The sequence below is a fragment of the Haliotis cracherodii genome, unplaced genomic scaffold (assembly GCF_022045235.1).
Source record: "Haliotis cracherodii isolate W230 unplaced genomic scaffold, xgHalCrac1.p SCAF_3, whole genome shotgun sequence".
Taxonomy (NCBI): domain Eukaryota; kingdom Metazoa; phylum Mollusca; class Gastropoda; order Lepetellida; family Haliotidae; genus Haliotis; species Haliotis cracherodii.
This window is the reverse complement of record NW_027266286.1, coordinates 8,876,114-8,948,202: the sequence shown is the minus strand read 5'-3', so window position 1 is coordinate 8,948,202 and position 72,089 is coordinate 8,876,114. Positions and strand designations below refer to the sequence as shown.

Below are 72,089 nucleotides of genomic sequence, written 5' to 3'. Positions count from 1 at the left end.
GTTTTGTAGTCAAATATAAAAAAAACTAGAGGTTTAGATGGCCGGGAACCTGTCAACAGAATGTATCAGAGTGATTGAAAGTTCAAATATTTGAGCACCAAGGTTTTGATTTCAAATTGCCATTCCTACCAAAGCATGGGATGTTTATAAATACAGAAAAGGGGTAGAAAAGATTGTTTAGTGTTAAACAGCCGCAGCGACTGAACTTACATTGAAGTGATGTGGGGCCGACGGCCAACACACATGTCATCATTGATGCCGTTTAATAATAAGCGTTGGCGATAATCTTCTTCATCGGAAGCAAGTCTTCAAGATTGAGAATTGCATCATCGAATGCATCAATGAGGCTCGTAATCTGGATGTTGTCTTCGACTCTTCCATCAGTACAGGGTCTCACATCAAGGGGGCATGTTACACATCGATCAAAACCGCTAAGCCCACCGAAAACCTCCGAAAGAGTCCAGGCTGGTCATTAAACAAGAAAATATCCTCATATAAGCCATGTTCACTGGCTCAAGGTTGCTGCTAAAATACAGTACAATATTCTTGTATTGGTTTCTTGTTTGTTTGTTTGTTTGTTGTTTAACGCCGCACTCAGCAATATTCCAGCTATATGACGGCGGACTGTAAATAATCGAGTCTGGAACAGACAATCCATTGATTGATATCATGAGCATCGATCCACGCAATTGGGATACGATGACATTCATCAACCAGGTCAGCAAGCCTGACCACCCGATCCCATTTTACGACAAGCATACTCGCCTTTTACGGGAAGTATGGGTTGCTGAAGACCTATTCCACCCGGATCTTCACGGGTCGTATTGCTTTCTGAAGCACGACAAAAGACTTTCACAAGCTTATCTTCGGGAACTTATTCAGGAGTATGAGCCATCGAGAACTCTGAGATCATGTACTTAACACCTACTCTTCGTTCCTGCATCGCGGACCATTAATTTGGGGGTCTCTGTTTTGGAAGAGCAGCTCCTTTGCTATGGAACACTCAACCTCAGGAATCAAGAACAGGCCACCTACCAATCACATCTTACGACTCACTTGCTCACTGAAGCTTACGAGTACGTAACCACTGATTTGCAGACATCCATTCCTACATTTGCCTCTTACGCCCAACAGAATCAGTTTCGGCTGATTGTTCTCTGGCGTTGACCTTGTTTTGTAAGTACATTTAGTTGAAGAAGCACTCATCTCGATGTTAAAAATCATCTGCAGTGGAAGACGGAATGTATCATATATTCGTGACATTAACCCTTTCAAAGGTTAGGTAATGAACCGTTTCTTGAAACACAGTAGGCGTGTCCATTTTATGTGCTCTAAGAGTGACAAAGAGTGAGTAAACGTTCACAGACTCTGGCTAGTGGTTTAACCCATTAAAATAATAATTCGGGTATCACTGATGTACACACTGTGATGGTCTTCATGCATACAATGTGTCGCTACTGACAGTAACCTTACATTAGAAGGCTATTCTTGCCTTCGTCTGGGAAACAACTATTTTCCCTGTTATGTATTTTGACACCTTGCCGGCCGTCAATGTCGTTGTTTGTTTGTTGTTTAACGCCGCACTCAGCAATGGTCCAGCTAAATGACGGCAGTCTGCAAAAAGATCGAGTCTGGACCAGACATTCCAGTGATTGACATCATGAGCATCGATCTACGCCATTGGGATAGGATGACATGCATCAACCAAGTCAGAGAGCCTGACCACCCGATCCCGTTAGTCGCCTCTTGCGACAAGCATAGTCGCTTGTTACGGCAAGCATGGGTTGCTGAAGACCTATTCTACCCCGGACATTTCCCCGTACTGTAACGAAAAGATACAACGAGAACGACTTCAAGACAAGATTGCGTTTATTGTATCCCAATCCTACGAAAGAAACAAAGAAATGAATTGAAATAAACGATGTGACGATGAGGAATAACTCTGATTACTATTTTTCAGGACCTTATTATACAGTACAGCTACGTTCGTTACATGTAAACAAGATCGTTAAGGACCGACCATGCTCTTTTATCATGCTCATTGGTACAATGTGTGAAGCCCATTTCTCGTGTCCTGGTGATGGAATATTGCTAAAAGCGGCGTAAAACGTTACTCACTCACTGTAGCAACATGAGTGAGTGAGTGAGTTGTGTTTAAAGCCGCTTTGAACATTATTCCAGTTATAATACGGCGAGTCAGTTTGATGCAGAAGGAAAGTGATGCAGGTCAGGACGTTTACCACTTTAAAGCAACAACCGTAATTTCGGACGAACGGTGAAAATAGTATAGAAATAATTAGACCACATGCTATATGAAGTAGACTGACGCGCAACAATGTCACCTTAAGCTTATCCCACAAGATGGCTACCAGACATGCGATAAGCCCTGAGCAGTAAGGGTTTGTCCATTAACAAAATAAGATAGACATGTAGGCATTAGTGGTATGATGCTTCACGCGTCTTCTAGTTGATTGATACCCTATACGTGGTGACAATGCACGAAGTAATCAATATCACCCATGTACATAACGTGGCTTTTGAATTAACACTACTGATACCTCCAAGGCTGGCCCGATTATGTTTCTATGAGTCTGAGAGCTGCATCACTTCGGGCTTCCCTCACGCATTAAGCTGACTCGCCGTGATATAACCGGAATACTATTAAAAACTGCGCTAAATCAACTCATTCGCTCACTTTAAGACAGCCTAAGCCTATTTGTAAACGGTAACACGAATAAAAATAAAACATTAATAATATTGGAGGGTAACAAGTTGAAATGTGGAGGCGATTCTTTACACGCGTTAACCAGGGGAGCAACTGGCAATCGAAAGTAAAATCTTCTGTCTAAGTGATATAATACCAGGAAGCACAATATGAACATGAACTACCGTTACGTACAATTGTTCATTTAGAAACACATTCATTGCATGAGAGAATAATCAGTCCAACCTATCTGCGGCCACGGGGTGTACATAGTGATGACAGTTTAACACTGCACTCAGCAAAATTACAGATATAAGACGGCGGTTTGTAAATAACCGAGTCTTGACCAGACGTTCCAGTGATTGACATCATGAGCATCGATCCACGCAATTTGGATACGATGACATGCGTCAACCAGGATAGCAAGCCTGACAACCCGATCCTATTAGTCGCCTCTTACGACAAGCATAGTCGCCTTTTACGGAAAGCAACTGTTGCTGAAGACCTATTCTAACCCTGATCTTCACGGTCTTCTTACCCGGTAAATGACATGTTCTCTGCCGAAGCTGCCGCTGCAATTTTCACTCAAATTTAAAGAGTAAATGTCAGTCAGTACGGTGTGAGATAGCATCGCACCTGATGTTGACAAGCGAAGGTTGGTGTTGAGTAAATCCCCCTGTATGTCGACAATAACAACGTCTTTAATGGTGAATCCTGGAATGAAAAGCTTAGCTGTGGGCTAAATGTGTCTTTTCGTGACATGTGTATAAAATTACATGCTCTCAAGAAATTGGGTACTGCAGAGGCAATAAACTGCAACTGGTGATATCGCTCGACATGAAGGAAAAAATCACGATTGAAAAAATCGAATCTTCACCAAATGATCACAGCAATCGTTGAAATCAACCAACACATGTCAGCAAATGGACAAACAATCTAACAATCGATCCAGTCTGTTATGATTTCTGCGCAGCTTCACCGGCTCCCAGCAGCCGGAGATATTGTCAGTGACACACTAGTCGCCCTTTCAGTGTGGAGCGTCCTTCTGGGCTCAGTCTTTGAGGATCATACGCACGCTGAGGTAATGTCAATTCATGTTATTTCTCGCTATGTTTTCTTTGAAGGTCTTCGTGTCGTGCAGGAGGTGTAGACAGATAACGTCCTTTTCGTGCTATTCTTTTGCAGCCTTTGAACCGAGCTTTGTATTTTAACCCGCAACCCGTACAGTGTTGCTTCATCTTCGGAACTTTGGAGTATATTTCAGTTGTATTGTGTAGTGAAAAATAATCAATATTGCATTGTGATTGTCATTTAGGCTGAGCATACCAAATGTATGAGTGATCACCGATTGAATTTCATCTAAGCAATGTATTCCTATACGTAATATTCCTAAATTTAATTCTTGTCGTCGTCCATAAACTTTTTAAGACATGTATAAAAGTCTTGTGTCCTTCTGAAACATTTAAAATAACTCATATTCCATATAGCAGATTATTAATCCCACATGCTTCGAAAATTTCAAACTTCTGAAATATTGATGTTGTATCATTACCATCATAATATATACTATTCATGAGTTTTTGTTTTTATCATCAAATTGTCATCTGTTATGATAAATCAACATACGTGGTCTATATTATTACGTGGGTACTTTTAATTCAATAACTTGTTCTCGTGTCAATCTAATGCAAACAATGCCGATACACTTTTACTCACTCATGCACTAGTCTGTCCGCACCAACTCCACACACACCACACCCAACTTTACGACCTGTGACACTTTAGGCTTTCCTCCAACCTTGTGTTGACACACTCTCATATATTTAGAGCATTAACCAAAAGTCTCATGACCAAAACCCGAGGCGGACTGCAGTACGCGATTTCAACGGTAATATACCACTCAATCACCATTTTGTACCTTTTTCCTTGCATCCAGACACCGGACCATTTCTCTTCCATACAGGCGTGTAGAGAAGTGGAGAGAGTTATCTCCTCTTGTCGATATCGTGTCCCAGCCTGGTTTCCTGGGTACGCTGCGCTCACGCTACACAGCGCACCATATCCAGGGAACCAGGCTGCTCGCGTAGGACTGAACCCGGTCTGTGCTCGAGTTACTGACTCCGTTATCCACGCTCAAGCCTCTGCCTTGTCCGTTGCTCTGTATTGAGAATATTCAACTCTTTAAGGGGGCACGAGTGGCCCAGTCGTCTAAGGCGCTGTGCAGAGTTACGTCCCTTGGGAACGCCAGAAACCTATGATTGTGGGTTCGAATGCCGGTTCGCCCCGATTATGTTTCTAGGTCTGTCAGCACATGCACGTGCTCGTGGGTTTCATCGAAGTGGTAAACGTCTGAAACCTGCATCACTTCGGGCTTTCCTCCCACATTAAGCTGACACGCCGTGAAATAACTGGATTACTGTTAAAAGCGGCGTTAAATTCAACTCACTCACTCAACCCATTTAGCACGCCACGTCCTCCCGCCCATGCCATCAAACATTGCTGGCAGGACAGGAAAACTGACATTTAGACTTTTAGGAATAGAAAGAGAGTCCGAATAGTATTGAAGACACGAACTGAAATCTCAGTTATACGATTAAAATGTACGAAGTAATGGGCCGTGTGTTTTTTAAGTAGTTATAATCATTGTATGTCGATCGAGGGATAACAAATATATTGAAATGAAACTTATGAAATTACACACACCTTAAGTGTGAAAGGCAGATTGATAGAATCAATAATCGATAAAATTATGATCCTTGCTGTTTGCTGTGTAGTGATATCGATATATAAACTGTCGACATCTTTATAAAGTGGAACAGTAAAACAGCACCTCGTAGATACCTCATAAGAACGTTGCGGTGTTTGTTAATTAGAATGGCATATCACTTTCAATTTGAAATTGAGACTGTCACACTCGGTGCATGGCTTCAAATTGGCGATAGACCGATCCGATCTGTACCGTGAAGGTACACTCAGTGCCCTAAATGCAGTGTCGCCCGGTGAATAAAATCGACAAAACGACTTCTTTGCCAAAAGCAGTCGATTATATAATTCCTACTATTTAACATGGATGTGTGTATGAATCATTCTCAAATAGTAATGATGCCAGGTGTTCGGGAAAAGATTAACGTATCCTGCTCCACCCGTGGCACCCGTCACAAACACATGCAAAGGCAAGTCAGGTGTTTCCCTTCAGAAAACACGAGAACATATGGTACAGGTCAAAACAGGTAATTACATAGGACATTATTATCGTCACCGATGCGTCAAATGTGGAAATATCCTCCACATGTCTACTACAACAAAACAAAACAGAACAAACCACCCTTCACTACATGCACTTTGCTCCACCCGTGGCACCCGTCCCAAACACATGCAGAGGCAAGTCAGGTGTTTCCCTTCAGAAAACACGAGAACATATTGTACAGGTCAAAACAGGTAATTACATAGGACATTATTATCGTCACCGATGCGTCAAATGTGGAAATATCCTCCACATGTCTACTACAACAAAACAAAACAGAACAAATCACTCTTCACTACATGCACTTTGCTTCAAATTTGATTTTCAAAACGAGACGAAATGACATTTTCAATCGTTGGTCAATTCAAAGTCCCTGCAGACACCTTGGAACTGCTTGACGTCATAACCTGGCAACCTGGGCCAACACGGTCACCGAGACCTTCGTGTTAAGACGAGTGTAACGCTACCACAGTGAGAGAATGAGCTTTAATGTCACCGTGACAATATTTCAGCCATACAGCGCTGTATACCTGTGCTCGGGTACTGTAACAACCCACCACAGCCCTGCCGGCAAGCTGAACCATTCCTTGTTCCCAATAAGTAAGAAAACCGTACATCTTTATGGATAACAACTTCTGGTTTATTGCATATAGCGTCGATTGAGATTCTCACACCGTTATTAAGCTGGAGTGGCGTAAGCAATAATAAGCTATATGAGGGCAGCCTTGTAAATAATCGTTTCTCGACCAGATAACTCGGTGATCGATATCGTGAGCATCGAGCCAAACCATCCAGGTACGCACAAACAACCAAGACGCATCCAAATCCATTGGTTGCTGGGACCTACTCTAAACCGTAATCTTCACGGGTAGACACTGGGACCAACGCTAACCCGGAATTTCCATGGGTAGACACTGGGACCTACTCTAAACCGTAATCTTCACGGGTAGACACTGGGACCAACGATAACTCGGAATCTTCACGGGTAGACACTTGGACCAACTCTAACCCGGAATCTCCAAGGGTAGACACTGGGACCTACTCTAAACCGTAATCTCCAAGGGTAGACACTGGGACCTACTCTAACCCGGAATCTCCAAGGGTAGACACTGGGACCAACTCTAACCCGGAATCTCCAAGGGTAGACACTTGGACCAACTCTAACCCGGAATCTCCAAGGGTAGACACTGGGACCTACTCTAACCCGGAATCTCCAAGGGTAGACACTGGGACCAACGCTAACCCGGAATCTTCACGGGTAGACACTGGGACCTACTCTAAACCGTAATCTTCACGGGCAGACACTGGGACCAACGCTAACCCGGAATCTCCACGGGGAGACACTCGGGCCTACTCTAACCCGGAATCTTCACGGGTAGACACTGGGACCAACGCTAACCCGGAATCCCCACGGGTAGACACTGGGACCTACTCTAACCCGGAATCTTCACGGGCAGACACTGGGACCAACGCTAACCCGGAATCTCCATGGGTAGACACTTGGACCTACTCTAAACCGTAATCTTCACGGGTAGACACTGGGACCAACGATAACTCGGAATCTTCATGGGTAGACACTGGGACCAACTCTAACCCGGAATCTCCACGGGTAGACACTTGGACCAACTCTGACCCGGAATCTCCACGGAGAGACACTTGGACCAACTCTAACCTGGAATCTTCATGGGTAGACACTTGGACCAACTCTAACCTGGAATCTTCACGGGTAGACACTTGGACCAAATCTAACCCGGAATCTTCACGCGTAGACACTGGGACCAACTCTAACCCGGAATCTTCACGGGTAGACACTTGGACCAACTCTAACCCGGAATCTTCACGGGTAGATACTTGAACCAACGCTAACCCGGAATCTTCATGGGTAGACACTTGGACCAACTCTAACCCGGAATCTTCATGGGTAGATACTTGAACCAACTCTAACCCGGAATCTTCATGGGTAGACACTGGGACCAACTCTAACCCGGAATCTTCACGGGTAGACACTGGGACCTTTTCTAACCCGGAATCTTCACGGGTAGACACTGGGACCTATTCTAACCCGGAATCTTCACGGGTAGATACTTGAACCAACTCTAACCCGGAATCTTCATGGGTAGACACCAGGACCTATTCTAACCCGAAATCTCAACGGTAGACACTGGGACGTATTCTAACCCCGAACCTACAGGAAGAGTCACCAGGGACATTGCTTTACTCCACCTGTGAGCATACAAAGCGGTGTTAAATCCGATTACCTCACTCACTCTAATTATAGCAACACCTCAAGCTAATCCTCCTGCCGTGAAGTGACGTCACTGAGGTTTATTTCAGTATATAAATACAGCGTTCTGTAATCAATATGGGGTCTGATATCAGAATTGGACGAGCTCCACGGCAACACATTAAAACGGTGGTTGCGTGTCTGCATGTGCATCATAAGTAGGTGTACCCAAACACTTTCTGTTTAATAATTGCAATGGCTTGTTTAAGTGATTGATTTTGAATATATAAATTTTATCCTTGGCAAACTTTGAGTAGTATACACAGAGACTATATAAAGAACACTGCTATGATTCGACTCATGTGAAGTTCTTGACCGAGCGGTAAAAAATGCCTATCACATCCTAACGTTTATTTGCACCGGAACATGTCGATTTGTAACATTCTGACATCACTTACTACGACGGACTCATCCAAAGAGTCTGCCTTTTATCCTCGACTCTGTATCATCTACTACTCATTAGAGTCATGCCTTAGGCTAATGAGCGCTCATTTAAAGCTATTCTCTTTTTAAGTAAATTAATTCATACCCTTGACACATGAAGTCCGATCATTTGTTAGAAGTGAATTCTGTTGGGTGCACTGTGATTTCTCTCACAAAATCTTTGTGTAAATGCTGTAGTTTACTACAGGAAGAAACCTGATCGGATCAGCTACTTCTTGTGGAGAATTTACAGTGGCTCTAATTAAGGTAACGTGGGCTAGTCGAATTCCGGTGGATTTATCATCGTAATGACTGCATGTCTGACATGCTACTTAATCCCCTGCTTCAGATACTTCGTTAGAATTCCAAAGGCTATTATAGGGATACATGAACGGGTTTTTTCAATAAACTAGTAATTGCAGTACTTGTCTTTCCATACAACGAGTCATTGACTCACACAGAAGTATGGCATGTTGAACAAATTAATGGCAGTTTGACTAACCAGGTCAATTCGGTGATGGCTGAGAAAGGTTTGATTAATATATTGATTTAAGTGGCCGATTAGATCGAGCTCGGGAAAATAACTTAATTTACACTGCAGGTCCAGACGAAAATGTGTCATGGCCCACAAACTTGGTATCTATCATTAACCGGGTTATTGTCTTATATAGGATTGTGAACACTATTCCGTGTGGATTCATACGTTCCGTTCTAATGTCTGTTGTGTCGTAACTAATAGTAAACGAATAACACTGTTGTATCATGTAATTGTGTCTGTAAATACTATCGATGCTATAGGGAAGCATCATTGCTCATTTGAACACACAATGCCATCTAGAAATGTTACAATGGAAGACTCGGTGGCTGAGTGGGTTAGATTGTGTGCTGGCGAATAGGTGCCTCACTTTGGCAGTGTGGGTTCGAATCCCGGTTGGGACTCAACCCCAAAAAGGGACTAGAAGTGTTATCCCAGATATAACGTTTGTTACGTTATCATTGCTCAATTCTGATATTTTAAATTGCCATCGATGTATTTCTCTCTGATCATAATCAAGTGTGAGTCATCGAATGTGCGATCAGTTGCGACCACCATTCTGTTAAATATGATGAAATGGTCGGAATTCATCGGGAATATACTTCGGAATGACGTATTGAATCTATGGGACGTATGGTGTATGCCAATTTGATGAAACACGTTTGCACAGCGCTAAAATCAGGCTGGAAAGCACTGTTTGAGACTGAATCACATTTGTCATAGAAAGACAAGGAAAGTAGCTGAGGCTCTTGTCCACTCATGTACCAAATAAGTGAATCCTAGGCTTTGACTGCAAGTAAGTCAGTTCGTGAATGCTTCTAAAGTTGTGGTAGGGATTTCTAAATGGTGGAGTATTTCAGAACAAATTACCCAATCTACCTAAACAGCGATCGTCAGTAAAATACTGATGGTGTGCATTGCTTTCATGCAATAACATAAAACGGTGCCACCGTTCCGCTTTCGGCTTCCTCAAGAGACCGAGACCCAGATCAATCTGCAATTTAGTTATTCAGTGACCCCGAATTTGAAACACAACTTTCAGTACGTGTTTACAAACATGCTGAGAAAAATCAGTTGGCGAGATTCGCCTGCCTATATTTCCGGAAGGAGATGACATGCGCGCTTCACTGTCGAGTAATGACGCCCAGTAATCAGTAATCACGTTACCAGGTCACATAAACAACTGAAACCATTTTGGAGAAGAGCCTTTTAACAATTTGCCTGTGATCAAGTTAATCAGATATTCCACATTTGAAGTATCACGTGCTGTCACATTGGGAGTCTTAGTATGTGTCTGTTACACTCAAATGGCGCTGACACTAACATATTTTGGTTGCTATACAGCTGTAACATGATGGAATAATCTTAGCTGCTTGTTATTAGGAAACTATTGTGTATATACATTAAGTACACTTTTATAGATATTTGCCATTTGAATAAACTACAAACAAAAGAGTTAGAAATGGTATTCAACTATTAGGCTGTCATATGATATTGTGGGACGTGATATTATAAATGGTTTATTATAGTTATATGTATATGAAATGATATGATGTGATATGACATGATGTGTTATGATATGATAAGTGTTGTGGTGTGATATGATACATGAGGGGATATGATGCAATATGTTATGTGTATTATAGAAATTGGGTAAATACTGTTTTTTAGTGTACATATTATATGGCTTGCGGTCTTCCAGTGTTGAATAAATATTGATTGATTGATATGATATAAATTGGCATGGAATGACATGGCATTATATGGTATGATTTAATAAGATATGATGGGACAAGCTATGAAATTGCTAATGTGTTGTGTGATATGACATGTTGAAATGTGATATAATATAGGTGTGATATATGGTACGATGGTATGTTTGGTATGTATGGTATGTTATGATATGATAATGGTATATGAAATAATACTTTATAGTATGATCCTATAATAATGATACAATATGATATGATGTTACAGAATATGTTGTATGATATAACAAGTTGTGATATGGTAAAATAGAAATTATGAAATTACAGGGTATGGTCTTGTACTGTATGTGTGAAATTATGTGACTGTTGAGATGCGATGTGGAATGACGTGAGGTGATTTGGTGAGATATGTACATAAATTATATGAAATTCTTCAAATTGTACTATAGGCCTGTGGCCTCCTCAGTACGTGAAATAAAGATTGATAGATTGAACATGATGGGCTGTGTGGTGCTGTAACATGATGGGCTGTGTGGTGCTGTAACATGATGGTGGTGTGATGCTGTAACATGATGGACTGTGTGATGCTGTAACATGATGGACTGTGTGATGCTGTAACATGATGGTGGTGTGGTGTGGTGCTGTAACATGATAGCGACGTGATGCTGTAACATGATGGTGGTGTGGTGCTGTAACATGATAGCGACGTGATGCTGTAACACGAAAGCGTTGTGATGCTGTAACATGGTGGTGTGATGCTATAACATGATAGCGTTGTTGTGCTGTAACATGGTGGTGTGATGCTCTAACATGATAGCGTTGTTGTGCTGTAACATGGTGGTGTGATGATGTAACATGGTGATGTGATGCTGTAACATGGTTGTGTGATGCTGTAACATGATGGTGGGGTGGTGCTGTAACATGATAGCGACGTGATGCTGTAACATGATGGTGGTGTGATGCTGTAACATGATGTTTTGGTGCTGTAAAATGTTGGCGTTGTGGTGCTGTAACATGATGGTGGTGTGATACTGTAACATGATGGCTGTGTGGTGCTGTAACATGATGGTGGTGTGGTGCTGTAACATCGTGGTGTGATGCTGTAACATGATGGTGGTGTGATGCTGTAACATGGTGGTGTGGTGCTGTAACATGATGGTGGTGTGATGCTGTAACATGATGGCTGTGTGGTGCTGTAACATGATGGTGGTGTGGTGCTGTAACATGATGGTGGTGTGATACTGTAACATGATGGCTGTGTGGTGCTGTAACATGATGGTGGTGTGGTGCTGTAACATGATGGTGGTGTGGTGCTGTAACATGATGGTGGTGTGATGCTGTAACATGGTGGTGTGATGCTGTAACATGATGGTGTTGTGATGCTGTAACATGATGGTGGTGTGGTGCTGTAAAATGATAGCGTTGTGGGGCTGTAACATGATGGTGGTGTGGTGCTGTAACATGATGGCGGTTTGATGCTGTAACATGATTTGCTGCGTGATGCTGTAACATGATGGACAGTGTGAGGCTGTAACATGATGGGCGTTTATTTAAACGAGCAATGTAAGTGAAATTACCAGAGGTCGTGAGAAGTACATGTGAGGGTGAAACACGTGCAGATGCAACCATCTGTCCCAGTATCCAGAGTTAGAGTATCCAGCACTTTCCCACAAACCTCGCAAACGTCACCAACATCCCTCAAGCTACCTCCCCTTGATGTAGATGAAATTTTAATCAAAGCGGCGATAAAATACCGAATGATTCACAACAAATACAATTTCTATTGATCTATCAACACGAAGTGACGAACATAACTCCATTTCAAAACAAACAGGCCGAGAATATAGAGGTCGACGCCAGGGACTATTTGTTTAATAGGTTTAGGTTGTAAGCCAGTAGGCTGCGGGCCTCGGGCTATTCCCAGATAACTGAAAAAGAGCAAAATACCGCAACGCCATACGAAGTTATGAACATTTCCAAGTTGTTTAGTTTTTGTGAGTTTATGTATCGAAGATCTTTCATGGTGGCATGGTACTGTTCGTGGATCCATATGCGAGTATCAACTTGACCAAAACTCCGATGGGGATTCATGATGAAATGCTTATTTTCTGTAATAGTATTTAATCTAACGTGGTAGACCGCCTCCGTTAAAAGATGGTACTTGTTGTTACCCTGTCTGGCGCTCGACATTAAGGGACTAAAGCAAGGACTAGTCGGCTCGGAGTCAGTATACTATGTCTGAGTGGGGTATTCATGTTAAACTGCGACATGGTATCTCAGTGAGCCAGCACTATAAATCGGCATCAGTCCGGACTAGTACAATCAGACACACACACACACACACACACACACACACACACACACACACACGTGCACTCTATATGAGTGCAAAACTCTTGGACGCGGCGTTAAACCTCATTTCACCTCACCTAACGTGGTAACTATTATGCATAACTTGATTTTATAGATTCAACAATGTTCATATTTTCACCAAGCAAGAAACACATGGTACTGGATGCAACAAACACATGGTACTGGATGCAACAAACACATGGTACTGGATGCCACAAACACATGGTACTGGATGCCACAAACACATGGTACTGGATGCAACAAAGACATGGTACTGGATGCAACAAACACATGGTACTGGATGCAACAAACACATGGTACTGGATCCAACAAACACATGGTACTGGATGCAACAAACACATGGTACTGGATGCAACAAACACATGGTACTGGATGCAACAAACACATGGTACTGAATGCAACAAACACATGGTACTGGATGCAACAAACACATGGTACTGGATGCACTGGGACATGTGGGAGTATCACGTTTCGCAAAGACTTAAAAAAAATGCTTTGTGTCATCTTTCGCTGGCAATGCAAAATCGTTATTGTTTTTGTTTTGTTTGTGTGTGAGTGTGTGTGATATAAATTCTAGGTTATAAGTAGATCTGATCTGAAAAAAATAATCTTAACTAAGTCCATAATTCTACACGTTTCAAAGCTTCAGTAGGCAACAGAAGATTTTCTGACAAATGGAAATAGATAATATACGACTCTTTGACTAGATTGTTTTTTGGAAAGTCAGCAATCCGTAAGATATATACTTGGAAAAAGTAATAAAGTCGAACATATCTGACTGAACAGATTCACGGTAAATCTGATTGATGTCGACTCATGTGACTATATATCATCTTTACCATGAAATAAAACACGCTACAGTCGTATATATCAAATATACCGCCTGGTAATCGTGATCGTTTGCCCAGGAGTACGAAACACAAAACAATTACATTGACTTATGATATTTTCAAAATACGAACCACGATAAGTCCAGGCGTGTCATCTTGTTGTGAGAGAAGAGGTCAAGGTGAGGAACGTCGTAGATCATTACCACGAACGAGTGAGTGAGTATGGTAAAACGCCGCTTTTAGCAATATTCCAGCAATATCACGACAGGGGACACCAGAAATTGGCTTCACATATTGTACCTATGTGGGGAATCGAACCCGGGCCTTCGGCATGACGCGCGAACGCTTTAACCATCAAGCTACCCCACTGCCCTTGGTGGAATCATACACATGGGCCTAGTACAGCCAGACTTCACATCATACTTAAAAATCACTTTCTTTCTTTTTCTAATTTTAACTAACTAAATTTTAGAATTAGTTAGTATCTGTGTTTGAAAATATACACTCATTTTTTTTCACAGTGAAAGTAGGAAGCTCACAATAGTGTGAAAGTGATATGCCGTTATGAGGCCTTCGTTTTACGAGCGAAATAGGCCTGAGTTATCCCCCTTAGATTATGACGTAATTGGTGCCAATTCAACTGGGTCCCTGTCTATTCTCAACGCAAAAGATATCAAGGACCAGTTTGCGGTAAAACAACATGGTCTACGACACACTCCGGCGCGGTGGTGACTCAGCATAACACAATTCTGGCTGGCATCTGAGATGCTAGAATCACAAAACTGTACCTACACCACGTGAAGCGGCTCTAACAAAGCATGATGACGTCATAATGTTTATCAATTGGCACCAATGACGTCATATTGCAAGGGGCATAAGCCATGGTGCTTTTGTTATGGAAATAGAACACTTGGTAAATGTGAAAAATATAAATCGTTTTAGTGCAATAAATATGTTAATTAAATATGATGTTTTTATATTTTTGTCTATGATACTTCTATGTTAACACTTTTAATGTGGAAAAAGTACAAGAAAAAATGGTTCATTTCCGTGTGAACTTGCCCTTTAAGGGGGCCCGGATGGCTCACTCCACTAAGGCGCCACTATTCGCTGTGCAAAGTTGCTTCCCTTGGCACTCCATTAACCTGTGATTGTTGGTTCGAATCCTCTCCTCACCGGTCTTGTTTCCAGGTTTGTCAGCACTATACCCGTGCTCGTCGGGGATTCCTCCCACATTAAGCTGGCACGCCATGATATAACCTATAAGGATAGTTTTGATGTATTGTCATCATGTAAGCTACTTGATTATAAATGTGAAAATAATATAAACTACATACGAGGATCTGGTGGGATTGCTATCCTTGCAAACAAGCACTTAAAATGGAAAATACAAAAGCTTAATCTCAAAAGTCAATTGATTGTAGGGTAACTGTAAAATCTCCCTGTTTTGACACAACTTGTGTATTAACAAGCCGCTTTCCTTCTACTAATGTACGTCACTCTGTTTATGTCGATGTTATTATTCTAGGTAATCTAAATTTTAGAAATTAACAAAGATATTCTTATGCCGCGTGACAAATTGCTTTTAGACGCTATCAACCAGCGGAATCTGCTCAGTGCAGTGTCCAAGTTACGTACACGTGGATCAGGCTTTGGAGTGAAGACAACTTACATAGATCACTTATTGACTACAGACTTCTACCATCTCACCTGAAAACCTGTTAGATGTGATGTGTTAGATGACAATATTCTGTCTTCAAATTAGATGTTGGTTTTTGCAATTTTCAAGTTTTCTTGATCAGTGCTATTACACGACTACTCTTCCGTACGGGAATGTAGTACTAGTGGAGATAGGAAGAAAACTGTATACACAAAATGGGCAAAAGCAGGTAATGTTCATCGGCACTTTGCCAGAGTCATCCAAGGTCTAGACCAAAAATCATCAACTGATTCAACCACAGCAAATCTTGGAATGTGGACGCTGACAGGATACATAGACACATGCAGGCTACTACTCCTCGGAAGACTGTGTACAAACTCATGCTTCTCTCCTATGAAACATATTATATGTGCATACTTAGCCTTATTCAATGTTGATAATGTCAAAACTAGCGCTAGCATATGTGACACAATCATATTAACTGCTTGCAAATATGAAGTTAACTTTAAAATGTCATTATGAACTTTATCAGTACTGGAATATTTCCTTGTAAAAAAGAATGGAGAAGAATTGTATGTAATGCAATATCCTCATATGAAGAAGGTAGGTGGAAACTCAGACTTTCATTGATGGATCTGGTCTGATACAGGTCAGCTCACTCTAAACTTAAACTACATGTATCATGGAAACTAGCACTAACGTATCCTCATCTTAGGTATTGCATCCAATATTCCCTTAAGATCGCTTCCCGACCCGTGAATGTTCTAAATGTGGCACACATGCCTATGATTATGACAGACATGTACTTCTACACTGCGAATATTTTATAAATGATTGAAATGAATTCTTCTCCATCCTCATTGACAAACTGGATATCGAAAGCTATGTTCAAATTGAACTTCTGGAAGAAAATGATATGCTCGCACTATTCTGGGACTCGGCAAACATACAATCTGGAATTATGAACTAGTTTACATGGGAAAACATACCATTGATAATCTGTGACTAATCTTAAATTTCAGAAACGTATTAGATTAACCTCAAATTAATCTGTTGTATCGTAATAGTGCTCGTTTGTGTACATAGTAAATGACGAAATCATATATGTGTGTGTATATATATGTATATGTATTTTATGTGAATAATGCACCCATCTATATAAATACTAGCACAATGCATTTGCTCTGAGAATATAAGAGATTTTGTAAATCTTCGGATGTAACTTCTAGGGGAAATTCATTCAGTCATTCATTCATTCATGTACAAAACAAAGGTTCCCTATGCAAATATATTTATGCACTACTAGTCAACATAATTCGCACTAAGGAATATTTGTTTACGTAATTTAACAAGATATAAATGCCTTCCAATAGACAGTTGATAAACAAGGTTAACGAGCCAGACAACAATATTCCAGATATACCACAGTGTTCTAGCATACATAGTGATTGATGTCACGAAGGTCTGCCGGAAGTCTTTGAATGAGGCCGAGTTGATACACGGAGGACGGTTGTATCAGTGGGCGAGTCGACCCGTCATGAATTACGTTGTGTTTAGCCTTGGTATGACACGGAATACTGTCACTAAACATACCTGTTACTGTTAATTGTGGGTTGAAACAAATCCTGATTTGGGGACATTTCTCCGACATGCTGACAGGACTATCCGACATACAGACTCACGTGAGAACCTCCAGAATGAAGTACAGAGCGTCCAGCCTGTGCATTGTGTCAGCACTTTACATTTCAGGTAATGCTAACCTTGCTAACTGTGTATGGACAAAGTGACTAGGAAACTGTGAATATGTGACGCACCAATGATGATCTGAAGCTTTACTGCCCAGGAACAACTCGTCGCTATATGGCTGAAATAATGCCGATGCGCCGTTAAGTTTATATCACTCACTCACTCACTCACTCACTCACTCACTCACAGGAACAAGGGACGCGTCCTTAACCTTCTTGACCTCTGACGTCTTGTATACATTAACTCATAAACGGGTTATCTTGTGATGGATGGATGGAATTTCCAGCTGACACAAATCTACAACTACTACTACTACTACTACTACTACTACTACTACTACTACCACTACTACTACTACTACTACTACTACTACTACTACTACTACTACTACTACTACCACTACTACTACTACTAGTACTACTACTTCTACTACTACTACTAGTACTACTACTTCTACTACTACTACTACTACTAACTTACTACTACTAACTTACTACTACTACTTCTACTACTACTACTATACTACTACTTCTACTACTACTACTTTTCTACTACTACTACAACTACTACTTCTACTACTACTGCTACAACTACAACAACAGCTCGTTCAGTTCAACAAATGATACTTAGTACATAAGCGAGGAATATTTAATCCAAGTGGCCATAGGGAAGATAATGCCAAAACCTGTTTGTAACATAATTTCATTGGACCATTTAACAAAGGAATATTGCAACAGAAATCTTCTACTTTAAATGCAAGAAACGTTTTAAGTGCTTGCTTTTATGAACTGCTCAAATATATTCCCAGATAACATTGATGTGGACTTTTTGCCTGTACTATAACCCTCATAAAATATTCTGGCCTCCAGTTTTAGTTAACCGCTAAGAAATCTGTTCAGTGAAAAATGCAATAAAGTTCATATGTTCAATTTTTGCAATATTCAGACGAGTTACGGTATAGAAGAAATACGTCTTTGAATGGCATTTAGAAATGACCGGCAGAGGTGGTGCTGAGGATGTCTTCTTAGGAAGTCATGAAGATTTCAGTGATGAGTGGAGATAGAGGGGAGCCCATAGGTAGTCCGTGGAATTGTTTGTAGATCTTGTCGTTAAAAGTGACGTGTCAAATCAGCTAGAGGCTAGATTGATGTTGCTGTCTATGGTGAATTTGTTCTCTAGGTCGTCGAATCTATTATGTAGCTTGTTGCGGGGGAAGTCTGTTCTTGTGGAGTGCTTCTTGTAGAGCCCTAGTGATGTTGGTGAAGAGGTCGATTACGTCATAGCTGACCATGGATCCTGTGAGGGTAGCTTCTTTCAGCTGGTTGACGAAAAAGGAGGACTCGTTTGTAGGATTTTCCATCTTTACCTGATTAAATAGACTTTCTTATATAAGAAGGTACACTGCCTACAATACTAAACAGAAATGCATATGTCGGTTTACATTGTAAATAGTTTGTTTCTATTTTCATTAACACATCTTCCTTATGCATCATTGTACTTTGTAAGTGGTTTTGCAGTCTCCATATGTCTTGTCATATTTGTGAAACTGCGGAAAGGGTTAGTGGATATATAGCATAGTCAGCCTTCTGATAAAGATCCCCGTGTATGAATGACGAAGGAGGGCAGTTGGAAAGACCGAGGGCTTCTGCAAATGATAATGCCCTGAAAAATAGCGTTACCGTTATTATAGCTACATTGGATGGAATTTGTTATCAAATGATAAGAAACAACAATATCGATTTTGAAACATTTACTGCAATCAACACGAATGTCACTGACCCTCTTTAACAAATATGGAAACGTCATAGAACAAACCAGATGACGTCACTATTGAACGTGACGTCACCTATCCTTATCCTATGACGTCACCTAACTACGGGCGTGATAATGGCCCGTCGTCAAGCAATATGAGGTAATTATCAAGTTACACTGGTCCGCTCATTTCTGATAACATGCGGGCAGTTTAATATTTCTATCCATTTTAGCTATAACGAACACCACTATGACGTCACCTAACAACAGACGTGATAATTGCCTGTCGTCAAGCAATATGGGCGCATTATCAAGCTACAGTGGCCCGCTCATTTCTGACAACATGCGGGCAGTTTAGTGATAATTCTATCCATTTTAACTATGATACACACCATTATTTCGGAATGAACTGCATGATATGCAATGATAATTTTCAACATATGAAACGTCCACAAATTTGATGTGCGCATTTAGTTAAAGTAGTGCAATCTAAAACAATACCACATACATTAATTACGCGTTGAGACTATTTTGTAGTTATAAATAAAGGAGGCAGACATACATAATACACAATCCGTCAGGTATTTCTTATCTTGTGTCTATCCTATGATTACATTGTCATGTTAAATCAACATTCAATGTGTCAGCAATGGCTTTCAAAAAGTTTCGTAGAAGACATTCGGAGGACATTTCTAAATTTGACGCGTCAGTGACAAAAAATGATGTCCGATGCATTTCCCTATTTTGACTTTTACCACACGTTCACGTGTTTTTCAGATAAACAATTGCTTTGCCTTCGCATGTAGGATTACGGTAAGGAACAATCTTAGTTTTTTGAATATTGATATGAACGGGCCATTTCTTGGCCAATTTGCGAAACAGTTTAGCATCAACTGGAGTAAAGTTTCATCGGGTGTTAAAAGAGCAATGTCATCAGCAACTCTGTTTAACACCACTATGTACTGTGAAGCTGTCCATTATTTTACCATTTACAAAACCGCGGGAACGCTTTAGCCCATATAACGATTTAACAGTCAAAAAGAGTTTCCCGTTTAATCCCGGTATGAATAGCTTACAACAAAGACAATCTCGATTTACTCGATCGAAGGCTTTCATTGCATCAATGCAACACGCTGTTTTTGACAACAGAGAATAAAGCATATAAATGATCCGTTGTACTTCGTTTACTCCGAAAACCATTACGTTCCTCTGCCAATAGTCATTCGATTTAGCCATTTAGAAAAAGCAGGTATTTAGGATATCAGCGTAGATAACCTAAGGCGTCACGGGGGGGCAGTTCCTGTTTTTCTGACAGGGTAGAATAAACTGTGTCGCCAGACATCGGGGCATGTGTTATTTTCAAAACAATGAGAACATATTCGCAACAATATATCTGTACAATGACCATTTGAGTGACTCTGCTGGTATAAAGTCTAACCCAGCCGTCTTATCACAGTTAGAACGGTCAATTGCACATAAACCCTCCTCTCGTGTTACTGGGGCTTCTTGTGAGCTTGCATCGACATTAGTACAATTGATCAACCCTGTGGCCATTAATATCTCGTGATTGTCGGACTGCCATTTTTCAAGCACCCCCTTCTTATCAGAAACAATAGCCCCATTCTCAATTACCTCCCAGAGAATATAACCACCCCTATCATTCACTATACCTATCTCCGAATTCCAGATTGCCTTCCAAACTTCCCGAGAATCTATATCATTATACTTTTCAAGTAGCCATTGCTGCCGCTGCCTCTGGTAAGAACGTTTACGTGACCGAAGCATTTTATCAAAAGACTTGCGTTCTGAAAGGGATTCACTCTCAAGTGTCTTCTTTCTAAAAGGCGACTTACAATGTAACCATACACTTTCTGTGGTAGAACCATTATTCCACTGACTTTGTAAGGCTTCACGCCAATATTGATTTGCCTCTTTCACAAGTTGGCTTATAGTGAAGTACTTCACCAACCTTGTGAAGCTCAACATACGTGCACTTAAGAATAATCATCCTGTGCAGCACTGACATCATAATGTGTATTCAGGTCAGATTCATTCTTACAAATGGTTTCATTCAGTTGTGCAATACTTTCATTCACGTAAATGACCGCCTCCGTGGTCTAGTGGTAGAGCGTCCGCCTGGAGAGCGGAAGATCAGGGGTTCGATTCCCGACCGCGTCATACCAAAAGACATTAAAAGAAGGCCCTTGTTGTTACCCTGTCTGGCGCTCGGCATGAAGGGGCTCAAACAAGGACTGGTCGGCTCGGAGCCAGTATACTGTGTCTAAGTGGGGTATTCATGTTAAAGTGCGGCATGGTATCTCAGTGAGCTAGCACTATAAATCAGCATCAGTCCGGACTAGTACAAGCAGCCGCACACACACACACGTGCATGCACGTCGCTATATAAGTGCAAAAACCTTGGACGCGACGTAAACCCCATTTCACCTCACCTCACCTCATTAACGTAAAGATTTTACTTTGATTATATCGCTTGTGCTCTGTCACCGCTGATGAAACAGGCTCGTTAATAACAATACTAGACACTGAAGCAGGTGAAGTCGTGTCAGAATACTACACAGAATGTTGTGGTACAACATGGGGCACATTGGACCCGTAGATAAGTGATGATATGTTCACAACTTTTAAAACAAGTCTCCTTGGTTTGTTACCATGTAGTCGACCACCGAGCAACCATTCCTTATATGGCCCTGTCGCACTACAACGTTTTAGAGTAACTTGCACCTAGCATGTAAAAGACAGTTAGGACACTGTCATACGTCGAACTTTCATCGAAAAAAACCCCATGATTTTGGCGTATCCATAGCGTATACATAGCGAGAGTTTACCGTATATGAAACGCATGTCTGACGTATTAGTAGCGTATCACTGACTTGTACATAACTTATGACAGCGTATAAAAGCATATTGCCAGCGTATGTCTGGCATGTTCAACGTATGCCCAGCGTATGCCCAGCGTATGAGTAACGTATGACTAGCGCGCTCAGCGAAGGGGAAAGGTGCCTAAAACGGGCCGTATGGGTAACGTATATCTTAGAGCGTACGTCTAACGTATGCCTAACGTATAATTAATGCCGTCATACGTTCCCACTGGTTTCCCACTGGTTTCTAGGACTCACAGCAACCGTCGGTTAGTTCAGTTACATATGGTTGTTTACCCGTAAAGATCCGGGGTAGAATAGGTCTTCAGCAACCCATGCTTGCCGTAAAAGGTGACTATGCTTGACGTAAAAGGTGACTATGCCTGTCGTAAGAGGCGAGTATGGGGATCGGGTGGTCAGGCTCGCTGACTTGGTTGATGCAATGTCATCCTATCCCATTTGCGTACATCGGTGCTCACGATGTCAAGCACTTGATTGTCTGGCTCATCCTCCATTATTTACAGACCGCCGTCCTATAGCTTATATATTGCTGAGTGCGGCGTGAAACGTTTATTCAGGAAAATACCTACCTACCTACCTACCTACCTACCTACCTACCTACCTACCTACCTACCTACCTACCTACCTACCTACCTACCTACCTACCTACCTACCTACCTACCTACCTACCTACCTACCTACCTACGGGTGATACAGTTAGAACTACAGACATGTAAAGGTTCCAGTACATAGTAAGAGGATAATCCCACTGTTATTTTTCAGCCTCGAGAACTGTTACATGAGAATAATTTGCCAGTCATTGCAATTTATTGCAAACAAAACATGAATGTATGTAAATATCATTTTTCGTGAATATATACTTACAGTGCATTTAATATGTGTTTCCATTGCGTTCAAGTTGATAAAGTCATTATGTATGACCAATGCATCAGTTAATAGTGAGGTGCTTCAACAGAACAGAACTTTGGCTTTATCAAAATATGAGTAAAGAAGTCTACGTCTTGTTTATCAAATAAAGGGTATAAAAAAAATTATTGATATTTGTCACCAATGTCTTTTATACCACGTAATGTGTATATTATCTTATGACGTACGATGTACTTTGTCATCAACCTATTTCAACTTGCATATTGCATCTACATTTAAGACGTTTACGCCAAAGGAACTCTTTCAATTTGGATAAATATCCTTCTAAATTAAGAATATGTTTTATACTGTTATGGGCGACATCTTTATGTTAGACAACCATTTCTGTGTATGTCAGTTAGCTGAAGCTTAAGTACTGGTGTCTTCAGGAGGTTTAGCCTCAGCTTGTTGGGGATGAACGGAAACGGATCATACCACAAGAAGCTGTCGTTCAGCCGATCCAAGCCCTCACAAACGAGACAAGTTGAAAACAGCTCAATACAAACCACATGGCTAATGCTTTAGCGAATATTGAGTTTGTTCTGCTGGATAATGTAAAATTGGACAATCTCATCCCATCCTATTCACATTAATAGACTTACTAAAGAAAGAGCAGGCTACAATGTGTGGTGTCCCCCGTCGTTATGTGGCTGGTATATTGCTAAAAGCGGCTTAAAACCAATCTCACTCACTCATTTTAAAGACCAAGTTTTGATAGAATTATTGATAAAGACGGAACGGGTATATACTCTCCTCCAAAATCGAATTGTTCAGTGAAACACGAAACCCAGCCCATCTCATCACGATCGCTAAATTAGGAGCTTTTCTGCCCACACCTAGGAAACATCGACAGGCCTAATTCTGAACGTTATTGATGCAGCTGAATTCTCAGAATCCCATATAGCTGAATCGTATGTCAAAATAGGCTGGACAAGATTGTTATACAAAATATTAAATACCTCGTAAGGCAAATGATGTATATATACCTATCATAAGTCTAAATGCTCATGTAACCAAAGACCCAAATAGGTATGAATATAATCCAAGAAAATATCTCCACATTTAAAACACTAATCAAGATTGAGGTACAGACTGCATTTTATAGTGGACGACTTTAGTCTTCCTCACATTAATTTGACTGTGCAATCTTTACACCAGTTGTCTACACAATAAAGCATACGTTGAAGTATGTTTTTGTCTGCAGCGATGAGTGCGATGTCGTCGGTATATATATATGAATTCAATCGAAAGCATCATACATCAATATGTTCACTAATGCTCCTTTTGCACAGAAAACATTTTGTTCATCAGCTAACCTGTTATGACTTTCAAGCCAAACACTAAAATCGGAAAATTAAAATGTTAGCATAAATCTTACCAGGTATGGATAAAGATGGAATTCCAAGTTAATTTTAAGGAGTTCCTGGATATGGGTGTCACGTTTGCTGATTTGAGTAATTATATTTTGTCTCCACAAGTCAGGATGTATATTATGATCAAAGCAATTTTTAAATTACTTAATCCAAATATCGATGCGTGAACTGTTTTACAAGACTGTTTTGAAGGCTTCTGTTGGAATGCAATTGGCACCTGCAGTTTCCTGCACTAGGCTCTGTAAGCAGCATTAATATTGGTCACCTCAGTGAAGGTGTTGATTTTCTACCGGACAGAGACGTTGTTGATGACACTGTCAATAACCAGGGGCGTTAAGTCCGTGACTTTTTAACCAATGTTAGTATGTGCATAGTAGATGAACGCACTGTTGTGAATGATGTTACATATGTAACCACAAGGGGAGCTTCAATTGTGGACTTATGTGTATGAAATTATGAATCGTTAGATAGTATTAGTATGCTTGGTTCCATGTAAACAATAGACTTCGACAGGGATGCCTACTTTCACCTATTCTGTTTTATTTGTATATTAACGATTTAATATCTACACTTAATGCCATGGCGATCGGTGTGCATATTGACAACAGATCTGTCACTGTTCTCGCATACACCATGGATATTATTTTACTAGCTTAAAGTTACCAGGACCTAAACACGCTGCTTGATGGACTGTGTCGATGTTGCATGTTGAAAAAGATGTCTGTAAATCACGTAAATTTCAGGAGCAATTTAGAGCGAACAGATTCTATATCTGAGGCATGAATCTTGAAGTGGTGGAAAGCTACAATTATCTTGGCCTACTGTTAACGGAACACCTGGACTACAATCTGATCGGTTAGGCTGTAGAAAGCGCTGCTTGGAGAGCCCTAGGACTTCTGGTATCCATTCTTGTATGTTCTTACATAGGACCTCCACAAAGCTCTACGATTTCATGGTCTGGGCAGCGATCGAATATGGTGCTCCGATATGGGGAGCATTTCATATACCAGCCGTGAACGCTGTGCACAACCTAGCTATGAGATTTGTTATGTGGGTGTATACGTTTTCGCCAAATAGTGCAGCAGGTTATATGGGATGAGAGCCGCCAGTTGTCCGAATATGGAATAGTCTTTCAAGTCTTTCAACAAGCGATCATGCGACCAAAATACACATAGACTAGTTTTTAAAATTTTCAAGTGGCCAAGTAGAAAGGCTATGTCAAACAAGCGCAACTGCAATATACGTGTACAAAAGAAGTTTAGAAATTTAGGATCAGAACATTTGATTCCTATTGAAAATACATTTTATAAACGTTTTATCACATCAGAAATTGGGACCAGCATTGTGCAAACTTTTACGGTGGTCACACCGATGATCTGGCCTATTTCGATGTGGAGTCGTCCAACTACGTGTTGAGACAGGCCGCTATACAAATGTACCTTTGAATGAAAGAGTTTGTTATAATTGCCCTGAATGTGTTGAGGATGAATGTCATGTTACGTTGCCCTGACCACTCCACTGTGTCCTTACAATTTTATTTTTTTTTATCAAAGTTCAATTCAGCCTGTGATAGTTTTATATCTGTAAGTGATAATGAAAATCATATGTATTTATCGGACAAAACCTCCAAACGTTTATTAGAAAAAAAATATATCATAGTGATTAAGCTTATGAATATATGTATATATTGTTATTAAATATTTAATTTTTGGAAACACTTTTGGTCAAGGATTAGATAGGACCTTGGTCTGAAGATGCAGTAACCTGTAAAATTAAATTGAAGAACAGGTGCTGCCTCTGAAACTTCCATCGTGTTTACCTTCACATAGTGCCATCACAACATGGAATATTCTTCATGTTTCTATAACACTCTATTCATGGAATTCCGGAAGTTTACACATGGCGCTAGCATCATGTCCTCAAAACTGCTCACATTAAAACAGTACTACATTCCTGACAATTAATCACTGTCCAAATACATTGCAATGAACGTCTACCGAATCTCAACAAAAATAGGCAGGGAATCAGGCGTGATGAGTGATCTTTACAAGAAAGCTGGTCTTGGTGAAATGAAATGTGTGAGAGATACGAGAGGCACGCTCTTATATACAGTCTAACTAGCATCTGGAATTTTCTACACAGTACCATCACCAGTCTAACATTACAGAAAATTTCACTTCAGTACTACATTCCTTACAACTAATTACTGTCCAAATCCAATGCAATAAGCTCCTACCAATTTTCAATAGAAACACTGTGACTCCTCAGAAAGTGGCAAAATGCCATCTTAATACAGTTTTAAGAGCACTGGTATCCCTCAAAACGGCAATGGCCTTAATATATGGGAACTGTCACCTTTAGCTGAAACATAACCTTTACTTACAAAAGGTAAGTACTCCTCTCTCACAACAGCATACTTTGATGACTAGTCTACAACATGTTCTTGAAAGCGAAGTTTTCCACTCAGAAATGATATGCCTTGGCTTGTGGCAATATCTGTGAGCACCAACTGGAGTAGACTTGACTTTTGTCAACAATGTCAGAACCAGACTTGTCAGAACTAGATCAAGGATGAGATGAACTATCCTTTCCTGATTTCTAACCATGCGAACTCCTGCCTGTAAACTCTGACTGCTTGAAACTAACCCTGAGATAGCGAATCATCAGCCAAAGTAGCAGCCTTCTGTAACTGATTCACTTTCTACTCATCAAGATGTGTCCGAACGTCCATTGACACACACTGCTTAAAATCCTCACGCAAAACAAACTGCCTTAAACTATCAAAATCGCAACTGACCTCCTTTGAAGTACATCACCTATCAAACAGAGTTTCCTTCTCCCAAAATCCCTTTTCTTAACAGAACTATTCTTTTCAGGTCTTTGAAAGGCATTTAAAAGTGATTTACATAAGGAAGAGAATATATGGATGTCAACTTCTTTATATGAGTATATGCTCACCCGATGAAGGAGTAAGCATATACTCCGAAACGTTGTGTTCCTCATAATAAAGAAGTTGACATCCATATATTCTCTTCCTTAACTAAACTTTTGCCTGTAAGCTCCAGGGACAATTCAAACTTCAGCCTTAACAACCTGATAATCAGAGCACCTATCAATAGGTGAGGCAGAATACACTTCCTGGGCTTTTCCCCAAAACACACTTTGTAAGAACATGATCCACTGATTTTGAGGCCATTTTAAACAGTTAGACACTTTTTCAAAATGTAGAACAAGCTTTTCAACATCACAGTCAGTGAAGGGCGTAGCAAGTCTTATCTACTTGGAAACATCAAACAATTCATCACCTGTTGGAGTACGATGAGAGAGATCATTCTTTAATTCAAGTTGCTTTATCCTAGTTTCTTCAGCAGCTTCCAATCTCAATTTTTCATTCTAAGGTTTAATTCTCAAATTCATATTTTTGTTTCTCAGTTTCCAACCTCAATCATTCATTCTCAGCTTCATTCAAGTATTCTTTTCCTTTCTCAGCTTCCTATCTCACTTTTTTCATTCTCTTCTTCAACTCTCATTTTATCTTTCTCTTTTTCTGCTTCCATTTCTTTTAGCGGATTTTCTCTCTCTCTCTCTCTCTCTCTCTCTCTCTCTCTCTCTCTCTCTCTCTCTCTCTCTCTCAAAATGCTTGATTTTGATTGGTTAAAAAGAAGTTTTCCAGAAACCTCTCTCATATTTATAACCCTTTTCACAAAAAAACGTGTGTATGAATACATCGATAACCTACACATCGGTCCATAAAAAATGGCTGCCGGTGACCGATCTGAAATGCATACCATATCGATATTTCTCCCAATAGACGCTGGGTCTCTAATAGAAATTAATAGACGCCCAGAGGAAATACGGTAGTGTCGGATGTTTTTGGCGACGATTTCGACGATGAGAGATTCAGATATAGCAACTAACAGTTTTAGCCCAGGCATATCTTTTGTAACAAATGATACCGTTTATGAAATTGTGAGGGACATATCTGCCCAAGTTGCCCAAGGGACGCAACTTTGCGGCGCCTTAGACGACGGGGTCACCCCTGGACGCAACATATGGCGGATGATTGCTGGGTTCCATACTTTCAGATAGTGAGATGCCTTCTATCAGTCCCATTTCCAATTAAGAGCACTTTGTTAAAAGCATTTAATATGATAATTTTGTAGCCACGTTCGTGGGCCTCGAAGCGTGTCATTTGACAGAAACTGCATTCTGGATTCAAGTCAGGTCTGATACGTTAAGGAATTGATGTCATATCAAATGTCGTCTTCGTTCACATTATTTGCTTTTTCGGGTCCATAAAACAGGTATTGACCTCACATAAAGTATACAGGTGTATATTATCACACAATTCTCAAACCTCAAACCCACATCTGTTACCTGAATATAAACAAAAAAACAACAAATGTTCCAGATGCCATTAGCTATTGCATGACTCATTTGCAACTATATTAAATTACCTCAAACCCACAACGCTTCCTGTTTGCGACAATAAACCACAGTAGAAAACGATACTCTTTTCTTTTGGAACAAATGAACTGTGCATTATAACACGCTTAATAGTCATTTACATGACCGGCGTATCTCTAGCATGCCCCCGAGAAGAAGCCTAGTGTTGATGAGGCGGTTGTGTGGAGAGTATTCTTACATTCTGCCTAGGGCTCATCAGTGTTGAAAGCTCAATTAAGTATGCTTTACATGTATACGTGGATAGTTTCACAAACATTTAGTCGCCTCACATGCCGATTGACTGAAGCAATTAAAACGAAGAACGTAGTAAGAATAAACGTTCCTTTGAATGTAATACTATTCTGAAATGTTTTGCATTGATATTTGAAATCGATTTCAAGCGTTAATCTGCTTTCAGCCTCAAGAGGCAATATTCTCTCCTTCATAGATTAGCTATACGAATGTTGGTTACTTAAACCGATAGGTTGTACAGATGAATAGTCTGGTTTAAATTGATGTCAGTGTAATGGAAATGTACTGAAGACGCGTTGCTTTCAATTTGTAATTTGAATGATGACTTTGTTATTGGACCTTATACACAGGAGACCACCCCTTTTTCTAGTGGTAGAACGCCCGGAGAGTGGAAGGTCCGGGGTTCGATCCCCGGCCGTGTCATACCAAAAGAGGTTAAAGATTATACTTGTTGTTTCCCTGTCTGTCGCTCAGCATTAAGGGGCTAAAACAAGGACTGGTCGGCTCGGAGTAAGTTTTACTGTGTCTGAGTGGGGTATTCATGTTAAACTGCGGCGTGTTATCTCAGTGAGCTAGCACTATAAATCGGCATCAGTCCGGACTAGTACAAGCAGCCACACACACACACACACACGTGCATGTACGTCGCTATATAAGTGCAATAATCTTGGACGCTACGTTAAACCTCATTTGTACTTGAAGAAAACCGATAACCTTGAGTACATTGTAGATATTCATGGAACCAGTGTAACGAGGGATTCATAAGTCATAACCTGAACTCATTGTCTTCCTGGACAAACGTGTTGTAAATCCTTTTTGCATCATACGACTGTTGCTCAAAGGTTGTTTGGTCAAAGTTACAACACTCAAGGCCTCAGTAAAGCTTTCAAAAAGTTTTATGGGAGACAATCGGAGTATATTTCCAAATTTGATGCATCAGTGACAAAAATGATGTCCGATGCAATTCCCTATTTTGACTTGTACCATATGTTCTCGTGTTTTTTTCAGGTGAACATTTGACTTGCCTTTGCATGTGTTGTTACGGGAGCCACCGGTGGTGCAGGATACACTTACCTTTTCGCGAACACCTGGTATCATCACTCGTGTTATAGTCGGAATCGTTCAATGGACCCGGCTTTAGAAGAGATTTCTTAAGAATATGGAAAGGATTTTGGAGCATTTACTCTTATTATTATGCATTAATGTCATTTTCTCATCTATCTTGCTTTTCACAAGTCTAAATAATCAAATAATTGCGAGTGCCAACCACCAGACTAAAATGTGTCATTACATTAATGCATTGAAAGAAGAAGAAAAACCCCAAAACGATCTCATTTTTTGGCAAACAATGTTGAATGCTACCATATAATACGAGGTATTAATAATTGTGTTCAAAAGGCGTTTTCGTCACTTTTCCCATTTAATATGTGATTTACCTTCCATGAAATCAATACCAGGAAATGTCAAATGAAGAATAATCACATGGTGTATGTCGGGTCAACCGACGCGAGTTTATGTCTCTGGGGATTAGATGGAGCGTGACGTAGTCATTAAAGCACCACCAAGATTGTACTGTAACGAAATTTTAAATCGTGGATGAGCAGTGTATTGTCTTTAGTGACAAGGTAGCCAAGGATAAAGACACCATCCTATACGGAGAGCGATTGCCATGCCTGTCTGAAACACCTATGTAAACAAACCCTCAGCACGTTTGACAAAGTTCCAAGTGAGAACTAACTCCAGATATAATATATAGTATATTACTGTCTGTCCGATTGTTGAAAGCCTTAAGTAGACACCATGCCACCACAAGCAGGTGTGCAGTGCTCACAGAAATGATCATAATGTGCCTTTGAGGAGGCTTGTGCACGAGACCCACGTCAGAAATTCATTTCATTAACCACTGGAAATCCCGGGACAATGAATGTGTTTCACTGTTGGTCTCAATTGGCAACAGAACACTGGTTATAGGTTAGTGGTAGTGTGAGAGGTGAGGTGAAAGGGGATCAAGACTTGTCCACTTATATCGTCGAGTACCTTATTTTCGAACGACACCTATTTTCGAACAGCCACATTGAAAGTAATTGTGTCGCGTTATAACGAGAGGTTGGACGTCAACAAGGTTTTCGCCTTGAGAGTGCACACGTTCGGCCTGTCAACACTGGGTTCCTGTGAAGTACTGTACACCTGTCAGAACAGTCCGTCGTCATTCAGAATTTTGGTGTCCGTGTTATGATGAAAAGGAAGAGTGGAATGGTGTGAACATTATAATTTGACAAATATTCATATTTAGTGTCTAGGTTTCAAATTTTCAATTACTGTTTAAGTTTTAATGCCAACCTGCAAGAAATATGTTGAGAACTGCGCTCCAAAACACGTCTGGTCGTTCTTGGAAACCCCGCTATATCGTTCCAAACCAATCTGGTGTTCGAATATAGGTGACGTCACTCGAGTGCAGCGGCAGTTTACCGATGAGGCAATGGAGGTAACTGCCTTTTTCGATGATTGGTTTCTTTCGGAATGGAGCTGAATTATATTGTTCCAGACATCTCCAAACTGGTGTGAAGCAGAATTTGAGTTTTGATTCGCTCATCCCTCGAAATATCAGCAATGCAATCTTAACTGTTCAGACACTGAATACTGACCAGTCCTTGCTTTATCCCCTTAATTCCGAGCGCTTGCATTTTGCTATGACGCGGCCAGAGTATCGGTTCACCACTCCCCTGGCAGACGCTCTATCCACTAGACCACGGAGGCGGTCATCTCTGACAGTGTATGACAAAAGCACCATACTGAGAATTGGTTGTCAGAACAAGCATCTATCAGGACCTAACTGTCAGTCTCTCGCATATACCGAAGCACGCTCAAGTTCACAGAATGATATCTAATTATATCTAATCAAATGCCAATTCCCTTCCGATCTCAACTAGAAATAAAGGAGACCAGTGAGACTACCTCATCTGTTTCATATTTAGATCTATGCATATAGAGTTCCCAAGACTGAATGACAAGAGGGATGCACGGTGGACCTAAGTAGACCATGACCTAGATGCAATTTCCTATTTTGACATATCTTATGTTCCCGTGTTTTTTTCAGGTGGACGATTGACTTGCCTTTGCATGTGTTTGTGACGGGTATCTGCGACCAAAATAAATAACAGATTTAAAATTGACAGTGACAGTATATCTGTATGTTAATATCACTGTATGCAAGTCTTTACCCATGACCAAATACCTTAAACATTTGTCAAAATAGCGATGCAATTCGTTATGCAGAGTTACCTCTCTTATGTATGCCAGGATCCTATGATCGCGTGTCTGGATTCAAGAAAAGGATGATTATGACCATTCGGCTTCATCAAAGTGATAAACGTCTGAGACATGCATCACATAGTGCTCCGACATCAAGCAGGCATTCTGTATCAAGATACTGGAATTCAAAACCATATGTTAATTCGAGGCCACTCACTGGTATCCACACGAACATATGTACTGCAGAATTGAAAAGCATACATCTTTTGGGAAACAAAAAGGAATTTTCCTGATATTACCAAAGGGCTAAGATTAACATTTGCTTTGACTCCCAATAACCATCCATAACTTGACGATCAAAGCAAAGCGTGACGGACTCAATGAAGGAGGGAAATCAATGACATTTTGATCCTTCTGTACTTGTGATGGACATTTAGTAAGATTGGGCATGAAACTTAAGTAAATGCAAGCCGAACCATAATAATTACAATCGGTAATAACGCGGAAAACGAGTTGAAATTGCAGTAATTATGTTTCATTATTAAGTTGTCGTAATGTTGTTTTATCATTATCCAGAACGTTCACCTCACTCTGCATTCTCTGAGAACGAAGGAACCGTTCTATTCAGTTCAAGCGTAAAGATCCAAATTATTTCGTTTTCATTTCTCGTTCTTAAGAAATTCCAAGTGGTGTACAAATATAATTACTTGTGTTATATATATAACGCCAACGCCAGTGTGAGAGGTGAATCAGCCTCGATCTGCCAATACATTTTCTTTGGGCATAAAAGGCAAAATAGCAGTGAAAGTCTTATTATGGATCACTGAAAATCTGTGACACCTGGTATTCGCCAAAAGGGTAACATGTCCTGCCCTACCGGTAGCAACTGCCACTGACACAATTTGTATAAAAGAAATCGCCATCTCGGAATGTAAACCCGATACAGACCCATTCATCACATCAGCTCTTAACTGATGAACTTCGCTTGATAGACTTTGCAAATGTCATGAATTGTGTTTTATTCCCTATAAACCTATATGGCGAAAACGCATTATTGGTGGTTCATTTTTTGCAATAGTTACAATCTGAAGCTGAAGCATCTAACAACAGGTGCATAACTTCAGTCCGAAGTAAGCTTTTCGTAAGCATGCTTCTCAACAGAATTGAAAAATGGATATGCGACAATGTAGCCTTCCTAACACTATTGGATTTAGAATAAATGCCGGTGCTGAAATGGCGACTCTCACTCTTCCAGAAAGTATTGTATACTTTAACGAAAGAAACTCACCAGCTGATTGTGCCCTTCTCGATAACGAGGAAGCCTTTGATCGTGTTTGGCTTGACGGTCTTTTTCTCAAATGACATTAATTTGGTATGAGTGGTAAATTATGGTGAATTCTACGTCTGTCTAAAACTCTATGAACTCATATGTTTTCTTTGCTGGCTTCAAATCTGAGGTATGTCTCCCATGGGGACGATGCCCAGGAAAACTGTTAGCAGATGGCACGACCTTGATCAGCTGCAGCCCAATAGGGTAAAGGTCACAGTCGAGCCAAATCAGCATTGATCCTTACTCTTTATAGCCACGATTTACTTCACGAGCTAAGCAATTCCTGTTGTGGACTATATCTCCCATGGGGACGATGCTCAGGAATACTGCTAGTAGATGAAACGACCTTGATCAGCTGTAACACAACATGTCTTCAATTTTTTCTAAACGTTGCAGAAACGTATGCTACGAAGTGGCAGCTGAAATACAATATGATCAAAAGTGCTGTCCTAACTTTTGGATGTAATTTCAAATCATTGTCGCCTGAACTTCTGTATATTGGTAATATAAATTTACCTGCTCAAAAGGCAATTGTCTATGCTGGAAATTTGTTTGTTTGTTGTTTAACGCCGCACTCAGCAATATTCCAGCTAAATAAATTGATAAATAATTGAGTCTGGACCAGACAATTCAGTGACATCATGAGCACGTAATTAGGATACCATAACATGCATCAACCAAGTCAGTGGGCCTGACCATCCGATCATGTTAGTCGCTTCTTCGAAAGCATGGGTTGCTGAAGACCAATTCTAACCCGGAATCGTCACGGGACTATATGCTGGGGTGTACATAAGTCCTGTTAAAACGAAGTTGGTATGTGAAATATTGAGAAAATGTATAAATGTAAACCATGATTCTGGCCTGTGCTTTTGTGGACTTAATCCTACAGCCGCTGTGCGCATCTGGCAACGAGTGATATTACCCTGTGGCTTATATGGATGTAATGTATGGGGAAAACTATCATTAAAGGAATATGAAATGCTCGAAACAACTCAACGCTGTAAGTAAATCCAGGGTTTTAATAAGCGAATGCCTAAAGAAATAGTGAGAGGCACAATTGGTGTAATATCCATACAAGGATACATTGACCAACAAACGCTTTTGATCCTTGGTAAATTATGTAATGCAAATCTAATGTATATTTTCAAGCACATGTTTCTAGTCCGACTTAGTTTATATATAAAGTAACGCTAGTTAATAAGAACAAGTGGGACATGAAATCACCCATTTTTAGCATGCTACGTCTTGCCTCCAAATATGATCTGTCTGACGAGGTTAATGATTACACGATGTGTTCAAATTTCACCAAGGAACGATTTTGCTCAAAGCTGGTGAAAGAAAATATTCACCTACACGAAAAACAGTTATTAAACAATGCGCTTCCGAGCAGATGATCTTGATTATCTAAATATATAACAATACGATCTGGACGAGAACATAAGTTATGGAAGCTTGCTAAAAAATAGACCAGGATAACTGCTTTAGCTAGACTAGTTCGCTTAGGTGCAATGCCAATAGAATCAAAGGAATGTGTTTGTGGAACAGTTGCGAAATAATCAATGATAATCGTAAAACCTGTTTCTATGAATGAATATGTAGCAACAGATACCTTTTCGAGAGACAATAGCACTCACCCTGCGTTTTTCAATATCACATATTTGGGCCACACGAACCTGGCAATTAAGTTTGAATGGAACTTGAATGGACATGGGACAAGCCTGTGACCGATGACTCTAAACGTTTCCGGGAATATGTTTCATAAAAGGAACGACTCAAGATTTATATCTTGCTTTGCATCGGTTGCATTAATTCATATACTTCTTTGCGTCGGTCGCGATCCTGTATATCCTGCTTTGCGTCGGTCGGGATCATTTATATCCTGTTTTGCGTCGATTGCATTCATTGATATACAACTTTGCATCGGTTGCATTCATTTATATCCTGCTTTACGTCGGTTGTGTTCATTGATATACAACTTTGCATCGGTTGCATTAATTTATATTCTGCTTTACGTCGGTTGTGTTCATTGATATACAACTTTGCATCGGTTGCATTCATTTATATCCTGCTTTACGTCGGTTGTGTTCATTGATATACAACTTTGCATCGGTTGCATTCATTTACATCCTGCGTAACATCGGTTGTATTCATAGATATGCTACTCTGCGTCGGTCGTCATCCTTTATAACCTGCTTTGCGTCGGTCGCGAGCCTTTATATCCTTCTTTGCGTCGACTACATTCATTGATATACAGCTTTGCATCGGTTGCATTCACTTATATCCTGCTTTACGTCGGTTGTGTTCATTGATATAATACTTTGCGTCTCTCGCATTCCTTTATATCCTGCATTGCGTCGATCGCGATCCTTTATATCCTGCTTTGCCTCGGTTGCATTCATTGATATACAGCTTTGCGTCGGTCGCATTCCTTTATATCCTGCTTTGCGTTGGTCGCGATCCTTTATATCCTGCTTTGTGTCGGTCGCGATCCTATATATCTTGCTTTGCATCGGTTGCACCAATTCATATACTGCTTTGCGTCTCTCGCATTCCTTTATATCCTGCTTTGCGTCGGTTACATTCATTGGTGTGTTTTTGCAACCAGGGTCCTTTTCTAACTAAATTCATCAATATTTGTCAACAACATGATCAATCTACTGGTTGTACCTTCAACGATATTACTGGCAGTGCTATTTATAAAGTGAGTGGGAGTTTACGGTTGTTTAGATCACCGCAAAGGACACGAAAGTAGAGTATATAATGATAAAAAAGAAAACGAACATTATTGTTCCACAATAACAAACTACACATTATCAGCAAAGATAACAATGTAACTATTCTACTCAAAAGAAGTTAAGGATCACCCAATTATTTTTCTATTACTATAGTTCATCTCTCATGCCATTACAGATTAACAATAGTAATTTGAAGGAATCTGTAGATCCTTAACTTCTTTTGAGTAGTATATTTAACAGTTCAATGCTTCCGCTGGCCTCGGGAACAAAGCGGAGAGTGCGGTGTTAAACAAAAAACAAACTATTCCGCATCTGGCTCGAAACGAATCAATGGTTGCGAATGGGTCCACGGTATTTAGCAAAATAGGAATAAAGATATACTCCACGAATCTCACGTTCTGCAGAGCTGTGAATTATCGCCAGGCCAAAATGTTGACAGTGGAAAATATAGATCTTCTAGGAAGTGGACCTCGGGCTGTTGTGTCGTACTTCTGAGCGAATGAGCACTTTCATTGTTCTCTCTCTATATATAAATATATATTGTCATCACAGCAGGGCTTTAGTAGAATTATTTGCAAATTCATTGTTGATATTATTGGTTCCGTTATATTGTCCAGGTAAGTTTATCACAAACCCTCCTAATAAAGGCATATCATGACACACAAATCTTTTGACAAAATATATGTACGTGTATTCGTTTAATCACATTCACGCGATTATCTTCAGTTATTGACAATTGTAAAAGTAAAATTCACGTTTCAGCTCTTATTTATTTTCGATATAACAAAACTCAACACCAGTGTATTCCGCCTACAATTGGGTTAGGTCGCAATGAGTAAGAGACAGACTTCATATCGAAAATGAATATCACTTTTTGTTAATTTGTCCAGCTTAAAGCCATCTTAGGCAAAGTTACATAAAATCTTGATTTTACATCTTTCCAAATAGTCTGAAGTTTAATACACTACTGTCACCGCAAGACCCTATTATCAATATGAAAACAGCAAAGTACTTGTTTTATGCCAACACAAATACTCCAACATGTATAATGTGCAATTATATTAAAACTGCTTTTGTTAAAAAACAAAGAAATGTGTATTATATCTTATACTGTTTGCACCTTAATTATATTTCGTCTGTACAAAAGGCCCCTGCCCTACAAGTACTAAAAATAAAGTAAAGTAAAGAGTAAGAGACAGACTTTATTTTGACTTAAGCTATTTTTTGCCTCTGGCCATGAACACAAGATGCATAGGTTGTTTGACTTAATGGACATAGTTATATTTATAGCATGTTATCATTTCTACAGAATAAAGTTCAGAACATTCAGCGAGGATAGGCAATAAATATTTGACTGTTTTTTGTTTTGTTTCTTGATTTTAAAGATTCACAGACATATTTGTCGAAATTTCTTTGGCAACCAATATTATTAAATGTAAATAACTGACAACATTTGAATACTGATGGGTTTACATAATAAGATTTCTTAATAAACACAGCTCAATTGTGTGTTTCCAAATAACGTGGGTTTGTAGTTTAACTAGTGTCATGACATGTAAACAATTCATCATCATTATTTACAATGTGACACATATAAATTGGAAACCTTTCGTAATTCTGCGATTCATCCTATAACCCGATAAGGACGGACATCCCTATGCCCTATTATAACCATATATGGTATTCCTGAGAGCGCTGGCTGCCATTCTCTAAATGTCATAAACAACGCCTCAACAACGTATCGCCTTGAAGCATTGTCCACCATGCTGGAAATACCTTTTACGCAAGATATCACAAGAGTAAAGGAGTATTAATGATGTATTGGCCAAGATGTGGGAGGATGAGGGCTGACACATTGATGCTGATACCTATGAATCTCAACCTGAACTTGAACTTGCACGTGAAGACGCTGCCCACGTATCAGTCAATGAGGTATCGTTATAGGCGATCGTCGTTCTGTGCAAAAACGTTGCGATTGTAGTTATCCTAAAGGAAGACACTGCTTTAATTACTTTGCCAGGTAATAGACACAGCTACTGTAACTACAGTTTCGTTGGAAATACGAAGTATTTATTGTAAATTGTGTTTGTATGCGATCGTATTAATGTTAGAATATATGATTTTCAATTGATACATTCAGGTCAAAGAGATATATTGGTTGTAAGAAATATATATGGCTTTGAAAAATAACTTGATTTTGGGGCATACTCGAGTTTGATTGGTCATGATACGCCTAGATGCAGAAACTGATGGGCCAAAGAAAGTAAACAGAGTTTGTTTATTATGTAATTGAAAACTGAAAGAACTGTTAAATTGATTATGTCTATTTAACACTCACTCATTCATGTGATTATGTCTATTTAACCCTTACTCATTGATGTGATTATGTCTATTTAACCCTTACTCATTCATGTGATTATGTCTATTTTACCCTTACTCATTCATTTGATTATGTCTATTTAACCCTTACTCATTCATGTGATTATGTCTATTTAACCCTTACTCATTCATGTGATTATGTCTATTTAACTCTCACTCATTCATGTGATAATGTCTATTTAACCCTAACTCATTCCTGCAACAGTTTGTAAAAATTAATCTGTGGTTGGTTGATTTTGTGTAAAACAAATCGGTTCATTGAAGACTAGGTTAAGAAATGAATTTGCAACCACACGCCACCTACTAGGTTTGGAATGTAAGTTTGTGCAGAATGTTTTTGATTTTCAAAGTTAAACTGTTAAAGATACCCATTGTGTTGTGGATTATGCGAATTTTTTTTAATTTATAAAAGATTTAAGTCAACTTATACTTTAAAAAGTAAAACTATGTAGAAGTAGTGAGTGAGTGATTTACATTTTACATCGCATCGGCAATATTGCAGCCATATAGCGATGGGAACTAGGTATTATTATGTAGAAGTAGTCTTTGGGTGTTGACTACGTACCACTACAGTTCATCCTTTGTACACTCTGCCAAAATAATTAGGGGATTCTTGTCAGGTAAAACTACAGGAAAATACACCAATATCTGACAATGAAATTAAGGGATAAATGTGGCCAGATAATTTCCTAAGAAACCAAGATCCCAAACCCGACACTGTTACAGTCATGAAGCACGTGACCTCCGACAGCATGTGAAGGTGTGGTATGCCAGATTTACCATCGTCACTCAGACTCGGTTGTGAGCAGACGCAAATTGTTTTCTTGGAACCAAACGCTCAAAGACACATTATTAAACGCGATGAACTTAAAACATTTCATTACACCCGAAAAGCCGTTGACTTTGTGCGCATAAAGGAGTTTTGAGAAGAACAATATCTGGACTTTTTTTGTATATGTAATGCTTATATACCTGAGTAAATGATTTTTTTCTACCCACCTACCTACAAAACACGCTCGAGGATGCACATTGTTTTGTGTTATTGATGGCTAGCATGATCTTCATTGTATTTGCCCCAAAGAGTATACGAGTGAATTTTGAACTTAAACAATACACACTGGGGTACAAAGAAGCGGTATTCTGGTGTCCATGGCTGTGGACTGCAAACTAGGATGTTTACAACACGTTACAGTCATTTGCTGGCGAGGTCGACCAAGGCACGACTTTAAATGGCTACGATGGACCACAGAGGTCTATTTTCAGAAGAAATGACCGATCGTGATCAGAGTGAATCACATCATCACCACTCGCTTCTTTGCGTAACCCGTCAGCCTACAAATCGGTTTGTCCGGCATTAACACGCGCAATAATAAATGGCGTAATCACACCACTTTGAATGAATTCCAGCTCCGCAGTCAAATTCACTCAATAATGACGAGACGGCAGTTCTTTAGCTGTTTTAGTGGTAAATCCAAATCGTGCCCACTGCCTCTTATACATACTCCCTATATTCATCATTTTAACATCCCTCAGAAATGCAGATTTTTATGGTAAATACGGTATAGACAGCAGGCGACAACCTAACCTTAACCTTGAAATCCACTTATACAAGACTGGGTCACAACCCACGCTATTCACGGCCTACATACACAACATTGATGTGTACGCCTATAATTGCAGAAAGACGGGCAGTAGAGTGTCATATGAATCTTCAAGATGAACGGCGAGGGAAGCTTCAACAGTTCTCAGGTGGTCATCACAGAAAAGCTTTCCTCACAAGGTTACATGGCCACTGGAATATATTTGACTGTTTTGGGTGAGTTGGATTTATACGTTTATTAATGTAATGGTTTCTTCGTATGGACTCTTTCGCAAGTTTCTGGTGTCATAACTATTTTGTATTGAACCCTACATGTAAACACATACTTTTGATATAAAAGTACAATGCTTATGGCAGAGATTAATAGTGATTATGGAATCGGTTGTGGCGCTTTTATTTAGAGAGGTTTTGAAACATATCCATTTATTTGCCAAAATAATTGGCAGCAAGATATTTTCGTTTGTGGTTATTTGTTCTGGTTCAGGAGGGATAGCCATGCATGTTGTTGTTGGGTGTTCAGGATGTGAGATGGGGTGAAATTGGGTTTAACGTCGCATCCAAGATTATTGCACTTATATAGCGACGTGCATTCACGTGTGTGTGTGGCTGCTTGGTAACAACAAGTACCATCTTTTAACGTCTTTAGGTATGACGCGGCCGGGGATCCAACCCCGGACCTTCCGCTCTCCGGGCAGACGCTCTACCAATAGACCACGGAGGCGGTCTGTTTTGGAGGTGAAGACTTACGTTTGGAAATGTATTCCCTCCAGATGTAAACAAAGATTTAACGTTCGAAATTTCCCGTCCATTGAAATTTTACAGGAAATTAGTCCCGTGATTAATTAAAAAATACGTACCTGAAATGATTTTTTTCATTGTGGATAAAATGACGGTTTATTGTAGATTATAGTCTGAAATCAATTATCAAGGTAGCTAAAATGTCATATGACTTCATTGTTAGTTTGTGTGTTGCTTAACGGCGGTCTTCTAAAAAATCGATTCTGAATAAGAAAATCCAGTGATTGAAATCATGAACATCGATCTGCAGGTACGCAATTGGGATACGATGACATGCATCAACCACGTCAGCGAAACCTGACCACCCGATCCCGTTAATGGCCTCTCGCGACAAGCATGATTTGCTGAAAAACACTTTATATATTGCAATCTATCTATCTATTATTTTTTATATTGTGATCTGTCGCTTTATATACTATTGTCTGCCTGTCCGTCATATATCTGTCCATCAATCATTTTGATATCTATCTACACATCCACCCATCCACCCACCATTCTATTAGCTTGTTAGATATCAAGTTACGTCTTTTGAAGTGTTAGGAAGAACTACTTTAATTTAATGTACCTCATTTGTATTACCCAGGTACGGTGGCGTTGTTTGGAAACACCTGTGTGATTCTGGTTGTTTTGATAAAGCGGATGCTATGCAAAAGTTTCAACCACCTCATCCTCAACCTAGCCCTGGCGGACCTCTGTGTCGGCGTCATAGCCTATCCCATGACAGCGGCGTCTGGATTCGCTGAAAGGTCAGTACATCTGTATCCGCAATGTGTAGAGCACATAAATGGACAGAGTACTTTATGAAATCCCATGGATCTCCATATTTAGAACCCTGGAATACGATACAATGACATTTGAATCTAGACAATACTACAGAACCTACTTATATGCCTCGTCTCAAAATGATAACCCGATATAGCTTAAATATTGCCATGTGGCGTAAAAACGTAACTTACTCATTCTAAAGGATAAAAGGAAAAAATCAGGATAGATCGATGTCCAATTTAAATTCATGGCTTAGTCATTCCCGTTTTTGTCAATGCGAATAATAAGGAATGTGGGGTAGCCTAGTGGTTCAACAGACAGTTCGACACGCTGACGCCCTGGTTCAATCCTCTACATGGGAACAGTGCGTGATTCCTTCTTTCGTATCTTTAATACTGCTGGAATATTAAACAGTATTTGTAGCCAAATTTCAGGGTTATTACTTGCTCTTCTTCGGGTGAATGAACTTCAGTGAAGGACAAGAAGTGGCAATGAAACGTCGCTACAAGCAAATACAGATGTCCTCCAAACCGTGTCATGTATCCATGTTTTCCCAGCTTCTGAATGACTTGATTAATTAGAATAACACTTGTCCAACAGGCGGAATGAAATCTATAAGCGAATGTAAAGAAATATTTCATGGAACTGAATTAAAAGACGAAAATTTCAGTAATGAAAAAAGCAAAGGATTCGAATGGTATTCGACATTTCTGTGGATGACGGATGGTGAGGTGAGGTGAAATGGGGGTTTAACGTCGCGTCCAAGGTTATTGCACTTATATAGCGACGTGCATGTACGTGTGTGTGTTTGTGTGGCTGCTTGTACTAGTCTGATGCCGATTTATAGTGCTAGCTCATTGGGATACCATGCCGCAGTTTAAGATGAATACCCCACTCAGACGCAGTATACTGACTCCGAGCCGACCAGTCCTTGTTTTAGCCCCTTAATGCCGAGCGCCAGACAGGGTAACAACAAGTACCATCTTTTAACGTATTTTGGTATCGCGCGGCCGGGGATCGAACCCCGGACCTTCCGCGCTCCGGGCGGACACTCTACCCGGATGACGGATGGAATGAAACGACATGGCACATGGTTGACATCATCTTGCCATATGTCTTCCCAGGAAATGATATTCAATTATTCGACATGTGTCCCCGTTAAAGAAATTGCTTCATCGATCGATAATTGAATCCCGATGTAGTGACAGAGCTCAAAAAGCCTACTATATCGCGGGATAAATTTTAATTGCTCTTTTGATCTTTTTGTGAAGCATCTCAGAAATAAAGAATACTAAATCATTCTCGTAAGATACCATTTTTACGAAACGTTTTCACGTCCTGTGGTATGTGACCGAGAGAAAGGAGACCAGAGGCCATATAAAAGTACACGAGTTCATCTCACAAGAACAAGTGTAGTATTTCTATTTTTAAGATGCTATAACCGCCGTATAGCTGGAGTACGGCGTTTAACAACAAACAAACAAATCCTACAGTTGGTTACTCGAAGCGCCAGTATCCTCGCTGTACAATCAAAAGAAATGTCTGTTAATTCTACGACCCCATACTGAAGAAGTGAAAACTCTGCATTGATGTTGTGTTTGTCATTTGATGGTTGATTTCCCAATCCGGTTTTCTCCCAGAAATAATGCTTGTACAAGGAGTGAGGTGCAATCAGTGTAGTCATTAGTTGGCCAAGTTTGATCAAAATGGGTCTATTGCTACATATCTATGTTCCTCTTAAACCTTACCCCGGGAATCAGCAAAACCAGTAAAATAGGATCCGGGGACCTATTCCATTATTCCATGCACCATTAAAGGAAGGACAGGATTACCATCGATATAAGAACCGATAACGGTAATCTACAAACAGCGTATTTGCTAGAGATCAAAATACGGAATGTTATTGTTCACATTTGGGATGTTTTGGCCAACAAAAGTCGAATAATTTGCATTGGGATTTTTAATTTTGATGTTATCGTGTAGTCGTGTATGTTCATACATGTACACTTTCGAAAACGGTGTTACTAAATATGATTTTGAGAGGACATTGATGAAACAGCCACAACATCCGTCCAAGATATCTGTTCAATGCAGCTTAAATATAAGATCACGTTTTAAATATAATACTGTGTAGAAATAATTGGATGTGGGTCATGTGTCCTTCTATCCAGTTGCATGTAGGTAAAACCTGTAATTGTCACAAATTATTCATAAACCGTTCTTGTCAGCATCAAATACTTCTCCCGATAATCTATTTACATCATGCCGTGCCCATTATGTCTGCTTCGTACTGTCTGGTTCATGGTTTACGTGCTGATGATGTATATATTGTGTTAACACATGGCACAGCTGATGGAGTCGTCTACAAACTGGTTTGGGCAATGATGGAAACTCCTTCACAGTCGGTGGACATTTAATCTGATTCACGAAACGTATTAGCTAGCCATGCGACGTACACGCGTATCTTGTCGACCATGATGGCCTTTGTTGAAGTGTAGGCGCCCAGAACCATCAGTGATTGTTAAGATGACAAACAATCGAATCAACATACTCTCCGTTGTGACCTGGTTGTGCAATAACCATGTTCTGCTGTACATCTATACACAACCAGTCGCTGCCGGTTTCAACAGCAATGTCTTGGCTATAAATACTCAATAGTACCCACAAATATAAGCAACACACTTGATGTTTTTATCCTAAAGGAAAAGGTGATAGCCTAGACTTCTATATTTTTTTCCACATGTATTGTTCAGACTGGGGATTGTCATCATTGACGATTTCGTATATCTAGTATAAGATAGCAAAATAATCATCGACTTATGGCGGTTCATTTATTATCATATTTTTAGTATATATACATGATTTTCAGTTGTATTATTATCGAAGTTTAGTTTTTATCTACTGATTTACAACCAACTTGTATGTACTCTTTCTCAAATACATATTTACTGATATACAACCAAATTGTTTGCACTCTTTCTCAAATACATATTTACTGATTTACAACCAACTTGTATGTACTCTTTCTAAATATGTAAATTTATATTTACTGATTTACAACCAATTTGTATGTACTCTTTCTCAAATACACATTTACTGATTTACAACCAACTTGTGTGTACACTTTCTCAAATACATATTTACTGATTTACAACCAAATTGTATGCACACTTTCTCAAATACATATAGTGAGTAATGATGATGTTTTTTAAAGGATGTTGGATATTATTATTATTATTATTAATATTATTATTATTAGTAGTAGTAGTAATAGTAGTAGTAGTAGTAGTAGTAGTAGTAGTAGTAGTAGTAGTAGTAGTAGTAGTAGTAGTGACCCGTGAAGATCCGGGTAGGGAATAGGTCTGCAGCAACTCATGCTTGTCGTAGGAGGCGACTAACGGGATCGGGTGCTCAGGCTCGCGGACTTGGTTGATGCATGTCATCGTATCCCCATTGCGTGGATCGATGATTATGATGTCAATCATTGCTGGGCTCGATTATTTACAGACCACCGTCATATAGCTGGAATATTGCAGGGTGGTTAAACAACAAACAAAAGTACAAATGTCCAGAATACAAATTCTGGTCATCATGCGCAGTTTTATCGACCAGGCCTGATAGCAACGTGATTAGTACTGGTCAGTGCACATGTATATGACTAAAGTACGCACGGAAATGAAAAAACCCTGTTTTTTCGATCTCAGATTTTAAATAAATGCAGTTAATATACAAAATATATAAATATTCAAACAACTCAGTTAGTACTAATTGGGCCTTGGTACAAATACAGTGTATCAAAGATTTTTATGTTTTTTACACGTTAAAGTGTGTAAAAATATGAACAAAACAGACTATTGTGAAACTGAGGTGTTAGTAGATCAAGGTGTATGTCCACCTATGACACCTTGACGACAAGTGGAAACAGGTGCTTGAAACCCACGTGCATGTGATTTGTCAGTGGTTAGTGATTTGTGAGTGGCATTGTTGGATAGTGAATCATCGTCAAAATATCAGAACTTAAAAGTAACATATTCCCTTCTCAAACAGCAACTTACATGTCATTATTATTATGTACATAAACATAGTTGTTATTTTTATTGTTGTTTTGATAACTTTTTTTCCAGTCTAATTTGCATAATGCCTATAGCCTGTTTCTGCCATGTCAATTTGGACTTAGTTTTATTTTTGAATGTTGAAAGTGCCTACAAAGTACCTCCTGTAAAGTACATTTTGTACTGGGCACTGAGATAAAACTAGCAAATCCAGACTAGTACTTTACCAGTTGTTTTGTTATTTCGTATTTACATCTACGTAATGCTTTGTGTCGATTATTAAATCCAGCAAAACAGGGTTTTTTTTTCATTTCCATGAGTACTTAAAGTCGTCTGTACATATCCTTGTGCATGGTGTGTCCCCTCTTGTTTCAGATGGTTGTTTGGCGAATTTGGCTGCATCTTCTCTGCTTACATCATCTTCTTGCTCAGCATGGTCAGCATCAACACTATGCTCGTCATCGCCATCTTCAGATACACCTTCGTCTGCAAGCCACAATATAGTGAGTAATAAATTCATCACCAATGTTTTTGGAAGCCATATAACGCTATTAATAGCCTTGAAGTGCACACAACACCAGTGCTACAAGCACACACACACACACACACACACACACACACACACACACACACACACACACACACACACACACACACACACACACACACACACACATACACACAGAGACAAACACACACATGCCCAAAGATATGCTCAACCTGTTCAAATATATATATATATAATTATTTTTTCGTTGTGTTCATTGTAATTCCTGCATTCTGATTAGCTGAATTGGTCACGTTTTATTGCATTAATGTCCTAATGAAAAAAAATTAAGCCACGCCCACCGAAGCGAACTACTTTATTACAGTCACGGGAATTTCCTTTCTGGTCACGTGTATCGTCATGCACTGGACATTTAGAGAAATGCATATTTATTGTCCAAACTACCCTTTGAGACCGAAGTCCGAGAATGAAATATTTTGTTTTGATCTTACTCCCCGTTGATTGGCTACTGACTTTGTGGGCGTGTCAAGTTACGTGCATAAACTAAACAATCACCAGGATTCATGTCACGCCACAGTGTGTTTGCGGATGGCCCAGTCGTCTAAGGCGCCGCGACTGCTGTGCAGAGTTGCGTCCCTTGGGCACGCCAGAAACCTATGCTTGTGGGTTCGAATCCCGGTTCGACCCAATTATGTTTCTAGGTTTGTGAGCACCATACCCGTGTTCGTGGGTTTCACCGAAGTGGTAAACGTCTGAGACCTGCATCACTTCGGGCTTTCCTCCCACATCAAGCTGACACGCCGCGATTTAACTTGAATACTGTTAAAAGCGGCGTTAAACCAAAACCCACTCACTCACTCACAGTGTGTTTTCCAACACCTGGAATGTTTATCAATCTCGTCATTTTAGTCTGCTTTAATATATAAAACTGTTGTTGGTTATACTGTTATAGATACTAATATATATAATACATGTCTTCGTTGTCGAATGTGCATAAGGATTGACCATTGAGGTATGAATCGATAAACTAATGTGCAGACTTTTCAAAGAATCCGCCTCGCGGATTCAGACAGTTTGCACCTCGCTTTTTTGGTTCAACAGTGACGCTAAACACTAGCAAGATGTAAACCTTCTTGTGAGATGATCACGGAATGAACTATCGATGGTTACAGTGTTTGCAGATGGAATATAGAACCATTTGTTCTGCGGAACGTTCAATGTGACGATGGTAAAGGTTGTCTGACAAGGGACTGCTTCCAGATACAGAGACATGAATTATATTCCAGTGTGTCATTATTTTCAGTCATATGCCTGCTGGGGGATGTAGCCTCATCAGTAGAATGATTTAATCATGTTTATCCCACTAAGGGACCGACAATCTGATATTCTGGGAGCTCACGTGGCTGGGATTGTCCCCGAAAATTCTTGAGAGACATAATTATGCTTCAGACAGTAGAAAATAGGGACATTGCCTGTCACATTGTGACAAGGTGTTTTTCTTTAAAAAATTGTATTCAGACATAGTTTTGAATAAAAACATATCTGGCATACGACCCTATCAAATATCAAATGATCTGTCTCTAAATTGATATTAATGCCAATGACTGTAAACGCCGTAGGGACGTACTTATGACATTTCACTGTAACCTGATTATTCAGAAGTGTGACGGATGAGATAGCAAGCATAATAAGGACGTTTTACATAGATATCCATATCTGTGCCACGACACTGACAGATGCTTTAATCCTCTTTTAGGAATATTCAGCAATATGTAGTCAGGGAACCATAATAAAGACTTCACTGTGGCAGCTAACCAAAGAACTGATCAACTACGCTGTCCAATCACGCATCTCAACATCGAAAAGAATCACTCAAATCAAGCTCAATGTCTGGACTGCACACAAGTTCAGGGCATATTCGTACTAACACATTGAGTTTAGAAACCCACACAGTGACTATTTTAAACTATCGTAGATCTGCCTTAAAGTCCATTACATATGGATTCTGTAATGTTCTACATATTGGATACTTATTGTTTCAGTGCCAAAATCTTGCTCTGACATCATAAGTAACTATACATTATGTCACAAAACTGGATCCCAGCTTCGCAAGTTGAACCAAGACATTCAAAGAGCATGCTTACCATTTGAAGTTCAATTCCACTAAATATCTTTATCAATCTTGAACTGGAACATGTTCTCGTCACAACCCTGCTTATCTCATCAGGAAATTGTGCCCACCAGCAATATTTCGATTTGGAAATGGTTTATGTTATTTATCTACATTTGATGCCGCCAGTATGCCACTTAAGACTTGTATATGTGAATAATGGGTTGCAATAAACAACGAGGGAGAAACTTATAGTATGCCAAAAAAGTAGGGGATATTTTGTTTTGAGCTGAAACTGCTCACAATACACCAATAAGGACATTTCCGAAGAAATCAAGCTCACGAACACAACATTGTGACAGTCATTAAGCACGTACCCTCGGACAGCCCGGGCGATGGGTATGCCAGATTTACCATTGTCATTCACACATAGTTGTGAGCAGACGCGTATTGTTTTGTTGCAACTAAACGCTCAAAGACGCATTATACAACACATGTAAAATCATTAAGGAAACAACAGCACTGAACGTGCGACGTGTGTAACGTGCTGAACGTTGTAACGTTGCATATGGGCACACATCAGAATAGTGTTGCCAAAGCACTGCATGTTACTTAATCCGTCAGATGTCACCCCACAACTTACTGCACGTCTTTTGAATCAGAGGCGTCAGTGGTGTTGGGCTAGTGTCATGTTTTCTGACGAATCGATGTTCACTCTCGACTTCCATGACCAAAGGTCCTCGGTTTTGATGGCATTGGGGAGGAGATAGGGAGGGATGTTTGCGCCTTTTTCAGCATTATCTCCCATCAATATCGCGGCGGGGAACACCAGCAACGCATGGGCTTGACATATTGTATCCATGTGGGGATCGAACCGAACCCATATCTTCCGTGAGACGAACAACCCCACTTCCAATTCCACTAAATATCTTTATCAATCTTGAACTGGAACATGTTCTCGTCACAACCCTGCTTATCTCATCAGGAAATTGTGCCCACCAGCAATATTTCGATTTGGAAATGGTTTATGTTATTTATCTACATTTGATGCCGCCAGTATGCCACTTAAGACTTGTATATGTGAATAATGGGTTGCAATAAACAACGAGGGAGAAACTTATAGTATGCCAAAAAAGTAGGGGATATTTTGTTTTGAGCTGAAACTGCTCACAATACACCAATAAGGACATTTCCGAAGAAATCAAGCTCACGAACACAACATTGTGACAGTCATTAAGCACGTACCCTCGGACAGCCCGGGCGATGGGTATGCCAGATTTACCATTGTCATTCACACTTAGTTGTGAGCAGACGCGTATTGTTTTGTTGCAACTAAACGCTCAAAGACGCGTTATACAACACATGTAATATCATTAAGGAAACAACAGCACTGAACGTGCGACGTGTGTAACGTGCTGAACGTTGTAACGTTGCATATGGGCACACATCAGAATAGTGTTGCCAAAGCACTGCATGTTACTTAATCCGTCAGATGTCACCCCACAACTTACTGCACGTCTTTTGAATCAGAGGCGTCAGTGGTGTTGGGCTAGTGTCATGTTTTTTTGACGAATCGATGTTCACTCTCGACTTCCATGACCAAAGGAATCGAGTTTGGGGACGTCCTCTTGAGCGTCATCTGGACGTTAACGTCGCACAGAATGATCGTTTTTGGCCTGGGGCCATAATGGTATGGGGTGGTATCACGATGACTTGACGAACTGCTCCACATTGTCCATGGTAGAGTCACAGATCAATATTATCGGGACAACACCATTGCACCACTCTTGGTGCCATCTTTCAAGAAGATAATGCACGGGCTCATCGTGCAAGGATTGTGGCCAGATTACTCCAACAAAAATAAATCGACAGAAACCCTTTCCATATCCAATAGAAATCTCTGCATAAAGCAGAGGCGATTGTACGATTCCGACTATATCATCTATGTTATGCCAAAGCCAGCATTCAGTCCTGACCTTTCCCACATTGAACACATCTGGACCGTCATTGGCAGGCGTTTACGTCAACGTCAAAATCAACACATCACTCTCAATGAACTCTGTGATGTCAAGCTGACATTGGTCGACGGATCAGAAGCATGCCTCGAAAAGTTCGTGCATGTCTGTCTAAAGGAGGTAGTTTTACTCGAAAAGTGTGACTTTGGCTGATCCCCGACCTCTACAACGACATAGGGTACCACCATCCCACCACATCAACCCTTAGAGCTGATCCCCGACCTCTACAACGACATAGTGCACCACCACACCATCACATCAACCCTTAGAGCTGATCCCCGACCTCTACAACGACATAGTGCACCACCATCCCATCACATCAACCCTTAGAGCTGATCCCCGACCTCTACAACGACATAGTGCACCACCATCCCATCACATCAACCCTTAGAGCTGATCCCCGACCTCTACAACGACATAGTGCACCACCACCCCATCACATCAACCCTTAGAGCTGATCCCCGACCTCTACAACGACATAGTGCACCACCATCCCATCACATCAACCCTTAGAGCTGATCCCCGACCTCTACAACGACATAGTGCACCACCATCCCATCACATCAACCCTTAGAGCTGATCCCCGACCTCTACAACGACATAGTGCACCACCATCCCATCACATCAACCCTTAGAGCTGATCCCCGACCTCTACAACGACATAGTGCACCACCAGCCATAACATCAACCCTTAGAGCTGATCCCCGACCTCTACAACGACATAGTGCACCACCAGCCATCACATCAACCCTTAGAGCTGATCCCTGACCTCTACAACGACATAGTGACATCTGATCGTACATTCATGTCTTCATATATACCCCGACCGAACTGTATGTTTTATTTTGTTTGGTGTCGAATGACCTTTATCTATCTTCGCTTAAGTGTGTATCATTATTATGACCTATTAAGTCAGTTTATGTACGATTCATTTGCAAACGGTATCCATATCACTTTATTGCATATTGTTACAAATGTCAGGCCTTTGAGTGTTACTTCATTTCATTATATTACAATAACCATATTAATAGAAGAAAACACTCGACTACACCTGATATCCACAGGCGGTTCTGAATTAATGATGATTTACGGCTTAGCAATAAAAACCCGTTTAATCTCTTTTAACGTGAAACAAGTTCTAGTTTGCGTGACACATACATGTGTGTGTATTGTGAAAATATTTTGTGAATCTGAAACTGAACAACTTAGAAAACGAGCGAAATCTTTATTTACATTTAATTAAAACATCAATTATATATTTACATACAATAAAACATATGAAGTAGATGGTAAGACATACATACAGGAAAATGAGAAGATTCCAAATATCAATCGAGTCATTACGTATAAAGGTAAATTAAGGTTAACCTGAAATTGTTTGACAATTCAGTGACACAGAAGTGAGTGGGTGAGTGAGTTGGGTTTAACGCAGCTTTTAACAGTATTCCAGTTATATTACGGAATGTCAGCTCAATGTGGGAGGAAAGCCCGAAGTGATACAGGTCTCAGACGTTTACCACTTCGGTGAAACCCACGAGTATGGTGCTGACAAACCTAGAAACACAATCGGGGCTGACGAACCTAGAAACATAATCGGGGCGAACCCGCAATCTTAGATTCTGGCGTGCCCACCGGACGCAACTCTGCACACCGAATCACGGTGCCTCAGACGACGCGGCCACCCGTGTCCCCCAGTGACACAGAAGAGACTCACATGCCACCCTGTATCTTATAATGTGCATGGGGATGTAGGGTAGCCCAGTGGTTAAAGCGTTTGCTCGTCACTCCGATGACCCGGGTTCGATTCCCCACATGGATACAATGTGTGAAGCCAACTTCAGGTGTCGCCCCGCCGTGATATTGCTTGAATATTACTAAAGCGGCGTGAAACCATACTTACTCACTAATATGTGCATTTTAAGAACCTATTTCTTATTCAATAATTTCACGAGTTTACGTGTTCCAATATTCATTTCAATGATAACATACGTTTGAAATTAAATACATTCTTATATTTGCTCTCTGGCAATATTTGCTTTTCAGACTACCTTACTAACGTCGAATATATGAAATTCGTCATTGGTGGAATTTGGGGTCATGCCTTCATCTGGACGTCGTTGCCTCTAGTTGGTTGGAGCAGCTATACATTGGAACCCTACGGAACTTCCTGCACCTTAAACTGGCAGGGGACCACGCTCTCAGATATCTCCTATTCAATATCATCACTGGTGACGTGTTACATTATTCACATTGTCATCATCACCTTCTGTTACGTTAAGATAACGTTTAAGGCAAGGTCCCTGCGTTTTGGACTCACATCAAATGAAAGGTTTCTTGAGATGGAAAAGCTACTGGTGTTCCAGAAGATGCAAGTTGAACGAAACGTCACTTTGGTAAGTTGGCCCCTCTTTCCTATCGTTGTATGTCCAAATAACATGAGCTCTTAGGCATCCAGGTTTAGTACGTGAATTATTTGTTTGTTTGTTGTTTAACGCCGAACTCAGCAATATCCCAGCTATATGACGGCGGTCTGTTCATGGTCGAATCTGGACCAGACAGCAACTGAGATATGATGACATGCATCAAGCAAGTCAGCGAGCCTGACCACCCGATTCCGTTAGTCGCCTCTTACGACAAGCATGGGCTGCTGAATACTAATTCTAACCTGGAATCTTCACAGGATTACGTGTATCAAAGGCGACGTTCACGTATGCGAGACTGTAAGTCTTTTGTCGTGTGACGGTTTCAGACAAACAAATATGAGTTTTCACGGGTAAACCAAGTTCTGCAGAAACTCGATGACGCCTGAACTGATATTTCAAGTGATGATAATTTCGCATGTATGAAACATTGGTTGAGTTAATGTTGGAGGCTAAAAATGTCCATCATGAGATCGAATTGAGGGGCGTGAATCAGATAACAATTATAGTCCGACACATCTTGAACAGATTGATGTCATGAAACAGGACGGGGTTATATATCTTATATAAATATTATCTGAAAGGTTATATTGTACATTTCCTTCAGAGATGGAAATATGTTTGTTCATCTGTACAAATGCCATTAGAGATCAATGCTCAGCCGTTTGCGGTCCAACAAGTAACGAGTAATGATTGACTGTTGCTAATAATTATCCCAATGTCAGCGTTGATTTGGATGATGGTTCTGTAGTGCTGGACGGTGCAGAATTGACTGTCAACACAGGTTCGGTTTTTCAAGGGAAGGGTCTCTGATGTGCAGTGTGTTGAGATGATCAGCAACACTGCAGAGTCTTTCGCATGGATGAAGTCGGCTGGCCTGAAAAGTGAAACAGACGGGTTTCTGTTCGCTACTCAGGACAAGTCACTCCAAACTATCAATGTGTAATCTTGCATTAAAATGTAAACATGACTGGCGATGAATTTGATAGGACTGTCCAACACATTGCCTCCTTGCCCCGCTTTGTCACAAACTGTATCTTATGCCACTTAATGCCGTGGTTCGATATTTTTAGTAGTCTCCGTCATGCTTGTGATTTTGACTGAGAGGTTCGTCCGTGGTACGACCCTGAATATGTAGGGGGCCCGTATACAGCCTCAGACGTATCCAGGCCAACAAACCCGCCCTTCTCCTTTTTGATACGTTTAATGAAATCTTTTATATCATTGAATTCTCTGTCCCCTTTAACACCAATGCGGTTGACAAGATTCACGAAAATGGCAAATATGTAGACCTCGCATATATGTCACGCTTGCATCCCAAGTACCAAGTTGTCCGACTCACCATTGTTCTCGGTGCCTTAGGTTTGGCACCTCCATATCTGTTGATTGATATTGGGAGAGTACCCCGGTTTGTTGCCAGGAATACAGCCCTTCTGGCAGTTGGGTAATGCAGGAGGCTGCCGCGCTTGCTGGTCCTAAGGTTTGGTACCTCCCAATCTGTTGATTGACGTTGGGAGAGTACACGGGTTTGCCACCAGGAATACATCCCTTCTGGCAATTGGGTAATGCAGAAGGCTGCAATGTTGGGGAGTCTTCATATTCCCCGAAAAGTTCTGGCTGGGTTAGACCTGGCAGCGCTTCCTGGGAGAAGTCCAACTTGCTGTCTGGGCTGCGTGTAGAGGGCCCTGAGCTGATGATGAGCCTGACCAGCCTGACTGTGCCAGGATCACCCAAACCCTCTTTGATGCATATATTTATTTTAATCTGTCAGAATAATAGTATGCAACATCAGCTGGGTAGCGCATCTTGTCAGTCAAAAACGACGTATACTGTGTAGCATGTGTTTGCGCTGTCCCTTCTACCGTTGTGCCCCCTTCCGTCCACCTTGTTCACATAGCAACGTGATAGTTTCTAAAACAATTTTTTCCAGTGATGGGAATAAACATAAAACACAGCAGATCTAGTTTGGTACAGGGTATTCACTGTTGGAGTGTGTGTGTGTCTGTGTCTCTGTGTGTATTATGTTTGTGCGTATGAGTGAGTGTTTCTCTTTCTCTCTCTCTCTGGGCAGACGTTGTACCCAGTAGACCACGAAGGCAATCGATATTTAGAGTGAGTGAGTGACTTTGATCAGTAAAGGATATCCGTATAAATATTTTTGTATATTTCTAACTATTCAATAAGATATATGCTTTTGTGGTTGGAAGTAAATTTAGGTCCTTCTATAGGTGACACCTCAGATCATTGCCCGAATGTTTCTTCTGATGGAAAGAGAAATGACCTTTTTACCAACTTGGAAGCCGTGCACATCTCTGATATAGCAATCCATTGTCCAGACAGTAAGTAGAAATATGTGTCAAGGCAATTATCGGCACCTATTTACCAGCACAGTCTAGACGTGAAATATGTCTATCACTGGACACTAATGTTTTTTTGCACAGAAGCACAGGGTGTGTTAAATCCACTATTAAGAACATGTATAAAACCCAGGTGACAATACACGAAGTGGTTTGCGAATTTGTTAAGCGACATATGACTCGTTTTATCTGGACCACATATGCCTTACCACCTGGTGTCATCACTGATTTTCAGTGATCCATTCTTATCATTTTAACAGCTATTTTACCTTTTACGCCCAATGAAATAAGTTTAAGCGGAAAATCGAAACTGTTTATTCTAAAGCTTTGACGTTTTGTAGCTTATTTGAAGGTAACTACATGTATTTAAATACTTGTCTGTTCATAAGTGTATTTACGTACTTGGGTGCATATTGGTAAGACCATGTAGGGCAAGACTTGTGTTCCCGCACGACCCCTTGTCAAGGGTAGCTGTATGTTGATTGTTCATCTTCTAAGTCAGTGGAAACCACTGTTAAATCTTTACGACGCGAGGGAATACTTGTATTATCAATCCGGTCTAAATGAGGATAATTTAGTGAACATTATACAGTTATATCCCCGTGGGCCAGCTACACGGGAGGGGGAAGACCAAAGTGCTGTATGTGTTTTGTCATTTAATCTATTAGTGAATCCCATGGCAACGCTTGATGTGTTAACACAACACGGATAATTTTATTAATGCACATTTGGAACCACCGGTCATCAGATTCCAGGACTGCTTAGGGACTCAACCCTTTATAACAAATTGAAACGCATTGGACACCAATGGCAATAGTTATTTTCGCGACGTGTGTACAGCACAGACAATGTTTTAGTTTATTTCGCTTTCTTTTCTTTAAGCTTGGGGTTTGGCCTTTTCTCGTTTCGTTCGTTCTTAACGCGTGACCCGTGAAGATCCAGGGTAGAATAGGTCTTCAGCAACCCATGCTTGCCATAAAAGGCGACTATGCTTGTCGTAAGAGGCGACTAACGGGATCGGGTGGTCAGGCTCGCTGACTTGGTTGATGCATGTCATCAATCCTAATTGAGTGGATCGATGCTTATGATCTCAATCACTGGATTGCCTGGTCCAGACTCGATTATTTACAAACCGCCGTCATATAGCTTGAATATTGCGGCGTTAAACAACAAACAAACAAACAAAATCTTAACGCGTGTATTTGTCGACTACTACCTGAGAAACAGAATGCTGTGCAAAGGTTCGTCTGTTAGATGTGCCAGAATTCTATGACCGTTGGTTCCGATCTACATTAAGAAATAACTTTAAACACAATGCACTCACACGCGTCACTATTTATACAGTGGGAGTTGTCCAATTATCGAATTCCCTTAGCCACTAAGACACAACTTTAACCGAGACAGGACGATAGTTACATGATTATGTTTTCTTTACTGCAGAATAAAAGTATTTTTTTGCTACTGAAAGGTACTTTAACTTATAGTGTCAGGTCCCGATGCCTTTATTTAGTTGTAAGACATTGATAATATCGCAAAATCATCGAATTGTCAATAGAAATTAAAAATCAATCAACATTTACAATCGGCGAACTTTCAGACAAATGTTTTCAGATTAACGTCACAAATCAAATATATCGTGGCCAATGACATTTTTTAAATAGTCTCTAATATCAACATAATTTTCTCTTTGATTCAATGAACTAGAATGTGCATATAAGTTTATGCCGAGTTTGAATATACTGACCAATCTATAAATTACATTGAACTATAGGAACAGCTGCTGCTTCAACAAACACAACTGAGTCATTTTATCTATAAATCACATTCAACTTTGCTATGATTGCATTTAAATTTAAATAGTCTACATCCTTACACGGTTATTTTTTTGTTTTATTACATTGTTTGGTATCAAATTCTTGGTCATCTCTTCTGCTAACCGAATTTCGTCAAATAGACGCTGGAGGCCCATAAGGGTGGCTACTAATAGACGTTTCATCTCCAGAAATAAATACGACCCAAAACATTTCCCTAAACATAAGATACACGTAGTATAATTCAAATAGGCAATTGCATCGGACATCATTTTTGTAACTCGATGTGTTTTGTGGAGCCGAAGATGTTTTACTACAAGCATAAATGATCTAACTCTGTTCAGATCCCGTTTGCAATCAGAAAATTATAATGGTTTTTTTAGTTTATATTTTATTTCTTTTTTTAATGCAACTCAAAGAAACATACATGACTTTGCTGTTGCGAAATCCAAGGTCTGATGTCCAACCCTAAAATAGAAGTCCTGCTTCGCCATACCATCTAGAATTCGTCTCCGTGATTGTTTTTCTTGGCTGTTGTGGTTCTTCGTGTTCTGAAGGACGTATGATTGAACCAACTCCATTTGAAGTATAAATGTGGTCAATGAAAATGTTTTTATTCACTCTTACCACGAGGCGTATTTATTTCCGATCGATTTGGGTGGTGTGGTTGCCCTGTAATCCTTGAAATATGTCAGCTTAATAATCTGGATTACCAGAATAACATAAATCCAGATAACAACACAAGGGATGATCATAGCTATTTGTTTCATGGTATTGTTCCACTTATAACTATGTCACTGGAATGAAAAGTATGACACATTTATTTAATAACGCGAAGAAATTAATATTATTAGCATGTGCTGCATGGACAGCAAAGGCGAATATGGAGCCAGGAAGACCGAAAACAGTCGGAATGTTTATTGTATGAAGCCATTATTTAACATTCATGTCGCATAAATCAAGATGAAGGAACTCGCTCTGTGCCTCATCTGTGGTTCAAGTGTAAATTCAAAAGGTCAACGCTGGAGAATAATTATTTTCAAATAACTGCCCAGACAAATTCCCGAAGGCGTAAACGGCGAATTAGTGATGAAAATTGTGTGAATAGATCACCGACACAAGGTGTTCGCATTTTCTGCTACACCGGTAGCACTCACCACTCATGCAGTTTTCATTGAAACGATGTGTGCCAGTGGGTAAGGAAGTGTGAAAGTGCGACAAAAAACATGTCCATGATCGCAAGAAATCTCTAGTAAAAGCCTATTAAAAAAGTCCACAAACGCATGATCAATCTGGTTACATATTCTTTAGATCCAGGGGCGGTCGGGTAGCCTGGTGGTTAAAGCATTCGCTCGTCATGCCGAAGACCGGATCGATTCCCGGCATGGGTACAATGTGTGAAGCCCATTTCTTGTGTCCCCTGCCGTGATATTGCTGGAATATTGCTAAAAGCGGCGTAAAACCATACTCACTCACTCACTCACTCTTTAGATCCATGGACTGTCAACTGACATTTTTACGTGGTTTTTCTGTACGTGTGTGTGTGTTTCACAATCTTGCAAAGTCATACAAACTGACACAACTAATTAATTCAGATATAATTTGAACATACCTTTTGTAAATATTAATGTCATATTCATATGTCTTCTTGACAGGTTATAAACACGTGCAAGGCAGGTAGAGAGTTTTGAAAAATTGACGAGCGTCTGTTAGGATGTGGTCATGGGTTGCCTAATTACATGCATTAATAGTGAGTAAATAAGGAATTTATATATACTGAACCGCAAAAGAAACGTCACCCCAAGTAACATTGCATGAAAAGTTGCATAACATTACCTTGTCCGAAAAATGAAATTTGATGACAAAAAAAACAAGGCAGATGACAATAAAACCGATCGCCCAAACGCACCACGGCAACGGTCATGGTAACCCCGCAAATTGAAATGTACATGCATTCCCCCATTTCTTGCCCTATATAAATCCACCCAGATTGGATAACATTCATTCGTTATTGAATTGCTACCACATGCCAAGATTGACAGGAAATCAACGACACCAAGCCCCTGGACGATTGCAAGCTGGACAAACCGCCCGGCAAGTAGCCAATGCATTTCAAGTCCACGTAAGGATCATATACAGGCTCCAGCAACGGTACCAGACCACCAACACTACAGATGACCGACCAAGAAGTAGTGGAAGACCAAGGGTCACCACCCGACGTCAGGATCGTCAGATTGTGCGACAGCATCTTCAAGATCGCTTTGTTACTGCTCCGGAAACTGGTCGACAGACCATGGGGACACACCAGCCGCCTATTAGTACGGAGAGAGAGAGAGAGAGAGAGAGAGAGAGAGAGAGTCTGGCGACGCCGTGGAGAACGTTATTCGTATGCTTGTGTTGTTCAGAGAGACTCGTGGGGGTGGTTCGAGCATCATGGCGTGGGGTGGAATTGGTCTTGCACAGGGAGAGGCAATGGTGTCACAGCAGCTCGGTACATTGATCAAGTCTTGAGACCACACGCCATACCTCATTTGGCACGACGCCGCAACCACGAGCTTCAGCATGATAACGCCCGTGCCCACACTGCGAGAGCAACAAGAGACTTCCTCCAGCAGAATGACATCAGATCCATGCAATGGCCTGTCCTCAGTACCGATTTAAATCCCATTGAGCACCTGTGGAATGAGATTCAAAGACGTCCGACCAAAGCCGACAACTGCAGCTGAACTGCGTCAGGCGCTCCTCAGAGTGTGGGCTCAAGTGCATATGACCTTCATAAAAAGCTTCATCCATTCCATGTATCGACGTTGCCCGGCAGTCATCAATGCGCATGGCGGACACACGAGATACTGACTTGTGATGCCACTTTCTCAGAGACTAATGTTGTGTTTCACTTTAAGAACATTTGACACCTTAATTTCAACCTTGATGATCAGTTTTGCCAAGTTTCACTTTTTAATATGTCTCAAAGTATGTTTACAGTGTTTGGACAAATAAGGTTTCTCATATATCTATCCATGGTGACGTTTCTTTTGTGGTTCAGTATATATTGACTTATGAACTTTTGTCCTGATCCTATAACGAAATAGAGAAATGCCAACAAAAATATATACAAGTGTTTCTTAATATTAGAATGTGAACGAGTGTTAGTTAATCTGTATTTGCCATTTCTCAAATTGAAAAAAACGAATTACATCTACAAAGTGTAAACCAGTAAAACATTCCCATCGGCAAAGGTAAAAAAACTTTCCTTGGCTGTTATCACAGACCATTAAACCAAGCAGCATTTGTATGGGTTTTAGGTTAATGTGCTTCCGGAATGAGATAAAAGTGTTGCGTAACACCCGCATTCCTTTTAATTAAGGTGCCCTATTTCTATATAACCCGGGCATGACCCACTGAGTCCAAGACACACTACAAGTTCTTGTTGGCAGTGCTCTACTTGAGATATGTTCACGGTTTCACGGTCAATGCCATCCAGTCTGCATGAGCACTTGTAGGGTTTCCCCAAGCCATTATTGATTGCTGGTGCTCTCCTGTCCCACCAAGGGAATACAATTCCTATGCATCTTACATAGTCTCACGTCACGTCCATTTAGACGTCTTTTATATTATCGCGTTTGTATGTTTTGAGTATTAGACAGTAATGCGCCCTGGAATCCTTTGGTACTATTTTTTATTCCAAACCTTGCTTTATCAGCGTGAGAGTTTAAGACGATTAACTTCAACTCTTCACTGAAGTCAATCTATTTGTACATGTACAAGCATCGTTATCTGTCTAAAAACCCTTTCCATATTCATCAGATTGTACGATTCCGAATTTATCCTGAGCATGTGTTTATGAATCACTATGAAATAGCGAAAAGGTGAGCGTTTCCTAACCCCGCGGTGGCACCTGTCATTAACACATGCACATGCAAGTCAATTGTTCACCAGAAAGAGCACGGGATCATATGATATATCAGAATAGGGAATTGCATTGGACATAATATTTGTCACTGATGCATCCGATTAGAAATTTCCTCCATATGTAAACCATAAGTTTTTTTTAAAGCTTTACTGAGGCCTTGAATGTTGTAACCTTGATCGAACAACATCTAAGTAATATTCGTATGGCGCTCTTTGAAATCTTGGCATAAAGAGTATGCTTGATTGAACCTCAAAAGTTGTGAAATGTAGCGCCAAGGGCTGGAACTACAGGAACCTATGTGTATATGTATGATGAAGTATCCAAAATGCACATATTCAAAGATATAAAAGTCATTACACGCCGTATCCTTATGTTTTGTGATATTTAAATACTGTTCATGTTGCGTTCATTTTTCAAATTTCCATGATGCTCTGTAAATGTAACATCAACGAAATATACAAACTCAATTAGCCTTACAAGAGGGGTTTTCTAGCAGTTTCAAACTGAAGCTTGAAGTAAAGGTGGATTAATTGTCTGGCTTCTGAAAACCTCAAAGGGTTTCCTTAATGTTTGCAACCTCTGGAGAGAACCAAATCAATTGTGTCAAAACATTGGCTTGTTCAACTTTCTAACACCATTATCCCGCACCCTAAACTTAATGAAACACGCAATCCTTGACTCATGGGCACCAATTGTGCTCTCCTCTTGCTGATGAAAACAAGGGAATTTGACCACATAGCAGTGTTTGTTTGTGTGTTGTATAACGTCGCACTAAGCAATATTCAAGCTATATGACGGCGGTCTGTAAATAATCGAGTCCCGACCAGACAATTCAATGACTGATATCATGAACATCAATCCACGCAATTGGGATCGATGACATGCACCCGACCACCCGATCCCGCCAGTCGCCTTTTACAACAAGCATAGTCGCATTTTACGGCAAGCATGGGTTGCTGAAGACCTATTCTACCCCAGATCTTCACGGGTCACAAAGCACATGTGACATCATTGAGAACTAATAAAGAAATTGACATTCACAAATATTCTCACCTTCTTTCATGTTCTATCGGTAAACATAAATCCACCACAAAATACAGTAGGTGTAAAAAGGACACTTTATAAGAAGGGTCTTCCGAGGGGGTCGTGTTATTTAGTGTAAACTTAGTCATGCGCAAACATGAACAGATAGCCAAAAACAATCTGCTCTTCACCTTACTCATGGGTCAGTTTTGTTACCTCAAAAATTAATCCTATATTATTATTATTTGTTGGTTTAACAATTACGTGATTATTATTATTATCATCATCATCATCATCATCATCATTATTATTATTATTATTATTATTTACATATTAAAATAAAATATGCAGCAAAGAGGGTTTGGGTGATCCTGGCACAGTCAGGTTGGGTAGGCTCATCATCAACCCAGGGCCCTTGCCCCCTCTACACGCAGCCCAGACAGCGAATGGGACTTCTCCCAGGAAGCGCTGTCAAGTCAAACCCACCCAGAACTTTTCGGAGAATGTGAAGACTCCCCAACACTGCAGCCTTCTGCATTACCCAGATTGTCAGAAGGGCTGTATTCCTGGTAGCAAACCCGAGTACTCTCCCAATGTCAGTCAACAGATTGGGAGGTACCAAACCTAAGGCACCGAGAACAATGGGGAGTCGGACAACTTGGTACTTGGGATGCAAGCGTGATACTTCGAAAGCGAGATTTCATTGGATTTATCAAAAAGGACAAGATCAGGTTTGTTGGCCTGGATAGGTCTAAGGCTGTATACGGGCCTATTCCAAGGAATTCATTTCATTTTCCATGACGCCCTCTACATATTCCGGATCGTACCATGGATGGACCTCTACGTCAAAACCACAAGCATGGCGGAGACGGTAATAAAAGGATCGAGCCACGCCATCATCTTTGTGCCAAAGCTGGGCATCTACTGCCAATGTGTTGGGCGGTCCAGTAAAATTCATTCCATAATTTCCATTTCAAATTTATATTTTCATGCGAAATCACACATTTACGGTTTCGAGTGGGAAGTGACTGGTGCTGAGCAGCAAACAAAAAGCCTTCTGTTTCTCTTTTCAGGCTATTATTATTATTATCATTATTATTATTATTATTACTCCTCCTACTACTACTTATATCCACAATCCTTTTTCAAATTTCAGATATGTATAGTGATGGTGATATCCTATCTGACAGTGTGGACTCCTTATGCACTGTTCTCCCTTCTGTCTGTGTTGAGGATAAAAGTACCTATCGCTGCCTCGTGTCTTCCAACCATGTTCGCTAAGCTCAGTTGTGCCTTGAACCCCATCATCTACACAGTCGGATCCAGTAGATTCAGACATGCCTTAGCCTCCGTCATGCCGTGCTGCAGACCATCGAGCAGACTCCGGACCAGGTCAGGAGCCCGCAAGTACAGACACACACGGTTTACCACCATCGTGAACACCAACGACTCTTGTGTTGGTCATGATCAAGTCAGAACAAGCATTGCAGGCAGGAACAAGTAATTTATATGTGTTGTGTTGAGAAGGTGTTTGATAGATGGATGATGTGAGTTTGTGAGTAAATATTGCATGACACCGCATCAGCAATCTTGCAGCCATTTGCGATGGAAGAATGTTTTGATGATAGAACGCGATTCCCGGACAAAAACGTTCGGTGCCGGATATACTGTACACGCTTTTTGAGCAGAACTTCATCTGGAAGAGATGCGCTATTGAAATTCATTGTTTACCATTACACTTAACTTAAAGTGCTAACAATAAACCTATAAGTTCAACTCCAGTATATATAACAGTGTATCTGCAGCCAATGTAGATATACATGAATCTACATGTTTGTGTAATGAACAACATTTTCTAAACAATATAGAAAATATATGATATACCTTTTAAAGAAAGAAAGTTTAAAAACAATAATGTTCGAAATGGATTTTTCAGTTTCTACCCAACTCCTTAAATCGGTAGTTGTATGGTGTTAAACTATTATTCGAAAATTATACTTTTATCAAGTTATCAACATTAAGCCTCAAACTGAAAATTGAAATATATATGTATCCCTTTCGATGTTGTAAACTGACTTCATATATTACCCCCTTTTAATAGCCAGTGACACGGTGATAAGTGCGGTCCCCCTGAAGGACGGAGGTAGTTCTACTGTAGAAATTGTAAGGTATGAATGAATAAATGCCCTTAAGAGTATCTCGGTGACGTTACTCTCTGCTCGCCATAACTTTTTTCTACCACAATTTGATACACCTCTCTTTCCTGTAAGACGTTGTATGGCTGTTAGATATTTTACATAACATTAATTATTATTAAATCTTTGAAAAGCATTTAGAAGTGATACACATAAAGAAGAGAATTTATGGAGTAAATACTTACTTCTTCATCGGGTGAATAAAATAATATATTTCCTTCCTTATTATTTTTTTTATCATTAATATATGTCCCGATATAGTAGGGATGCACGGTTCAGATAACATTAATAATAATAATAATAATAATAATAATAATATTCATGTGTAGAGGCGTAAGTTATAGTGATGATGAGTGTTTATTGCAGAGTTTAAGATCCTCCTTCATATTATAGATTTTTTATCTTTCCAGGGTTCCCGTGAGACATGTGAAAACGTACAGAGGAGACATGACAAAGAATGGCATTTACATTGGCCCGGCATCCATATGCTTGGAGGCACAGGCATCCGCCTTTTAAAGACCTCAAGAAGATTCCGCAGCACAGAGTAAACGGCAGGGCATTAGTCCATCAATCCTTGCCACGAATCTGAATCAAACAGAACTGGTTGTGTGAAGTGTTTTCTTCAAATAGTTACGGTGGACTATTTTGCCACTGCAAAAGACATATTAATGTGATTCGCTTCCTCGCAGTATGGATCATACGACACCATTCCTACTTTTATACGTCATACCGACCTCCAAAAGAAGCGCATTTAATCTTAAAAACTGCGGATTGGAAGGTCCAACGCAGTTTTTCCACGTGCCTAAACGAACGTCCAAGAATCTCGTTCTTTTTAACAGTTCCTTACGTTCAAAGTTGACTTTCGGTGGAACTTCAAAAGTCAAACACGATTTACATGGTAGATATCCAGTGTAACGTCACGTAGAGCTGAAGCATCCCTTGTTGGTCACGAGAGGTGACCTATTGGATCAGGTGGTCAGGCACGGTGACTGGGTCGATAACATGTCATCGTACCCCGACTGGCGTTGTTCATAATAACAATCACTGGATTGCCTGATCCTGACTAGATCATTTACAAGAACCGTCACACAGCTGGATTATTGGTGAGTGCTGTGTTTAACACGAAATACAGAGACAGACAAAGTGTAACTTTCAGGAGATGGTATTCTGTATGAACCCTATAATAACATCATGGATGTGATTTCGAGAACAGAAAATATATTTTGACGTTACTCATGGACGTAAACATATAGCCTATGATGCCTCACTGTGCCTGTACGGGAAGATATATGAAGCTTTCGGGGACCTGGGGGGAGCCAGTGAAGAGTGTGACGTATGGTGAGGGAAGCATCTCAGTAATCATTTGACGCATTCCCCAAGAGCATATCAAATGTCATGAGGTTACTGACATCTGCAGTGGACGCATCTTGCTCTAGGTGTTTCAGACTTGGAAAACAAGTAGGTTGAGTTACTGTCATGACTAAAAAAACAATACTGGTTGAAATGATGGGTTCCAGGTTAAAACCACGTGGTATTTATTGTCCCGGCGGTAAAGTCGTTAAGGACTGAAATGAATTGTTTCAGGATAATGAACAGGCGCACGGTGTATCACGGGTCGGAACCGAGAAAAGTGTGCAGCCCTTTCATTAGTCACGACGTTTCATGAATCAAACTGGAAGAATGAATACTTGACATGTGATCGATTAAAGTCTCTTTAAGAGCCTTGTATTCTAACGACGAAGCCTTGGGTGAATTAATACTGGTATCGCTGTCACATGGAAAAAAAAACAGCTACAAGGACAAATTGGAAGAAATATACACTTTCCAATTAGTTTTTTCAAAACTCAGTTGTGTATTCAGAATGTGCGCCGTTCAACCCATAGTTCACATTATACATTGTGTTTTTATATATTAGCTGATGATGAAACCAGGTGCTCGTGTCTTACCCTACCGGAAGCATCTGCCATTGGTGAAGGTCGGTAGCGAAAACTTGACCCTAGAAAAATGATTTACGACCTCTGTCACAAGATAGAAGCACATATTCAAAAGAAACCAACATTAAAGACTTTGTTTGAAATTACGAAGATGACAAAAGGTTTTCGGTGAACAGATGAACATGTTCTTCTCTACCTGTAGCATCTGTCGTGAGCCTAGAAAACCATGGTACGACCGTCCAAGTCAGGTTGTTTTCGCCGACCAACTACGCCAGTTTACGTCAATTTAGCCGTCAGTAAGCAAAAGTGATGTTATAGACCAATCACTGTTGTATATTAAGTGGATACCCCTATCTGGTAGTTTGGCATATTTTCTGTCCATTTTCTCATTTGTTATCGTATCGTATCTGTCCGTTGTTTGTTTTCTAAAAGTCTTGAATGTGAGTGATCCAATAAGAGTATTGTACACGTCCATTAGTCTTGCACTCGACAGTATATGTACCAAAGTACCTTAAAATCACTTCATCATGTACATTTCCATTCAGATGGACAATATAACACTGGCTGTGGATCATATCTCTGTATAGTGAAAATTGATGCTCAAACACTCCATCTATGGAAGTCTTGACATCCCACTGTAGTCCCGCTGGGGATCATAGTAGTACCAACATCCGGTAGACACATTGATTAATTCCGTCTTGAACACCGTCATTTGGGCAACCAAAGAATATACGCATGGACTTCCTGGAAAACCAAATTCTCGTTTGTGTCTTACTTTCTTAATTTGGTTAGTTTCAGTTAACGCCGATTTGAACATCATTTTGGTTGTAAATATAACGTTGTTTATATAAATTGGCAATGCACGAGAATAGCCAGCCTAGATTTTCTGCCGAAACAGATTCCATTTGGCGTAAAGGGCAAACTAGCTGTGGAAATTATATGAATGGACCACGGAAAGTCAGTGTTGACACTAGGTGTTTGCGGAAAGGGTACCTTACCGGTAGCACTCTCCATTCATACAATTTTCATAGAAAATAAGTATTTATTGCCTGACGCCACACAGCAGTACTCCTGCTAATGCGACCTCAGCCTGTAAGTAAACCAGACAATCAAGTATTCGATGAACCAGAAAATCCAGTGATTGATTTTGTTGAAACCAATAAAAACGATATGTTAAGCAAGCCAAAAGTTACGTCTTTCATAAACGTTTACCGATTTTGTTGGTTGTTGCTGAAATATTCAATCTGATCGAATCTTCGAAACTACGACCAGCAGATCCTGAGACGACTAAGGGAAGTAACTCACAAAGAATTTGCCACTTGTGTACTTTCTCCCATGAGTATATTCACGAGTTCGTTATCACATATGTGTGTTTCACCGTTACCAAACTTCAGAATTAACCATCATATATATATAGATACTGACGCACAATGAAAACGCATAATCATGTTTTCAAAAATCAGACATGATGTCTTTTTGTTCTCCAGTCCATTTCGAAGCATATCGAATGAGATTTGGACCCGAACGATGACAATGTTGTGTTTGATTACCTCATGCCTAAATACACAGAGCAACCTTATTTGATTTGTGTGACCCTTTGTCAAATACATGTACAATAAAAATGCAAATTTGCGTTTTCAAAGTGAATCAGTATATATCTGTCATTCATGATCAGTTAATGGTTCGTGGTATAATCGAGACACGAGTAATATCTCATGTCGTTGTACTGAATCACAGCTCTTATGTCAGTGCCTTTGTCCTCTATCTGATATTTTGACATAAACCTTTCTGTTTCGGTCTAATGACTGAGTCACATATGCCATAAAGATTAGTTTACGATGCCGGAAAAGGCTGAAAATCGGCAAAATTAAGAGACACCCGACGGGACGCCGGACGATCATCTCTTAGCATTGGCCATGTTTTTAACATCGGGAAGACCCCGGTGGACACATCGGAAGAAAATATCTCTGAGTTATTTTCTTGTGGCGACCAGTGGTCCACACCCCCATCGGTAATGGATCTGTGACACATCTCCCGGCAGCCCACCAGTGACCCTCCAGGCACCTGCCAGATCATGAGGGAATCGGACAACTTTTGCAGTGCGCGGGTGTGGTATGGTCATCGGAGGATAGCCGAAAGGTCATCTGCCGGGAATCGGCCAATACTCGGAATGTTCCCCTCCGGTGACCGGATGATTAAGCCAAGTCGTGAGGTGACCAATCGGAGTCAGGGAAAGCAACGAACAGGCGCCGAGCGGGTATCATTTATCGGACACCGGAAATCTTGACGTGCCTGTTCCGGAGTGTTTATAATGGGCTGAATGGGATAAGAAGCATAGAATGTCTTCAGGATGCCTGTCCCTCCACACACACTGAGACTGGCCTGGCTCCGAATACAATACGCTAGAGTCCGAAGCTCTCTTTGCCTTTCAACTCTTCATTTCCGAAGTTTCAGACTCCACAGATTCACAAAAAAAACTGAAATGTGATACAGTTCTTGCAGCAATTTCGACGGCGAACACGAACTGTGATTGGCCGGGCACTGAGCGATCTCATTTTATAGCGGGCAGGAAACGGGCGGTGTTCATCCGGGCATCGGTGTACATATATGGAGTCTAAACTTGTCTGATTGATCGAACATCTGAGCTAAGATATAACTGGCTATTGCGAAAGTTGAGGAAAACCATTAATTTTACGGTATGATTGCCGATCTGACAACCATTATAACAACACACCACACACTATATACCACACGCCACACACTACACGCCACACACTATACACCACACGCCACGCACTACACGCCACACAGTATACATCACACGCCACGCACTACACGCCACACACTATACACCACACGCCACGCACTACACACCACACGCCACACACTACACGCCACACACTATACACCACACGCCACGCACTACACACCACACGCCACACACTACACGCCACACACTACACACCACACGCCACGCACTACACACCACACGCCACACACTATACACCACACGCAACACACTACACGCAACACACTATACACCACACGCCACGCACTACACACCACACGCAACACACTATACACCACACGCCACGCACTACACACCACACGCCACACAGTATACACCATATGCGAAACGCTAAACACCACACGCCAATCAGCACACGCTACAAATACATACCTCCACACGTGACGAACGACACACGCCATTCATCACATGCCCCAAACAGGAAACGTTTCCCTCCACACGCCGCGTTCAACTCGCCACCAACGATCACTAAACTATATCTCACATCTGTCACTCCATCACACTAAACGCCATGTCAAGAAAATGTCAACCCAACACCCCTCTCTGTGGATATAATTGACATGCGACCCGTGAAGATCCGGGGTAGAATAGGTCTCCATCAACTGATTCTTACCGTAAAAGGCGACTATGCTTGTCGTAAGAGGCGGCGAACAGGATCGTGTGGTCAGGCTCGCTGACTTGGTTGATGCATGTCATCGTATTCCAATTGTGTGGATCGATGCTCATGATGCCAATCACTGGGTTGTCTGGTTCAGACTCGATTATTTACAGATCGCCGTCATATAGCTGGAATATTGCTGAGTGTGGCGTTAAACAAACTAAACATTTACATGGTGTCAACACAGGCGTGTAACATGTGCTCTCACTACCTCACGTAAACTGCCGGGCAAAAGAAAGTATACACCTATGTTTGAAAGTGGCTAAAATGAAACAAACAAGAAAAGGTAATGAGGTGGTGACGTATTTGATACGGGTAACATAGTTGTGTTTTGGACCTTAAGTTATTGCGGCGACTGTTTTAGCCTCGTTACGTTTGTGATTTTGTTGCTTGCCATGTCCAGTTTTAAGTGTATAATTTTAGGCTCATCGGTGTAGTTATATCGAACTAAAGAGCAAGGTTTCGATGCTCAACGAACTGCCGCTGTTAAACGAACACAAGGTGTGAAACAACTCTCCAACTAATATTGATTCTTCTAGTTTACGGTGTACAATTTCTATTTGCAGTTGCATACTTTAGATATTTATTTATGCACTTCATGTGGACTGTATACATATAGCTGTTACCACGGCATGTGAAGATGTATTACGAATATTCACAAATAGTGTGAAGGTTATAACTAGCTGTAGCACACACTATTGTGGACATGCGATCGTCAATAAAAAGTCTTTGTATCGTTCTCTGATTCCTGTGGTGTGTCTAAATGAGGAATTTGTCTAGGAATTCTCAGAACACGACATTCGCCCCCATGCCTGCATCACATAGGTTTATGGGTTCAATAATCCTACAAGGCATTTAGCCGAGCGGTTTGTTGGGCTTCTATAAGACTGTCCTATATGACATGGCCACGACCAAAAAGCTTTATGGAGTGAATTAGTGAGGCAAAACGCCTTTAGCTATATCACAGCGTTACAGCACAATGTGGGAGGAAAGCCCTAAGGCTGACCCCTCACTACCAAACGTTAATCACTTTTGTGAAACACACATGATCGAGTATGATGTTCACAAAACGAGGATTATAATCGGGTCGAATCTGGACTTCGATCGCACGACCAGTAAGCCTGTCAAGGATGTGTGAGGTTACACTCACTGCAGAACAACATTCTTAATGTCTCTATCAGCAGCTGACCGCATATTATACAAAATATGTTTGCAAGAGGCGACTAACGGGATCGGGTGGTCAGCTTCGCTGACTTGGTTGATGCATGTCTCGTATCTCAATTGCGTGGATCGATGCTCATGATGTCAATCACTGGATTATCTGGTCCAGACTAGATTAATTACAGACCGCCGTCATATAACTGGAATAGTGCTGAGTGTGGCGTTAACCAAACAACCATCACACAAGATATGTTTAACTTAACTTAACATATTTGCTTCGAATAGGTGGATTCCTGGGTTCAAATATGAAAACCTGAATCAGATTCCTTGGTTGGTCAGCGTTGCGGTATACTTATATTTTAGGTTGCAAAACACTGCAACCAAATATATGCTTTTACTGCAACGCTGGCAAACCAAGGAAACTGATTCAGGTTTCCGATTGGAACCCACGACACACATATTTCACAGCTGAGGATACCAACTCATTGGGGAAAATACATTATCAAGAAAATGAAAGCCACGAGCAGTTATATCATTGAGTCACCGATCTTTATGCTGACTTCCTCGAGTATAGTATCATAATTCAAGTGGACCTCTTCACATGTTCTGAACCGTTCCTCGTCTTCTTTGAGAAAGAACTACATTTATTATAGAAATTACACATACAAAATGTACTTACATTGCATCCATACCTTTTTATGGTGTTTATATTCCCCTGTGTGATTACCCGATAATCTTTGAGATGGGTGGATACATATGATCTCGAAGCAACAATTCTTACTTATTCTTGACAGCATTAAAGGTCAGTTAGTCTCGTTTGAATTGATATTGAAAAGACTTGAAATATAAAATACTTAAGCTTGGCTTATGTTGAATAATATGTGTACTAAGTGAGTGAGTGAGTATGGTTTTAAGTCGCTTGTAGCAGTATCACGGCAGGGACATCAGATATGGGCTTCACACAACGTACCCATGAGGGGAATCGAACCCGGGTCTTCGTCGTGACAAGCGAACGCTTTAACCTCTAGGCTACCCCACCGCCCCTGTATACTAAAGGAAAAATGAAACATAATATTAGGTCATTCGTCTGATCAATATTGTATCAAAAATCCATTGACAAAACACATACC

The 72,089-nt window shown here is 40.4% G+C and overlaps 1 protein-coding gene across 1 annotated transcript; it reads left to right on the top strand.

The window, feature by feature from the left end:
- The first annotated feature begins 40,549 nt into the window (after window positions 1-40,549).
- On the top strand, window positions 40,550-63,706 carry LOC139473680 (rhodopsin, G0-coupled-like). The gene is made up of 5 exons (XM_071256381.1): window positions 40,550-40,649; window positions 41,815-41,977; window positions 46,424-46,551; window positions 52,725-53,074; window positions 63,359-63,706. The coding sequence occupies exons 1-5, from the start codon at window positions 40,550-40,552 to the stop codon at window positions 63,704-63,706; spliced, it is 1,089 nt and encodes a 362-aa protein (XP_071112482.1).
- Window positions 63,707-72,089: the final 8,383 nt, after the last annotated feature.

Coding starts and splice junctions, on each gene's coding strand:
- LOC139473680 (XM_071256381.1), top strand. CDS start 40,550: ATGAACGGCGAGGGAAGCTTCAACAGTTCTCAGGTGGTCATCACAGAA. Junction 41,978..46,423: donor GCGTCTGGATTCGCTGAAAG/GTCAGTACATCT, acceptor CTCTTGTTTCAG/ATGGTTGTTTGGCGAATTTG. Junction 53,075..63,358: donor TTGAACGAAACGTCACTTTG/GTAAGTTGGCCC, acceptor TTCAAATTTCAG/ATATGTATAGTGATGGTGAT.